Raw genomic sequence first — 69,192 nt, 5'->3', positions numbered from 1 at the left:
AGAGTCTCACTCTTGTCGCCCCTGCTGGAGTGCAGTGGTGCAATCTCAGCTCACTGCACTCTCCGCCTCCCAGGTTCAAGTGATTCTCCTGCCTCAACCTCCCATGTAGCTGAGACTACAGGCATGCGCCACCATGCCCATCTAAATTTTGTATTTTTAGTAGAGACAGGGTTTCACCATGCTGGCCTTGAACTCCTGACCTCAGGTGATCTGCCCACCTCAGCCTGCCAAAGTGTTGAGATTACAGGGGTGAGCCATTGCGCCCAGTCCTGGGCTCATTTCTTTTATTTCTTTGCTGGTTATAATCACCCTTAACAATCGTGCTAGGTCCTGTTCTATCATCTCTGAAAATAAGTTCCTTAGCCTATTTTTCCTTTCCAGCATTTAAGAAACTTGCCAGAAAGTTCGACTCTGTATTTGATGTCATTTCCTCATCAGCCAGTTTTGAAATGTCCCTTTAGTAAAGTTGGAGTGTAGCTAGTCACTTTCTACTTTTCCCTTCCATATGCTTAAAAATAATTATTATTTCCTCCTTTTGTTTTTGCTTCATTAATTTACCTGTTTACTAAATACCTAGTTACCTTGTAGAACAATTATAGGATACCTACCACTTTTTCACTTGCTTTCAAATGAGGATAGAAAGGGATGTAGGGAGTATCTGCTTACTACCCAATGGAGGATGAAAGGAAATTAAAAACTGGATGTGAGAGAGGAGCTCAGTTTGTTACTTTGGAAATTGAGACGCTATTCTCTGAAAGGTGGGAAAAGACAGTTCCATACATTTTACATGATCCAGGGAAGCATTTTGGAATTGCTGCTTTGAACCCTTAACTGGTGGATTTGTTCTAGGTGATGGAAACAGTGTAAGAGAGTACAGGGACTGGGTAGCAAGGAAAATCCAGGGAGACTGAGCATCATTTAAATAGTACCTTCAAGAGGCCTTCCTGACTACCCTGTCCCATTCATTGCGAGTCAGCCCCTTGCCTCATATTACAGTTGGCCCTTGAGCAACATGGATTTGAATCACTCAGGTTCACTTATATGCAGATATTTTTCAACCTAATTCTGATGGAAAATACACATTCCCAGAATTGGAAACCTGAATATACACAGGGCCAATTTATTTATTTATTTATTTATTTAGGGGGTGGAGTTTTGCTCTTGTCACCCAGGCTGGAGTACAATGGTGCCATCTCGGCTCAGTGTAACCTCCGCCTCCTGGGTTCAAGTGATTCTTCTGCCTCAGCCTCCCGAGTAGCTGGGATTACAGGTATCTACCACCCTGCCAGCTAACTTTTATGTTTTTAGTAGAGACAGGGTTTCACCATGTTGGCCAGGCTGGTCTTAAACTCCTGACCTCAGGTGATCCACCTGCCTCAGCCTCCCAAAGTGCTGGGATTACAGGCGTGAGCCACCACACCCGGCCAACTTTTTATATATGCAGGTTTTGCAGGGCCAACTTTGGGACTTGAGTGTGCATAGATTTTGGTATATGCAGGGGTCTTGGGACAAATCCCCTTCATATACAAAAGGACGACTGTACTTAACCCAAGGCTGAATAAGATAAATATATTTTTTTTGAGACGGAGTCTCACTCTGTCACCCAGGCTGGAGTGCAGTGGCATGATCTCTGCTCACTGCAAGCTCGGCCTTCCGGGTTCACGCCATTCTCCTGCCTCAGCCTCCTGTGTAGCTGGGACTACAGGCACCCGCCACCGTGCCTGGCTAATTTTTTGTATTTTTAGTAGAGACGGGGTTTCACCGTGTTAGCCAGGATGGTGTCAATCTCCTGACCTCAGGTGATCCACCTGCCTCAGACTCCCAAAGTACTGGGATTACAAGCGTGAGCCACCGCGCCCGGCCTGATAAATACCATTTTTAAAAGAACCAGTTGGCTGGGCGCAGTGGTTCACGCCTGTAATCTCAGCACTTTGGGAGGCTGAGACAGGTGGATCACCTGACGTCAGGAGTTCAAGACCAGCCTGACCAACATGGTGGAACCCTGTCTCTACTAAAAATACAAAATTGTGGTGGCACATGCCTGTAAACCCAGCTACTCAGGGAGATGAGGCAGGAGAATCTCTTGGACCCTGGAGGGGCATGCCTATAATCCCAGCTCCTCAGGAGGCTGAGGCAGGACAACCACTTGAACCTGGGAGGCAGAGGTTGCAGTAAGCTGAGATCGTGCCATTGCACTCCAGCTTGGGAAGGAAACAAGCAAAACTTTGTCTGAAAAATCAGTCAGTCAGTCAATAAAAAGAACCAGTCAAATGCCGAAGGAGTTTTGAGGAGGAAGAGATTACTTATGATGGGAGGAATTAGGGAAGACTTCATGGATTGGTGGTAGTTGTCCTGGATGTGAAAAAAGGAAAGGGAACATAACAAAGAAAGGGAGGAAAGAAGCATGAAGCTTTTGAGGAGTAACTGAAAGTCCAGTTTAATTGGAACTAAGTGGGTGAAGGGGAATAGTGAGCCAAAAAGCCAGAAGGGTACGTTGGAACCAGATGGTGACCCCCCTAGGCAAAAGCATGGCAGTGGGGCTGAGAATGGGCCAGAGAAAGCAGTAAAGTAGACATGAGAATCACCTGAACCTGAAAACCAATAAGGGCAGTGGTGCTCAAGCTGGCTTGCGTTAGAATCACCTGGAGGACTTAAAAAACAAGTTCCATACCTGTTTCCCACCCCACCCCAATTATAAAAAACACCTAGGGTAAGTCCTATGCATTTTTGAAAAAAATCTTTGTTAGATGACTCTAGTGCACGGTGAGATGTGAGAACCACTAAAATAGGAAAAAGAGTAGTGATGCCATTGGCAGAATTTCAGAAGACAGGAGGAAGCGTGGGTTAGTGGCGCACAAGAGAGATGAGTTTGGTAGGTAATGAAGAACCACTGGCATCTAAGTTTAGGAAGTTTGAATCTGAACTTGATGACAAAGGCATTCAGCTGGAGGGATCCAGTAGGCAGTTGGGATTGAACACTTTGTCTAAATTTTCATCTGTACCAAAAGGTAGCTAGTTTTTTCATAAAGAGCCAAATAGTAAATATTTTAGGCCTGCAGGCCTAAATCTTTGTCTCAAATACTTAACTCTGCTGGTGTTGCACAAAACAATCATAGACAGTATGGAAACAGTGGCTGTGTTCCAATAATATTTTAATTACAAAAATAAAGGCAGTTGGCCTGGCCAAACCTTGTTCTATACCAGCAATAGAAATACAATGTGAGCCATCTACATAATTTTACATTTTATACTAGCTACATTTTTTAAATTAAAAAGAAAAAAATTAATTTCAACATATTTTGTTTAACCTAATAAATCCAAAATATTATGTCAGCAGGTAGTACTAGTTCATTTCAAATGCTCAACTAGTCCCATGTGGCTAGTGGCTACCATATGGACAGTGCAGGTCTTTACAATATGATTACGAACTCTAGGCTTTATTATCCTCCTGTGTCTTGTTCTCCAGATATTTTAAACTCTTTGAGTTCTGGGATTATGGAATTTGTTTTTCTGTCACACAGGCTGGAGTGCAGTGGCATAATCACAGCTCACTGTGATCTCAACCTCCTGGGCTCAAGTGACTGGGATTATGGGGTCTTTTGGTGGGCGAGTGGGGATTATGTTTTGTTTGTTTGTTTCTTGAGACGGAGTTTCACTCTTGTTGCCCAGGCTGGAGTGCAATGGTGCGATCTTGGCTCACTGGAACCTCCACCTCCCAAGTTCAAGTGATTCTCCTGCCTCAGCCTCCTGAGTAGCTGGGATTACAGGCATGCGCCACCACGCCCGGCTAATTTTGTATTTTTAGTAGAGACAGGGTTTCTCCATGTTGGTCAGGCTTGTCTTGAACTCCCAGTCTCAGGTGACCGACTTGCCTCGGCCTCCCAGAGTGCTGGGATTACAGGCTTGAGCCACTGCGCCTGGCTGGGGATTATGTTTTAAATGTTATCTTTAACAGTGTCTGAAGTTCTGTGCTTGAAACCTAAGTCATTTGGAATATACTTGCTTTGTGGGTGTGCTGAGAGGATCGGCAACATGGCAAGGTAGTTACCATAATGTAAGGTGAGATGGGATGGTATGTTGTAGAATCCTGGAGTCTTAATATTAAATTTTATTCCTTCAGGTTTTTTTTTTTTTTTTTTTTTTTCTGAAGACAGCATCTCAGTCTGTTGCCCAAGCTGGAGTGTGGTGGTGTGACTATAGCTCACTGCAGCCTGCACCTCCTGAGCTCAAACAGTCCTCCTGTTTCAACCTCCCACAGACATGTACTACCACACCCAGCTAGCTTTTAAAAGAATAATAATAATTTCATAGAAGTCCTATCTTGTATTTATGTTGGCTTCCCTGGGTTTCTCTTTTTTAATATATATTATTTATTATTATTTTATTTTGAGACAGAATTTCACTCTTGTTGCCCAGGCTGGAGTGCAATGGTGTGATCTTGGCTCACCGCAACCTCTGCCTCCCAGGTTCAAGTGATTATCCTGCCTCCCGAGTAGCTGGGATAATAGGCATGTGCCACCATGCCCGGCAAATTTTGTATTTTTAGTAGAGACGGGGTTTCTTCATGTTGGTCAGGCTGGTCTCGAACTCTTGACCTCAGGTGATCTGCCCACCTCGGCCTCCCAAAGTGCTGGGATTACAGGTGTGAGCCACCTTGCCTGACATACTTTTTTATTTTTTTACTTTTATTTTTTGTTGAGACGGAGTCTTGCTCGGTCGCCCAGGCTGGAGTGCAGTGGCCAGATCTCAGCTCACTGCAAGCTCCGCCTCCCGGGTTTACGCCATTCTCCTGCCTCAGCCTCCCGAGTAGCTGGGACTACAGGTGCCCGCCACCTCGCCTGGCTAGTTTTTTGTATTTTTTTAGTAGAGATGGGGTTTCACTGTGTTAGCCAGGATGGTCTCGATCTCCTGACCTCGTGATCCACCCGTCTTGGCCTCTCAAAGTGCTGGGATTACAGGCTTGAGCCACTGCGCCCGGCCTCTTTTTTATTTTTTTAATTTTATTCTAGGTTTTAAGAGAACTGCTAACCGGGCGAGGTGGCTCATGCCTATAATCCCAGCACTTTGGGAGTCTGAGGAGGGCAGATCCCCAGAGGTCAGGAGTTCGAGACCAGCCTGACCAACATGGTGAAATCCCTAAATCTACTAAATCTACTAAAAATACAAAAATTAGCTGGGCATGGTTGCAAGTACCTGTAATCCCAGCTACCTGGGAAGCTGAGGCAGGAGAATTCACTTCAACCCGGGAGGTGGAGGTTGTGGTGAGCCGAGATGGCACCATTGCACTCCAGCCTGGGCAACAAGAGCGAAACTCCATTTCAAAATAAAAGAACTACTGCCTTGGCATATGAATTAGATATCAAAAGGGGTGATCTTTTTTTTTTTTTTTTTCCTGCTAACCTCATCTCCCTTTCCAGGCCTCTACTACGTGGACAGTGAAGGGAACCGGATCTCAGGGGCCACCTTCTCTGTAGGTTCTGGCTCTGTGTATGCGTATGGGGTCATGGATCGGGGCTATTCCTATGACCTGGAAGTGGAGCAGGCCTATGATCTGGCCCGTCGAGCCATCTACCAAGCCACCTACCGAGATGCCTACTCAGGAGGTGCAGTCAACCTCTACCACGTGCGGGAGGATGGCTGGATCAGAGTCTCCAGTGACAATGTAGCTGATCTACATGAGAAGTACAGTGGCTCTACTCCCTGAAAGAGGGTGGATGCAGCTGCTTGTGTTTCTTGAGGTGACTATCATTGGTAATATGGATACAGTGACCCATCCCCCATCCTATTTATAGTGGAAGGGCCTTCAATTGTATCAATACTTTAAGTTCTGGCACATTGACCTCTATGTGTTACCAGTCATTAATGAGCTGCTGCAGAGGTGACTATTTGTTTTACTTTCTTGGATGTTAACATTACACTACTCACTACTCAACCTCAGCCTGTGTTGCGTCTTTTGTCACACTGTCCCTCCTCCAAGCACTTTTCAGTCAAATAAGCCAGGACAGTGGGAAGGAAGTGACTGTAATTACAGGAAACAGTGGTGTGAAGACATTGTCTAGTGAATACATTAACGTCCCCACTCATGAAGCTAATAACGGAGAAGGAGAGAGAGGGAGGGAGGAGGGAGACACTTCTCGATTCGGTTTACAAAGAGATGAAAAGTTGATGAGGTGGAAAGATGCACGGGGCTGTAGCAGGCAGGGCTCCAGGGGAAAAGGCTGTCACCCTGTGGTGAGGGAGGGGAGGCTGAGGCTACTTGCAGAGTGGAAGGGTGAGGAGGATAAATCTTGACTTTTAAACCAACTGGGAAGGGAAGGCTTGGACCCTGGGAAGGGGAGGGCAAAGAAGCGGCTGTGAAAGCAGTAGTAACCACAAGGTTGGAGATCCTTGTCCTTTTGGTCCTCTGGTGCATATGTGTGGAGGGGAGAGGGTAGTGATGGGGAGAAGGTAGTGATGGGGAGTTTATAGCCTCCTGGTCAGGAAGCATCACTAAATTGTCAATGGAATGTGTGGGTGGGGAAGAGGCCCTGCTGAGAGCACAGAGATGGCTGATTTATCACACCCAGCACTACTGGGGTTGGGGGGAGTTCCCAAGCTATGGTGGCAGCAGATGGCAAGGCCTTCTGTTAAGGAGAAGACAGGAGATAGAGGAGGTTGTTGGGAGAAACCTTTAAAACATGGGAGTGGAGGACACAAACAATACCACCTTGTATTAGCCAGAAGGCAGAAAGTGGTTGGTGAAGGTGACAACCCAGTGTCATGTTTTGAGACTGAGAGGTTTGGAGGGGTCATTCGTAGAAGAAGAGGGGTAAGCCCACCTCCCCTGTACTGCGGCTACCTTCCCTTCCCCCTCAGCCTTGTGCAGTCTTTGTATTGATTGATGAGGGCTGTCGGCCAGGAACTGATCGAGTCTTGTTAATTGCATTTGTCAAATGCAGGGAAATTGGGAATTAGTGAAATCGGAGAAGGGGGTTTGGAAAACAAATGACATGCCTAAGGAGATTTTTTGCAGAAAAGTATCTCAGGAGCCCCTGGAGTCAGGGAGCTGCTAGTGTGGACTCAGACTACACGGTTGAAATAGGCAAGAGCTGGTCCGGGCGCAGTGGCTCAGGCTTGTAATCCCAGTACCAGCACTTTGGGAGGCTGAGGCGGGCAGATCACTTGAGGCCAGGAGTTTGAGACCAGCCTGGCCAACATGGTGAAACCTGTCTCTACTAAAAATAAAAACAAAAAATTAGCTGGGCATGGTGGCAGGCACCTGTAATCCCAGCTACTTGGGAGGCTGAGGCAGGAAAATTCCTTGAACCCGGAGGCAGAGGTTGCAGTGAGCCGAGATCGTGCCATTGCACTCCAGCCTGGGCAACAAAAACAAAGCTCCATCTCAAAAAAAAAAAAAAAAAAGAGAGAAAGAAATAGGCAGGACCCAAGCTACATCTTCCTTCTTGTAGACTGTTGGGAAATGGTTAGCTGCGTGAGAAGCACAGGTACAGTCATCTTCCTCTCACTTAGGACAATGGTTTGCAGATCAAAAAAAAAAGAGCACTCCTAGGAGAAATCCCAATGCCTGAAAAAAAATCAGAGGTTGAAGTTGAACTGAGAGGTCCAGAGCCTCAACCATTGAGCTTCCCCATCCAGTCACTCCCTGCAGCACCCTTTGTTAGCCCTATACACATACATAGTCCCTGGCACTTCTTGGAACCTCAAGGAACACAATTTGAAAACCCCTTCCCTGGGAAATAGCCTTAAGGATAGAAAGAGAATTGAAGATTGGAATTTCCTTACATGACCCCAGAGAGCATAAGACCTCAGCTTTGGTCCATGAACAGAAAATTCATTCTGGAGAGAAGAGATGATCTTGAAACAATGCAACCCTTTGCCCTGTTTCTGTCTGACACTTTGCTTTGGCAGTGGTTTAGCTGTTTAATGGAAACACCTATTCTGCACTGGCAGAGTCCTTATGTTAGAAGAGAAAATGCATGTTCTGTTCTGGCATATCCCTGTTGATCTACCTTCCTGGGTCTTGGGTAAAAGACTCATTTAATGAAAGAGCTCAATTTGTGGTAGGTTTTTCTGGGAAGAAAGTAGAACAGAGGTAGAGAAAAACTGCAAGTCTGTAGGCTAGTGGTATCCACCCTGTGCATTTGTGATTTCTTGCTGATGGTTACTGGGGGGAAATTGGCTTTGCAGCGATGTTGTGTGTCTCTGCTTGTGTGGGGATGATGGATGCCGCATAGGATTGGAGAGATGCTTTTGAGTGGAGTGTACCAGTTCAGGGACTCCCATCAGATTCATTTCCCAGTGCAGTCCTCTTGACAAAGGATGATGGAAAAGAAATTGCCTTAAATAGCTGGAAGATTAATTTCTCTCGGCAGTTCCCAGGCGTCCAAGGGACTGGGCTCTTTAAGTGATGTCTGACAATTTCTCTTCCCTCAACAGATAACTCAGTAACACCAAAATCTGGCTCCTCAGGGTAGGTGATGGGACTAATCTGATTAAATAGGGAGCAAATACTCCTGGAGTCCCCTTGCTTTCTCTTGCTAGCCTTCCAGTATCTGCACACCAGGCAAGGGAGGGCTGTGGGGAATAGCAGTGCACTGCGGGGTGAGTAGAATGTTCATGAAGGAAGGTGAAAAGGTAGGTGAGGATGTGGGGGAGGAGGGAGGAAGGGCACAGTTCATGCAAATCAAAGACTGAAGCATAATAGTTACTGAGTGTTCCTCTTTAGGCAAAACCAGAAGGTCAATGTCTCTTGATATCCTCCTCAGCTAGCAAATGAGAAAACTGTCAAAGCCATTTGGGGAGTGGAAGGTCACATCCTCTGAGGGGAAATAAAACAACTGATTTATTCTGGCCCAGGGATTCTATGTGGTCTGTTAGGGGACAGAAGCAAGAGGTGGGATGAAAAGAGAATAAAGTAGAAAAAAAAGGTGGACGGAAATTTTGAGGGGAGCATTTCTCTTGTGTCAGGAGTAACAAGGATAGGATGATTGGGTTAGGAGAGAATCTACATAACCATACCTAATTTTAATTGGTTACATTTAGGTTTTCAATTTTCTTTTCTTTTTATTTGTTTTGTTAGATCTTCCCCTGACCTGCTCCCGGGGCTATAACAGATATGGACTTTGAAACTGTATAGAGTGTAGAGCAGTGCTCTATAATTAAAAATATACATATATTGCAACCAAGCATCTCTGCTGTTTTGCGTTTGTTTCTTGTTTGTTTTTATAAATTCTAGTTTCCCTTCAGGAAGCCAGAATCCTATTGGGAAAGCTTTAATTATAGTGGGCAAGAGGGAGTGCAAACACAGCAATCAGAACTGCCCTGATCAGCAGCTGCTGCCACCTTCTGCCTGACTTGGGCCACCCCTCTTTTTCCCCCCAAAGCCAGCCTCCCATGCTCCCCAGGCCTGGCTTCAGAGACAAGTTCTGGTTTCCAGGAGCTCTGCCCCCACTGAAGCATTTCAATAGAAACAGTTCTAAAATGTCCCCTTTGCAGTAGTTAGTGGGTCAAGCAGAAGAAATTCTACGCACGTCAGCTTCTTGGGCTTATTTGACCCAACTCATTTCTCCCAGAAGCTTTTGCCTCTGAGTTAGGTGCCAAGCCTAAGCTGGTATTTAACTCTTTATGGTCCAGATTAAGCTGTCATCAGCCATAAAGATATGACCTAGTTTATTTGAAAGGAAATAAGACACCATGGGTTCGACATCTTCTGATACCTCCCGTTTCTCATCCTCGGCCCCATCTTAGGCTGTTCGTCCCTTTGCCTCATTCCATGTTTTCTCTTTGCTCTCTCACTTTATAAAAATTATCTTTCCTCTGCAGAGTTTAAATAAAAACCAATCAATCAGTAAACCAAGGGCTGCTTATAGGCTTTAATGTAACAAGAAAAGGTTATCACTAGCTGCAGGGTACCCAAAAACCTGGTATTATAGAGGAAAATGCAGATGGAATGGCAGAAAGTGAACTAGAGAGAACAAGAGATAAACCAGAGACAAACAGAAAAGCGACTCCCAGGCAGCAAGCACAAGATTGAGCAAAGTGCAGAGGGAGATGTGAACGTGGCAGAGAAAGGTGGATGGAAACATTGACAGGCAGAGCTAGACTGTGAATGGGGGGAGGCAGGGAGGGGAGTGGGAAAGGAGACTGAGAAGGACAGTGATAGAGAGAGTGGGCAGAAAAACAGGGAGGAAGGAAGCGGCTCGAATCTAATGCACAGTGAAACATGTCCCCCTGGAGACAGATAATTTCTCCAGCCATACGTAATGAACACGTGCCTCTCTGTGTGTTGCCCCTGTACTGTCACAGTCACTTAAATTCTGCAAGAATCTCTCCATGTCTACACCACTTATGCAAGGTTGGAAAGAAGGTTTGGGCTCTCACAATCCCCGTCTCAATCCAGCCAGGCCAAAGACAGAAAATTAGAAACCTCTCTTATAAAAGTTAACAGGGTGAGTGAGGCAGGATCACAGATTCAGTACCTTTGAAAATTTGTTTTTAGGTTCACTAAGAAGCCTTCTCTTCCCACACCTCCATACTCCTTGGCCACACGCATCATACACATATAACTCATCCTCTTTTCTCCATACATGCCTGCAGATCAGGGCCAAGGATGCCTAAGTCAGGAGAGGGAAGCCACTACCTCCCAGGAAGACTGAGGAATAGCACATGTGTCAGGTAAGAAGGGAAATAAGTAGGTCCAAGTAGAAGTACGTGTAGACTACAAGGCACCAAGGTAGAGCTGCACTACTGCAGCTCTTTCTCATTCTAGCCTCAACAGCATCAGTATCCCAGGGACATCTATGTACTCTAAGCCTCCCCATGCACACAGAGTTTCACACAATACACAGGCTTTTTTACACAGCAGCTTATCTCCAGCGGTGATGTGTGGTATTGTCTGATTAGAGGGAATCCTCTGAGCACCATGGTTATGTGGGAGGGCTCATAATCACCATGTCTCCCTTGAGTCCTGAGTTTGCGCTCATAGCTTAGTCTTTAGAAAAGAAAGCAATGGAGCGTTTTAAAGCAACACAACATATTCAGCATAGTCCTGCATTTCCAAGCACCTCCTAAAAAGGAAAAATATGCATAAAGGTGGGTCAATCCAAGTGTGGTCCTTGGCTAGGGGTCAGCACTGTTCTACATCTCATTTAACAGCCTTAGGGCCAGGTGCCATGGTTCACACCTGTAATCCCAACACTTTGGGAGGTCAAGGTAGGAGGATCACTTGAGCTCAGGAGTTCAAGACCATCCTGGGTAAAATAATGAGACCTTCCCATCTCTACAAAAGATATTAAAATTTAGCCAGGTATGGTGGTACACACCTCTAGTCCCAGCTACTCAGGAGGCTGAGGCGAAAGGATCACTTGAACCTGGGACATGAGGCTGCAGGGAGCCGTAATCGCACCACTGCACTCCAGCCTGGGTGACAGAGTTAGACCCTGTCTCAAACAAAACAAAACAAATCAGAAAACAGCCATAGGCATGTGCCACATCAAAGAGCATCTATGTCGTGTCTCTGGTTGTTTCATGGCATATCTGCCTGCTTTTTCGGTGAAGCACTATACTGTAGTTTTTATTTGTTACCCCATAGTGCCTAGCATGCTGCGTGCTGTTGGCTACTCAGGAAAGATGCATAATAAATGTACTTTTAATAAATGAATTAATGAGGCCAGGTACATTAGTTCATGCCTGTAATCCTAGCACTTTTGGGAGGCCAAGGCTGAGGCAGGCAGATCACCTGAGGTTGGGAATTAAAGACCAGACTGGCCAACATGGTGAAACCCCGTCTCTACTAAAAATACAAAAATTAGCTGGGCATGGTGGCAGGCGCCTGTAATCCCAGCTAGTCGGGAGGCTGAGGCAGGAGAATCACTTGAACCCGGGACGTGGAGGTTGCAGTGAGCCGAGATTGTGCCATTGCACTCCAGCCTGGGAGACAAGAGCAAGACTTAGTCTCAAGAAAAAAAAAAAAAAGAATTAATGAATGATTTAACTATGGTGTTGTTTTGCCAGTGGTTCCTACCCTTCTTAGCACTGTGACTCCCATTTATTTACTTTTAAGATGCTGTTTGCTGCTCTTAAACATACTATGGGCTGGGCACGGTGGCTCATACCTGTAATCCTAGTGCTTTGGGAGGCTGCGGCAGGTGGATCACCTGCAGTCAGGAGTTCAAGGCCAGCCTGGCCAACATGGCGAGGAAACTCCGTCTTTACTAAAAATACAAAAATCAGCCAGGTGTTGTGGCACGCGCCTGTAATCCCAGCTACTCAGGAGGCTGAAGCAGGAGAATCACTTAAACCCAGGGGGCAGAGGTTGCAGTGAACCGAGATTGTGCCACTTCATTCCAGCATGGGTGAAAGAGTGAAACTCTTTCTCAAAAAAACAAACAAAACAAAACAAAAACTATGAAACATATATATTAATTTTTAAAATTAAGACAAATTAAAATTACTTGTTTTGTGATTTTTTTTTTTTTTTTTTTTTTTTTTTTTTTTTTTTTTTTTTTTTTTTTTGAGAAGGAGTCTCACTCTGTCACCCAGGCTGGAGTGCAGTGACACTATCTCGGCTCACTGCAAGCTGAGCCTCCGGGGTTCACGCCATTCTCCTGCCTCAGCATCCGGAGTAGCTGGGACTACAGGCGCCCACCATCATGCCCAGCTAATTTTGTGTATTTTTAGTAGAGATGGGGTTTCACCATGTTAGCCAGGATGGTCTCCATCTCCTGACCTCATGATCCACCCACCTTGGCCTCCTAAAGTGCTGGGATTACAGGTGTGAGCCACTATGCCCTGCGGTTTTTTTTTTTGTTTTTTTTTTTGAGACAGAGTCTGGCTGTGTTGCCCAGGCTGGAGTGCACTGGCGCGATCTCGACTCACTGCAAGCTCCGCCTCCCTAGTTCATGCCATTCTCCTGACTCAGCCTCCCGAGTAGCTGGGACTACAGGCGCCTGCCACCACACCCAGCTAATTTTTTGGGTTTTCTTTGTTTTGTTTTGTTTTGTTTTGTTTTGAGACGGAGTCTTGCTCTGTCGCCCAGGCTGGAGTGCAGTGGCGCGATCTCTACTCACTGCAAGCTCCGATTCCTGGGTTCACGCCATTCTCCTGCCTCAGCTTCCTGTGTAGCTGGGACTACAGGCGCCCGCCACCATGCCCGGCTAATTTTTTTTGTATTTTTAGTAGAGACGGGGTTTCACCGTGTTAGCCAGGATGGTCTCGATCACCTGACCTCGTGATCTGCCCGTCTCGGCCTCCCAAAGTGCTGGGATTACAGGCTTGAGCCACCGCGCCCGGCCTGTTTTGTGAATTTTTAAAGTGTTATGCCACCTCCTAGTTATAAAGGAAGGCAAGTAGGTGTCATAAAAACCAGTTCAGAAGCAGCCCTACCCATTTCTGCCTTTTCCACATTCTGCAGCCCTGCTGTCTTTTTATTCAAAAGGCAGGATAAGTCCCACACAAAATATGGTCAGCCCCTGAAGAACTGGGCCCCAGGTGTAGCTCTGTAGGTTATTTACCTTAGCATATTTTGTTTTGTTTGTTTATTTTAAACCCATGGACAGAGGCTTAGCTGAAACTCTGGTCCCTGGATTTGTGGGTGGTCCCTGGATGTGTGAGTGGTCCCTGGATGTGTGGGTGGTCCCTGGATGTCTGGGTGCTTGAATGCATTGCTCTCCATAAGGTCAGGACTGATCCCTGATGGTGAAAGAGGATAAATTGTATCAACAAGCCCCATGCCCTAAAAAGGTAGACAAGCCATGTTTCTTTATGTTTTGGTTTTCTTTACAATCTAGAATTGTCACCATTTCTTTTTCTTCTACCTATTTAAAAAAAAAATGCTTTGACAGCCTAGGTGGTCATCTAATGTGCACTTTGGAATTTTCTGAAACATTACAATGTAGCCCTAAAATAAATCAGAGAATGCTGGAGTCCATGATATCATTTCCTTGCCTCTAGAAAGGGCTGAGAATCTAAATATCTCAAGCAAATATCTATTTTTAATTTTTAAAAATTTCAAAATGTTTCAAAACTTCAGAAATGTTGAAAGAATAGTACAACAAATACTCATATAAGTATCATATAGATTCACTGGTATTGTTTAACCACAATTGCCTTATCTCTATATGTGTACGTCCGTTTATTTATTAGTATATATTTACTTTCCCAAACCATTTGAGAGTAAGTAATAGAGATCATGACAGTTTACCACTAAATGTGTCTCCTAAATAGTAAGATGTTATCAGTCGGGCACGGTGGCTTACCCCTGTAATCCTAGCACTTTGGAAGACCAAGGCGGTGGATCACCTGAGGTCAGGAGTTCGGGACTAGCCTGGCCAACATGGTGAAACCCCATCTTTACTAAAAATATAAAAAGTAGCTGGGTGTGGTGGTGGCAGGCACCTGTAATCCCAGCTACTTGGGAAGCTGAGGCAGGAAAATCTCTTGAACCCGGGAGGTGGAGGTTGCCGTGAGCCAAGATCACACCACTGCACTCCAGCCTGGGCAACAGAGCAAAACTCTGTCTCACACATACACACACACACACACAAGGAAGTAAGATATTCTCTTATAAAACCACAGTACCATTATCACATCAAAAAGCTTAACATTGCTATAGTCGAATTATCTAATATCCAGTCCATATTCAAATTCCCCATCTGTCCCAATAATGTCCATTACAGCTTTTCAGGTTTTTTCCCCCTGATCCAAGATCCAATCAAGGTTCACATATCCCATTTAGTTGTCTTATCATTTTAGTTTATCTTAATTTCTTTTATTTCCTTTTTCTTTTTCTTTTTTTTTGAGACGGAGTCTTGGTCTGTCACCCAGGCTGGAGTGCAGTGGCGTGATCTCGGCTCACTGCAAGTTCCACCTCCCGGGTTCATGCCATTCTCCTGTCTCAGCCTCCTGAGTAGCTGGGACCACAGGTGCCTGCCACCATGCCCAGCTAATTTTTTTTGTGTGTGTATTTTTAGTAGAGACGGGGGTTTCACCGTGTTAGCCAGGATGGTCTCGATCTCCTGACCTCATAATTTGCCTGCCTCGGCCTCCCAAAGTGCTGGGATTACAGGCGTGAGCCACCGCACCCAGCCTTATTTCTTTTTTTTTTTTTAAGAAACGGTGTCGGCTGGGCCCAGTGGCTCACATCTGTAATCTCAGCACTTTGGGAGGTCAAGGCGGGCAGATCACAAGGTCAGGAGGTCAAGACCAGTCTGGTCAATGAAACCCTATCTCTACTAAAAATACAAAAATTAGCCAGGTGTGGTGGTGCACGCCTGTAATCCCAGCTACTCGGGAGGCTGAGGCAAGAGAATCACTGGAACCTGGGAGGCGGAGGTTGCAGTGAGCCGAGATCATGCCACTGCACTCCAACCTGAGTGACAGAGCAAGGCTCCATCTCGGGGGGAAAAACAATGAAAGGAGAGGAGAGGAGAGGAGAGGAGAGGAGAGGAGAGGAGAGGAGAGGAGAGGAGAGGGGAGCGGAGGTAAGGGGAGGGGAGGGGAGGATTAAAAAGAAATGGTGTCTTAGGGCCAGGCACAGTGGCTCATATCTGTAATCCCAGCACTCTGGGAGGCCAAAGCGGGCAGATCACAAGGTCAGGAGGTCAAGACCAGTCTGGCCAATGAAACCCTATCTCTACTAAAAATACAAAAATTAGCCAGGTGTGGTGGTGCACGCCTGTAATCCCAGCTACTCGGGAGGCTGAGGCAAGAGAATCACCGGAACCCGGGAGTGCAGTGAGCCGAGATCATGCCACTGCACTCCAACCTGAGTGACAGAGCAAGGCTCCATCTCAGGGGAAAAAAAATAGGAAGGAAGGAAGGAAGGAAGGAAGGAAGGAAGGAAGGAAGGAAGGAAGAAGGGAGGGAGGGAGGGAGGGAGGGAGGAAGGAAATTAAAAAGAAATGGTGTCTTAGGGCCAAAGGAAGGAAGGAAGGAAGGAAGGAGGAAGGAAGGAAGGAAATTAAAAAGAAATGGTGTCTTAGGGCCAGGCACTGTGGCTCATGTCTGTAATCCCAGCACTTTGGGAGGCCAAGGCTGGTGGATTACTTGAGATCAGGAGTTCAAGACCAGCCTGGCCCAACATTGCAAAACCCCAACTGTACTAAACATACAAAAATTAGCCAGGCGTGGTGGTGCACACCTGTAATCCCAGCCACTCGCCTGAACCTGGGAGGCAGAGGTTGCAGTGAACCAAGATCACACCACTGCACTCCAGCCTGGACGACAGAGTGAGACTCTGTCAGGAGAGGAAGGAAGGAAGGGAGGAAGGAAGGAAGGAAGGAAGGAAGGAAGGAAGGAAGGAAGGAAGGAAGGAAGGAAGGAAGGAAAGAAGGGAGGGAGGGAGGGAGGGAGGGAGGGGAAGAAATGGAGTCTTGCTATGTTGCCCAGGCTGGTCTCAAACTCCTGGCCTCAAGGAATCCTCCTGCCTCAGCCCCCCAAAGTGCTGGGATTACAGGTGTGAGCCACTGTGCCCGGCCTCTTTATTATTATTATTATTATTATTATTATTATTATTATTATTTAATCTGTGAAGCTGGGCACTGTGGCTCACTCCTGTAATCCCAGTACATTGGGAGGTCCATATGGGTGGATCACCTGAGGCCAGGAGTTGGAGGCTGGCCTGGCCAATATGGTGAAACCCCGTCTCTACTAAAAATACAAAAATTAGCCAGGTGTGGTGGTGCACGCTTGTAATCTCAGCTACTTGGGAGGCTGAGGCAGGAGAATCACTTGAACCTGGGAGGCAGAGGTTGCAGTGAGCCAAGATCGTGCCATTGCACTCCAGCCTGGGCGACAAGAGCCAAACTCTGTCTAAACAAACAAACAAACATAAAACTGTGAATGATACTTTATTTAGTCATTTTTGTTTACAATGGAACCTGGGAATTCAAAATTAACATTCTTGCCTTTGAGGTTCTTATAGACAGGAGAAAAAGTTTCAACCTATAAGAAAAGAAACAATCATCACAAAACTTTCAAATACACACACTCATCTTAAAACCTAATGATTTTGTGAAATGTGCCCTTTATGTTTTTTGTTTGTTTTGAGACAGAGTCTCTTACCCAGCCTGTAGTGCAGTGGCATGATCTTGGCTCACTGCAACCTCTCCCTTCCACCTCTCCCTCCCAGGTTCAAGCAATTCTCCTGCCTCAGCCTCCTGAGTAGCTGGGATTACAGGCACCCGCCACCATGCCCAACTAATTTTTTTTTTTTTAGATGGAGTTTCGCTCTGTCATCCAGGGTGGAGTGCAGTGGCGCTATCTCAGCTTACTGCAACCTCTGTCTCCTGGGTTCAAGCGATTCTCCTGCCTCAGCCTTCCAAGTAGCTGGTATTACAGGCACGCACCACCAGGCCTGGCTAATTTTTGCATTTTTGGTAGAGACGGGGTCTCACCATGTTGGCCAGGCTGGTCTCGAACTCCTGGTCTCAGATGATCCACCCGCCTCGGCCTCCCAAAGTCCTGGGATTATAGGCATGAGCCACCGTGCCTGGCCAATTTTTGTACTTTTAGTAGAGACAGGGTTTCACCATGTTGGCCAGACTGGTCTCAAACTCCTGACCCCAAGTGATCTGCCCACCTCGGCCTCCCAAAGTGCTGGGATTATAGGTGCCTTTATGGTTTTTCTCCTTGGCAACTACTGTGAAAATCAAGTACTGTGACGATACGGGGCACATCCATAAGTGTCCCAAGACTGAGGACAAGCTCATTTGCAATGTTGTGGGACAGGATTCTGCAGCACTGCACCTGAGTGCTGTGCTCCTTTGCCATGTGCATGTGTGTGAATCTTTCGTGTTTATACTGGAAGAGTCAGGACATTATTTGCAATCTGATTTATCTGTTTTCTTGTGATTAGGTTCAGGTTAAGCTTTTTTTTTTTTTTCTTTTTTAGACAGGGTCTTGCTCTTGTCACCCAGCCTGGAGTGCAGTGATGTAATCACAGTTCACTGCAGCCTTGACATCTAAAGCTCACGCCATCCTCCTGCCTCAGCCTCCTGAGTAGCTTGGGACTACAAGCGCATGCCACCACACCCTGCTAATTTTAAAAAAATTATTACTTGGTAGAGACAAGATCCCCCTACGTTGCCCCAGCTGGTCTCAAACTCCTGGGCTCAAGGGATCCTCCTGCCTTGGCCTCCCAAAATGCTGGAATTATAGGCATGAGCCACCACATCAAGACCAAGGTTAAACATTTTTGGCAAGAATATTACTTAGGTAATTTTGTATACTTCTTATTGTATCACATCAAAAGGCATATAATGTCAGTTTGTTCTATTATTGGTGACTGCAAGTTTATTCATGTCTGCTAGACGTCTCTATTGTAGAAGTATATTTGCCGTTTGTAATTAATTAGTAAACTAATAATAAATAGAGTGATTGTTATGGGCTGAAATGTGTTCCCCTAAAATTCATATACTGAAGCCCTAACCTCCAGTATCTCAGGATTCAACTGTATTTGGAGATTGAGTCTTTAAAGAAGTGATTAAGTTAAATGAGGCACTTAGGGTAGAGCCAGTCTGACTGGTGTCCTTATAAGAGGGAATTTGGATACAAAGAGATACCTGTAGTGCAGAGGAAAGACCATGTGAGGATACAGTGAGAAGGTAACTCTCTACAAGCCAAGGACTGAGGCTTCAGAAGAAACCAGCGCTGCTGATACTTTGATCTTGGACCTGCAGCCTCCAGAACTGGGAGAAAATTAATTTCTGTTGTTTAAGCCACCCAGACTATGGTGTTTTGTTGTAACAGCCTTAGCAAACTAATACAGTGATTATCTGAGATAATGTGAAAATCCTGTTCTCCCACAACCTTGCACCTGCCTATTAATTTTTGCATTGGGGTTTGCCAAATGGGTTTTTGGTTTGTTTGTTTTTCAAATTTTTTCATTTCTTCTACATATAATAGCTGGCATCTATCTGCTCATTTTTTTCTTCTTTCCCTTCTTCATTCTCTTCTTTACATTTATGTTATTTCTTTTTTTTTTTTTTTTTTTGACATGGAGTGTTGCTCTGTCACCCAGGCTAGAGTGCCATCTCAGCTCATTGCAACCTCTGCCTCCCGGGTTCAAGCAATTATCCTGCCTCAGCCTCCCTAGTAGCTGGGATTACAGGTGCCCACCACCACACCTGGCTAATTTTTGTATTTTTAGTAGAGATGGGGTTTCACCATGTTGGCCAGGCTGGTCTCCAACTCCTGACCTCAGGTGATTCGCCCACTTCAGCCTTCCAAACTGCTGGGATTACAGACGTGAGTAAGCCACCATGCCTGGCCTGTTATGGTATTTTAAATTTATTTTGTTTTGGTTTTTGACACTTTTTTTTTTTTTTTTTTTTTACTGATCTTAAGATGTTCCAGTTGCTTCTAAAATTTTTATCAAATTTTTGCATCTAACAATCAAATTCAGAACTTTTTTCTTTAAAATCAAATCTACTCTCACTCCTGCTACAACACAAACCCCTTCTTCTCTCTTCCTTGAGGGCTGTTCTCTGCTGCCTGCCATCTTCCTTTTCTGTCATTTCCTTTGCATTACCTTCCACCTTTCTCTTTTTTTTTTTTTTTTTGAGACGGAGACTCGCTCTGTCGCCCAGGCTGGAGTGCAGTGGCCAGATCTCAGCTCACTGCAAGCTCCGCCTCCCGGGTTCACGCCATTCTCCTGCCTCAGCCTCCCGAGTAGCTGGGACTACAGGCGCCCACCACCGCGCCCGGCTAGTTTTTTGTATTTTTTAGTAGAGACGGGGTTTCACCGTGTTAGCCAGGATGGTCTCGATCTCCTGACCTCGTGATCCGCCCGTCTCGGCCTCCCAAAGTGCTGGGATTACAGGCGTGAGCCACCGCGCCCGGCCCTTCCACCTTTCTGTACCCTCTCTCAACTCTGAATCTCAGCTCTCTCATACTTTGCTCTCCAGTGTCTCTTAGGACATATTCTCAGCTGGCTGTAGGATTTCCTTCCGCTCCTGTTCTAAAATGCTCTCCCATGTGTTAACGAATGACTATCAGAAACAGCTTCCTGGCCTCACTCTAGGGGAAGTTACATTTCACTGTAGGGGAGGCCACTTTGGGATCTCATTGAACAGAAACAGCTTAAAATAAAAGATCTAGGCCGGGCGCGGTGGCTCAAGCCTGTAATCCCAGCACTTTGGGAGGCCGAGACGGGCGGATCACGAGGTCAGGAGATCGAGACCATCCTGGCTAACACGGTGAAACCCCGTCTCTACTAAAAAATACAAAAAAATAGCCGGGTGAGGTGGCGGGCGCCTGTAGTCCCAGCTACTCGGAAGGCTGAGGCAGGAGAATGGTGAAAACCTGGGAGGTGGAGCTTGCAGTGAGCTGAGATCCGGCCACTGCACTCCAGCCTGGGCAACAGAGCGAGACTCTGTCTCAAAAAAAAAAAAAAAAAAAAAAAAAAAAAAAAAGATCTGCTTGATTCGAAGCCAAATTAGCAATTTTCCTCAATCGACAAGTCATCTGTAAACTCTAACATTTGAAATTTCAGATGTTTTAGAGTTGAAAATTGTAATTTTTAGGTGAAAATGGTACATTTTCTCCCTATTATCATTACCTAACAGCATACAAGTTCATTACTCAAAACTTCTACTCAAAGATTATCCTATGACCATGGGGAAAATAGAAATTTAGGCCAGGCACTGTGGCTCATGCCTGTAATTGTTTGGGAGGCCAAGGTGGGAGAATCACTTGAGCCCGGGAGTTTGAGAACAGCCTGGGCAACATAGTTAGACTCTTGTCTCTACAAAATATTTTAAAAATTAGCTGGGCATGTTGGCACACACTTGTAGTCTGAGCTACTCGGGAGGTAGAGGTTGCAGTGAGCCATGATTGCACCACTGCACTCCAGCCTTGGTGACAAAGCAAGTGATCCTGTCTCAAAAAGAAAAAAAAAAAAAAGGCCAGGTGCAGTGGCTCATGCCTGTAATCCCAGGACTTTGGGAAGCTGAGGCAGGCGGATCACCTGAGGTCAGGGGTCGAGACCAGCCTGACCAACATGGAGAAACTCTGTCTCTACCAAAAATACAAAATTAGCCAGGTGTGGTGGTGCATGCCTGTAATCCCAGCTACTTGAGAGGCTGAGGCAGGAGAATCACTTGAACCCAGGAAGCGGAGGTTGCGGTGAGCCGAGATCGCACCATTGCACTGCGGCCTAGGCAACAAGAGCAAAACTCTGTCTCAAAAAAAAAAAAAAGATACAGCTTTTCCAACTTAACTTTGACCCTTGTAGTAATGGACTCATAATTAAAAATATATCCCAGGAGACCGTATGGCAGTTATGAACATTCCATTGATCATCAAAGTGAAGACAGCTTGTCTTTCATGGACAGAACAAGAGAACAAAAGAGGGTAACAGCAAGGCAGAGTGGGTTTCAATTTAGACAGAGACTAATGAATAGTCAAGAGCACAGGTTCTGTAGTGAGCACACCTGGGTTCAAGCTATGATTCCATTAGTGACCACCATGGAGTTAATTAGCTCAACGACCTCTAGGTAACTTAGCAGTCCCCCTCTAAGTCTCAGTTTTCTCCTCAGTAAAAGAGGGAGAATAATAGTACTTATCTCACAGAATTGATTAAATGAGATACAGAGTGCCTGGCACCAAGTAAACTCTCAGTAACTGTTGATTTTAATAATTATTAACATTTCTGTTTTCCCTTTATCCTAACATTTTTGAAAATACATCACCTGTGGCTGCGCACAGTGGCCTGTGCCTGTAATCCCAGCACTTTGGGAGGCCAAGGCAGGTAGATCATCTGAGGTCAGGAGTTCAAGACCAGCCTGGCCAACATAGTGAAACCCTGTGGCCAACATGGTGAAACCCTGTTTCTACTAAAAATACAAAAATTTAACCAGGTGTGGTGGCAGGTGCCTGTAGTCCCAGCTACTCTGGAGGCTGAGGCAGGAGAATTGCTTGAACCCAGGAGGCGGGGGTTTCAGTGAGCCGAGATCACACTACTGCACTCCAGCCTGGGCAATAAGAGAGAAACTCCACCTCAAAAAAAAAAAAAAAAAATATATATATATATATATATATATGTATATATATATCACCTGTACATTTGAGAATATGAGCTGTCCTAGTACATTCTCATCAAGAGTTAATATTTAATATTTTCCTAGTGATCTCATGGCTTTATTTATTTATTTATTTATTTATTTATTGAGACAGAATCTCACTTTGTCACCCAGGCTGGAGGGCAATGGTGTGATCTCAGCTCACTGCAACCTCTGCCTCCCAGGTTCAAGTGATTCTCCTGCCTCAGCCTCCTGAGTAGCTGGGATTACAGGTGCACACCACCACACCCGGCTAAATTTTGTATTTTAGTAGAGATGGGTTTCACTATGTTGATCAAGCTGGTCTCGAACTCCTGACTTCAACTGATCCACCTGCCTCGGCCTTCCAAAGTGCTCAGATTACAGGCATGAGCCACCGCGCCCAACCAGGCTTGTATTATTTTTTTAAAGTTTAAATGGAAAACATCTAAAAAGAAACACATGTCGGGCACAGTAGCATGCACCAGCTATTGGGGAGGCTGAGGCAAGAGGATCCCTTGAGTCCAAGAGTTTGAGACCAGCCTAGGCAACATAGTGAGATCCTGTCTCTAAAAAGAGACAAAAAGAAACACAGACAGTCTATAACCCTTGAGAAAGTAAACAATAGCACCTCATTTTCAGGTAAAAGGCAAAGCTATTGCCTAAGCTAAGGTGCTTCAAGGGTGAAAACAACACTGAAGGCAATGGGCCTTTCTGCTGAGAACTAGATCCTACCAACAATGCCCTGTACATTGAGAACCAACAATTTTATGGACGAGGCCTGACTGATGGCCAGTGTCAAAATGTGTGTGTGAGTGTGTGTATGTTGAACAGCTTGATAAGACAGCTGGCTTGGGGGTTCAGGTCTGTCACCTATTAGCTATGTAAATTTGTAGTAAGTACTCTCTGAACCTCATTTTCTTGTAAAATGGTGATGCCACTAATCCGTCTAACTTTGCTGCAATCAAATTATCTAATATCCAGGCCATATTTAATTTTTCCCAAGTATCCTAGTAGCGTCCAGGATAGCATTTTTTCTTCTGACCCAGATCATACTTTGCATGTAGTTGTCATGTCCCTATATTATTATTTGAGACTAAGTGTCGCTCTGTTACCTAGGCTGGAGTGCAGTGGCACCATCTCGGCTCACTGCAATCTCCGCCTTCCAGGTTCAAGCGATAAACATGCCTCAGCCTCCCAAGTAGCTGGGACTATAGGCATGCGGCACTATACCCAGCTAGTTTTTGGATTTTTAGGAGAGACAGGGGTTACGCTATGTTGCCCAGGCTGGTTTCCAACTCCTGAGCTCAAGGGATCAGTCGCGCCACTTCGGTCTCCCAAAGTACTGGGATTACAGATGTGAGCCACTGCACTCGGCCAAAAAAAAATTATTTTTAAGTGGTGTGATCTTGGCTCACTGCAACTTCTGCCTCCCAGGTTAAAGGGATTATCCTGCCTCAACCTCTGGAGTAGCTGGGATTACAGGCGTGTGCCACCAAGTCCAGCCAATTTTTGTATTTTTAGTAGAGATGGGGTTTCACCATGTTGACCAGGTTGGTCTCGAACTCCTTACCTCAGGTGATCCACCCGCCTCGGCCTCCCAAAGTGCTGGGATTACAGGTGTGAGCCACCACGCCCGGCCTTTTTATTTTATTATTATTATTTTTTGAGATGAAGTCTCACTCTGTCCCCCAGCCTGGAGTGCAGTGGAACGATCTCAGCTCACTGCAACCTCTGCCTCCTGAGTTCAAGCAGTTCTCCTACTTCAGCCTCCCGAGTAGCTGGGACTACAAGTGCGCACCACGACGGACGCCTGGCTAACTTTTTGTATTTTTAGTAGAGATGGGGTTTCACCATACTGGTCAGGCTGGTCTCAAACTCCTGACCTCGTGATCCAAATGCTAGGATTACCGGCATGAGCCATGTTGCCCCGCCTTAAATTATTTTTTAAAGCCAGCGAGGTATAGTATAATGGTTATGAACTTGGGTTAGGGAGCTTGATTTTGTGGGTCCAAATCCTAGGTCCGCCTCTACTAACTATACAACCCTAGTCAAATTGTTACACCACTCTGTGCCTTGATCCCATCTCTAAAATGGTCATAATAATAGTACCTAAACTGGTGCAGTGGCTCACGCCTGTAATCCCAGCACTTTGGGAGGCCGAGGCAGGCAGATCATGAGGCCAAGAGTTTGAGACCAGCGTGGCCAACATGGTGAAACCCCATCTCTACTAAGAATACAAAAATCAGCGGGGGTGGTGGTGCGTGCCTGTAATCCCAGCTATTGGGGTGGCTGAGGCAGGAGAATCGCTTGAACCTGGGAGGCGAACGTTGCAGTGAGCCGAGATCAGGCCACTGCACTCCAGTCTGGACGACAGAGAAAGACTCTGTCTCGGAAGGAAAGAATAAATAAATAAATAAATAAAAAAATAAATAAAACCGGTTGGGCGCGGTGGCTCACGACTGTAATCCCAGCACTTTGGGAGGCCGAGGCGGGCGGATCACGAGGTCAGGAGTTCGAGACCATCCTGGCTAACATGGTGAAACCCCGTCTCTACTAAAAATACAAAAAATTAGCCAGGCGTGGCAGCGTGCGCCTGTAGTCCCATCTATTCGGGAGGCTGAGGCAGGAGAATGGCGTGAACCCGGAAGGTGGAGCTTGTAGTGAGCCAAGATTGTGCCACTGCACTCCAGACTGGGAGACAGAGCGAGACTCCGTCTCAAAAAGAAAAAAAAAAATAATAATAATAATAATAATAATACCTAAATTAATACACATAAAGTGTTCAGAACAGTTCCTGCACACTAAGTGCTCACAAATTACTACTTAACTATAGAAGGCAAATTCTTGTGGGATGTGAGTTTCAAAATCTGTTTTCGCTAGAAAACAAATTCACTTATTTAATCATAAATGATTTTTGGCCGGGCACGGTGGTTCACGCCTGTAATCCCAGCACTTTGGGAGGCCGAGGCGGGTGGATCACGAGGTCAGGAGATCGAGACCATCCTGGCTAACACGTTGAAACCCCATCTCTACTAAAACTACAAAAAATTAGCCGGGCGTGGTAGCCAGCGCCTGTAGTCCCAGCTACTCAGGAGGCTGGGGCAGGAAAATGGTGTGAACCCGGGAGGCGGAGCTTGCAGTGAGCCGAGATCACCCCACTGCACTCCAGCCTGAGCGACAGAGCGAGACTCCGACAAAAAACAAAAACAAAAACAAAAAAATAATAATAAATAAATAAATAAATAAATAATTTTTTGTCAGTGTTTACTAAATATCTGCAATTATGGCAGCTATTGTAATAAGAATCAAACAGTTCCTGGATGGAAAAACAATTTTAAGATATGATCGTTGACCTCAAACAGTTTACTGGAGTGAAATTACTAAAATATGTGAATCAAGGTAGAGTTACGTGCTGCTAATTGGAGTATGCATGAAGTTCATGCTGATGGGAGCAGAGAGAAGGAAGTAAGCGGTCTGTGCTGAAAGAATGGATAAAAATTGACCAGTCAGGGAAGGGGAGACGCATCATTCAGGCTTAAAAAATAAAAGGCACTTGAGTAAAGGAATAATACAAGATTGATAAGATGAGCGTAGGGGGAACTAAGAACAAGTATGTGCCCAAGGCACAATCCCAGCACTTTGGGAGGCCGAGGCACGCGGATAACTTGAGATCAAGAGTTCAAGACCAGCCTGGCCAACATGGTGAAACCCCATCACTACTTAAAAAAAAAAAAAAAAAATTAGCCGGGCATGGTGGCACGTGTCTGTAATCCCACCTACTCAGGAGGCTGAGGCAGGAGAATCGCTTGAGCCTGGGAGGTGGAGGTTGCAGTGAGCCGAGATTGCATCACTGAAAAAAAAAAAAAAAAAAAAAGGCAGGGTGGGTGCATCACCTGAAGTCAGGAGATGGAGACCAGCCTGGCCAACATGGCGAAACCCTGTGTCTACTAAAAACACAAAAAATTACCTGGGTGCGGTGGCGCGTGCCTGTAGTCCCAGCCTCTTGGGAGGCCGAGAGCTTCTTGGGAGGCTGAGGCAGGAGAATCGGTTGGGCGGGGTGGTAGTGGGGGCGGAGGGGCGGAGTTTACAGTGACCGGAGATCATACCACTGCACTCCAGCCCGGGTGACAGAGCAAGACTCTGTCTAAATAAATAAATAAATAAATAAATAAATAACAGATAGGTGGGTGGGACCAGATTATGGCTGGCTTAAAATCCAGGTATACCAGCGGTCTTCCAGGAAATAAGGAGGAACCATTTTAGTTTTGAGAATGTGGTCTGAGCCAGGTAGAGAAACTGGGAGCTGTGGCTGAAGTGTAAGACTACTTTGCCTTTCTTCAGAAAAATGTTCCATACTTGAACGTTCATTTAAACGTGGGGGTGTTAAGTAACACACGTGACCCAGAGACATTCCACCTGGAAACCCGGAGTAGGGCCCACGCACCAAGTCCCTGATGTTTAATCGCAGTCTAGAATGTTACTGACTAGTTCACCCAATTTAACAAAGTGTCCGGAGGTCGTTCACTGGATGGTTATGCTGGTGACTGGGCCTTGTTTCACCGAGAAAAAAAGATGGGAAAGAGTGAGAGGACGGTGAGAAAGTGAAAGGGAGAGGGGTGGGGAAGATGTCTGCCAAGATCCAGGCGAGGTTGGGGGTCGGCGGTCCGGTGGCCCTCAGGGGCCCCCCCGCCCGGGGTTGGCGCCTCGGGCGCGGCGCGTGTGCTTGCGGGCGGGGCGCCCCGCGGCCGCGGGCGGCCAATCCGGGAGGGCGTCCGGGGAGGGGCGGGGCTTGCCGGCTCGGGCTCCGCGAGTCCTCCTTTTTGCACACACACGAATACAAAGAGCCATACGACCTTCGGGTATCCTTTTTCCATTTTTTTTCCCTCCTTAATCTTGTGTGTGTTTTCAAATTTTTAAAAATAGCGATCTGTAGCAGTGCTGGGGTGAGGAAACTGTTGCTAAGGGGAATTTGCTCTTTCCCCCATTTCTTTTTCTGTCTCTCTTCCTCTTTCTTTTTCCTGGTCAAGGTTTTAAATATACCAAGAAGTTGAGAAGCAGGATGGCCGTGTACAACCGTTTCCAGCCAAATTTATAGTTTTTTTTTCAAATCACATTTTAAGAACTGGTAGATTTTTGTGGTTGAGGGACTTTAAAAATTTAGCCGCTTGGGAAGTACAGATTTTTTTAAGCGGGCTGAAGGGATAATGTAAATTTCTGCCACAGGCAACATCGAAGGAAGCAGAGAGAGATTTGAGGCTCCCTCAGAAAGCCGTGTGATTGCTTTTTACACACCCACTCCCCAGAACCAAAACCAACTGGCTGGGATGTGGCACTTGTCCAAGGCCAATAGGTTAATATTGGGATATTATAATGGAGACATTCATTTCCCTAGGGAAAGGGGACAGACCTTACAGTGTGTCTTTCACACACATTTTCATTAGAACATTTGTGTGTATGTGTGTGTGTGTGTTTCTTGAAACAAATTTGTAAAGTTATAATTTGGGGTTATTTGTGTATATGTACAATATGTGTGTATATGTGCCATATCAGATTTTATTTTCAAAAGTGATAAATATATCTGGTTTTATGTGTGCAAAGTATCCCCTAGGATGTGAATTTTTTTTCTGTTGTCTTCCCAAATGTGATCGAAACATTTTGTGTGCAAAGCAGAGCTTAGAAGAAATCCTATGCTTAGCATACTTAGGCACTTTCTATGTGCATTTACTATATTTTTCTGCTCCTAAAGGATCAGAATAATGAATAATTAAATAATTGCCAAGGAGTATATAGTCCATGTGGCAAATGAGAGTAGGCAATTTATTGAATCTGTGGTTCAAAGCCTTCAGTGACTGTTTTGCCTAAGTGGTTTTGCTTTTTATTGTCTCACGTTCTTAAATGTACAGCTGTGTATATTTTGGCCTTTATGTGTGGTTTGGTTGGTGTGTTCAGAAGGGAAGTTCTTTCTTGGCTTTTTGACAAAATGGTCGTTTATTGGTTGGAATCTATTCGAAAAGCTCCACAGCTGGCAAAGTATCAGGAAAAAAAATCCAGTCAAGTCTGATTCTCAAAAACTGTTCATGGTGATGGTGATAGGGAGCCAAGAGGATGCAAAGGCAAATAATAGAAGGGATAAGAAATGCCTTTTGGTTATCATGTTGCATTTTTAGAATGGAAAGCCTTCTCCTCATTTCTAAGAGTCACAGAAAAAAAGTATGTGAGTTAGAGAAAAACAGTCTCGCAGAGCAGAACCTCCTGTTACAGGAGCCCTATTTTCACTTCATTCTGTCACAGAATCACTGTCTCCTCATTAGAAGTCGTATGGAAAATATCTGTATCCAAATTTGTATTCGCAGATTGGAGTGAAAGCATAGGAGGTATATGGGGTGCTGAGGGAGAAACTGGAATGTCACAGATGCAGTGACAACCAGGAGATTAAAAAGAAAGGATCTACTGTAGAATTTAAATTTCATTACAACAAAACCTCTGTATAATAATGCATTTCTATTACACAGCTAGCATCCTATTCTATTTCAAGCAGTATTTGACTCCTAAATACCGACTGCAATAAAATTACTTGTACAAATTTGTAACAAAAGTGGCCCTGTTTGGGCTTTCTGGGTTTCTTACTTGTGCTGAGTGTATTTTTATTCTCTAACAATTCAAGTCAGACCAGTGCTTAATAAATACTGGCTCGACTGTGGATTATTCCACAAGTTCAGGCCTGCATTTCTTTGAAATCTAGTCAGATTCTAGTGACCTTTGTGATCACGGCAGTAGTTTTTTGTTTTTGTTTTTTTTTAAACGGAGTTTCGCTCTTGTTGCCCAGGCTGGAGTGCAATGGCGCGATCTTGGCTCACTGCAACCTTCGCCTCCTGGGTTCAAGGAATTCTCCTGCCTCGGCCTCCCGAGTAGCTGGGATTACAGGCATGTGCCACCATGCCCAGCTGATTTTTGTATTTTTAGTAGAGACAGGGTTTCACCATGTTGGTCAGGCTGGTCTCCAACTCCTGACCTTAGGTGATCCGCCCGCCTCTGCCTCTCAAAGTGCTGGGATTACAGGCGTTAGCCACCGCGCCCGGCCAGTGACGGCAATTTTTAATGGAGTTTTACCCTTTTTAGCTCTTTTCCACATCAATACAGGTCATCACATATACTTTTTACTTTACTTTTTAGCTTCTCAAAAAATAAGGAAGCTCTCCCCAGAACAGTGCAGAGCCCGTGTTCCTGATTTCCTAGGCCATTTGATTTCTACATCCAGGAACGTAGGGTCATATCCAGTTACTGCTTTTTCTTTCTTTTGTAAGAAAGGAGACAATTCCTCGGACATATATATCATTGGCTTGGCCTTCCAAAGCAAAGCAAAACTAAACTTTGTTGATTTTGCCTGGGAATCCTCGGGGCCCCTAGTATCGGAAACTTAAAAACTATGAGCTACTAATTTGCAGGTGACATGTGAAAGAAATGTAACCGAGGCCAGCAGTAACTAAAAGTCGGCCACCACCCAACGTGTGACGCCGATTTGTGGCCACTGTGCTTATAATCGTGTACACACAGGCTTGTGAGCAACAGGGAACAAAAGCAAGTAAACAAAAACAAGCTAAAGATGGCGTCTGACGGCCTTGAAATAGCCTCCCAGTCTTGTCCCTCCCTGAGGAGGCCCCTCCCCTACCTGACTTTTTGAGTGACTGTTGTTTGCAGCCAATAGTGTCCGTGACCCTGCTCCCCAACCGTCGTATAACCGCCAATCACCGGGAGCCAGAAGGCAAGCGGGGCGGTGTCTCCCCGCGTGCGCGAGCCGGCCGGGTACACGGGGAGGCGCAGCGGATTCCTCTGCCGCGCGCCCGCCTCAGGCCCAGCCTAGCTGAGTCAGCCCGTGCGGTAGCGCCGGGCACACGCGGTAGAACAACCGTAGGGCTGCTAAGCTGCACCTCCGCGTCAGTTCTCACGGCGAGCGCCGCCTTCAGCCCAGGTTCTCAAAGCTCTCGGTGCTACGTAGTCTACCCTCCCCGGTGACCCGGCGAGATCCCCAGCCGCTCCTCCGGCCGCCCTGCTCTCCGCAGCCCTCCCGGGAATGACCCCCTTTACCCGGGACTCCCAGAGCGCACTGTATGGTTGGGCACAGTGGCGAGTCACCCTGTCGCCTGCGGCCTCTTGAGCAGTCGCCGATCTTTGCCGCCAGCGTCGCTGCGATCGCCCTGCCGGTAGCTGAATCACACTTACCCATCGGAAATGGTTCTGCCGTCCCTGGGGTCCACCTTGTCATCCTTGACTAATATTTAATCAACTAACATTTACCAAGTTCTCGCTGGCACAAGAGAGACTTCTAGGAGCTACTTTTTAATTTTTCAGTTTCTCCGTAAATGTAGTGAGTCCCTTACATTAGGCAAACCTGAAATCGGAAATATTAATCTTACCAATGTAATCTTAGCGAGTGTAAATAAAAAGGACTGTGCTATGCTGGGTTAAAAATTCTCATCCTGTTATAGAAATATACCTGGAATTTTCAGATTACATGGAATCCTTTTAAGACCGCATTCTGCCTTCTGGGTCTACAGTTCTGTTTTTTACCCCTAAAAATAAGGTCTTGGATTTTTTGCAGATCATTAGACGAGTCACTCTTTTAAAATGTGGGAAAATAGTATTTTGTGGTATTTACTTAGCTGCTCTTGTGTGATAAGGAGCTCATTTCTGATAAAAATAGGTTTTGAGAGAACCTTTTGACAGGTGAGCCATTTTGCACCTTGAAGTGGAGGAGTAGGACTGACCAACACAGCAGGAGTTTTAAGTGGCCATTTACCTTATTTATTTCTTAAAATGAAGATTATGATATGAATTGCCATGCTTTCAGTAATCACATTTAAGGAAGTCTATTGCTAGCATGACCCTGAATGAGTCAAGCGCCCATTATAAAACATATATCATCTGAATGATACCGTATCATACACATCTATTAAATAGTGAGAAAACTTTTATTTTTCATAGTTTGGAGGTGAACTCAGTCATGCAGAAAATTCAAACTCAGAATGGGGAGAAAGCAAGCAAGGGAACTGCCAAGAGTATGATATATTTAGTCCTAACAAAAATGTGACTTGGGAGGAAAGGGATAGTTAAAATTATGGCCAGTCTCACCCTGAACTGTCTGTCTAAAGGAGATGAATTTTCTTTCTTTCTTATCTGAATATTTATGAAAAATACCAAAAGTATTGGAAAGTACATTTTTAAGGCTCATTTCACATGTATTTAAATTAGACCAATACTGAAATGAACCCCAAATGCATATATTTTTTGCAAACCTAAGTGTGACATCTACTGTCATGCTGTGTTGGCAACTTATCCCAAGATTGAAGATCTTTTTCTGTTTTTTAGACCTAGTCAGTTGTTTTCAGGACTTTCTACATAACATGTTGCCATCAGTTGAAATTTAAAATGTTAAATAAATACACTTCCCTAATATACTGGTGTCTCCTCTTTATTTATTTATTTTTTAAAGACTGGGTCTCGCTATGCTGCCCAGGTTGGTCTCAAACTCCTGGGCTCAAGCGATCCTCCTCTCCTCCCAAAGTGCTGGGATTACAGGCATGACCCACCATGCCCGGCCATGGTATTTCCTGTCAACTGCCTCATTTCTGTCATTCTGGTGGTGGTGGTGGTACCATCCTGTTACTCTTAGGCTTATAATCTTGCAGTTGTCTTTAACCAGTTATCTCTATACCCCATCTCTATACCTCTGTCAATTCTCCTTACCTTACTATATAAGCCCCTTTGCTCTGACCTCTGACATGTACCCTGTTAAGTCCTGTAATTATTTTTTTCCCTAGAATGTCTTACTACCCTATCAGTTCATCTGATACATTGCTCAAGGCTCAACTGGAAGCTTTTATTCTGTAAGAACTCTTTCTCAATATGATTTCATTTTGTTAATCTTTCCATTATTTTGAACTACTCAGAAATTTTTCAATCTATACCATATTATTAGGACTTGCATGTATTTCACTTTGTTATGTATTTGTTTATTTATTTATTTTTGAGACAGTTTCATTCTTGTTGCCCAGGCTGGAGTGCAATGGTGCAATCTCGGCTCATTGCAACCTCCACCTCCTGGGTTCAAGTGATTCTCCTTCTTCAGCCTCCTGAGTAGCTGGGATTACAGGCATGTGCCACCACACCTGGCTAATTTTGTATTTTTAGTAGAGACAGAGTTTCTCCATGTTGGTCAGGCTGGTCTCGAACTCCCGACCTCAGGTGATCTGCCCGCCTCGGCCCCTCAAAGTGGTGAGATTACAGGCGTGAGCCACCACGCCCAGCCTCACTTTGTTTTTTAGATAGTCCATGTTTAGAACATTCCATGTTCTTAAGACATTCCCATCTGAAATACACTTTAAGTACCTTGTAGGTAGAGACTTTGTCTTCCCTTCATTTGAGTACTTAGTAGGTGCAATCCATTTTGGTGAATCATCCTTTAACACGGCCTTACATGTAAAAACTTTTGAGCCTGGGCACAGTGGCTCACACCTGTAATCCCAGCACTTTGGGAGGCCAAGGCGGGCAGATCACTTGAGGTCAGGATTCATTAGTCAGTTGTGGTGGCACACGTCTGTAATCCCAGCTATTCGGGAGGCTGAGGCAGAAGAATTGCTTGAACCTGGGAGGCGGAAGTTGCAGTGAGCCAAAATAATGCCACTGCACTCCAGCCTGGGTGACAGAGCGAGACTCTGTATCCAAAAAAAAAAAAAAAAAAATATATATATATATATATATATATATATATATATAGGCCGGGTGTGGCTCATGCCTGTAATCTCAGCACTTTGGGAGGCTGAGAAGGGCAGACCACAAGGTCAGGAGTTCAAGAGCAGCTTGGCCAATAGGGTGAAACCCCATCTCTCCTAAAAATACAAAAATTACCCGGGAGTGGTGGCACACGCCTGTAGTCCCAGCTACTCTGGAGGCTGAGGCAGGAGAATCGCTTGAACCTGGGAGGCAGAGGTTGCAGTGAGCCAAGATCATGCCTCTGCACTCTAGCCTGGGCGACAGAGCAAGACTGTCTCAAATAAATAAATAAATTTTTTAAATATATATATGAACCTAAAAACACCTCCCCGCACTCACCAGCTCACCTTCTTTTTTTTTTTTGAGCCGGAGTCTCGCCCTGTCTCCCAGGCTGGAGTGCAATGGCGTGATCTCAGCTCATTGCAACCTCTGCCTCCTGAATTCAAGCCATTCTCCTGCCTCAGACTCCCGAGTTAGTAGCTGGGATTACAGGCATCACGCCACCATGTGCTGCTAATTTTTTTTTTTTTTTGTATCTTTAGTAGAGACAGGGTTTCACCATGTTGGCCAGGCTGGTCTCGAACTCACCTCAGGTGACCTGCCCGCCTCAGCCTCCCAAAGTGCTGGGATTATAGGCATAAGCCACGGTGCCGGGCCCAGCTCACCTTCTTTAATGGGGATATATGCAGCTAATGAAATTAATGTTTTGTTTTCAGTCATGTATCCAGCACTTAAATAGTTACCTGGTTAGTAAATATAACATGAAATATTCGTTTATTACCTGGTGATCCCAATTTCTTTCTATAATATAAAGTTTAGGTGACAGACTATAGCAAGAGGCTGGGAAATTAAGTCAGCACTAGTGTCCATGGAAACCAAAAAAGAATTATTTGAATGCCCATTGTGCTAGACCACACTGTACCAGGTTTTTATAGGCAGGTTAATTCAAGAAAACACTTATTTGTTGCCCTGAATGTGATGTTTTAAGATGGACATAGTATGGTAATATACAAAGTAGAAAAACAGAAGAGAAATTGAGGAACAAATTGAACTCACAATAGGAAAATACATTTAGCATTAAAAACTAACATAAAATATTATCCTTAGTCTGAGACCAAGTCATGATAGCAAGTAAATTCCAAATACTCAATTACCTTTCTAATTTGCATCATAGAAGGTTTTGTACCTATAAATGCATCCTCATAGACTTGAGGAATAATGTATTGTTTCTTAGAAATTCATTATTAAATTTGGGGGCAAATTTCCCCAAATTCTGTTTCAAGCCATTGCATTTTATTCAAAATTATGGAATCAGGAGTCAAGGTGGTGGCTTACACCTGTGATCCCAGCTACCCAGGAGTCTGAGGCGGGAGGATGGCTTGAGGCCAGGAGTTGAAGACCAACCTAGGCAACATAGCAAGACCCTGCCTCTTAAAAAAAAAAGATTAAGGAATCAGGATGGGTGTCCAGGGTGGGAACACAAAAGGTTACAGGAATAATCATAATATCATGCAGCCATTGCTAGTGGAGCACTGACCATGTGCCAGCACTCTATAGGTGCCTTACATATATTATGTATAATCTTCATAGAAAACACTCAAAGTAGATAGTGATGAGAAAACTTGTACTCAGAAAAGAAATAATTTACTCATGTTCATGCAGCTTATACATGGTGCAGCCAGGGGAGAACCTCATTTAAAAAAAAATTTTTTTTGAGATGCAGTTTCGTTCTGTCACCCAGGCTAGAGTGCAGTGGCATGATCTTGGCTCACTGCAACTTCTGACTGCTGGGTTCAAGCAATTCTCCTCCCTCAGCCTCCTGAGTAGCTGGGATTACAGACATGTATCACCATGGCTGGCAAATTTTTATATTTTTAGTAGAGATAGGGTTTCACCATGTTGGCCAGACTGGTCCCGAACTCCTAACCTCAAGTTATCCACCCACCTCAGCCTCCCAAAGTGTTGGGATTACAGGCGTGAGCTGTCGCGTCCGGCCACCCTTTTTTTTTTTTTTTTGAGATGGAGTCTTGCTCTGTTGCCCAGGCTGGAGTGCAGTGGTGCGATTTCGGCTCACCACAAGCTCCGCCTCCCAGGTTCACACCATTCTCCTGCCTCAGCCTCCCAAGTAGCTGGGACTACAGGCGCACGCCGCCATGCCCGGGTAATTTTTTGTATTTTTAGTAGAGACGGGGTTTCATTCTGTTAGTCAGGATGGTCTCGATCTCCTGACCTCGTGATTCGTCCGCCTTGGCCTCCCAAAGTGCTGGGATTACAGGCATGAGCCACCGCCTGGCCTTTTTTTTTTTTTTTTTTTTTTTTTCTTTTTTGAGACGGAGTCTCGCTCTGTCCCCCAGGCTGGAGTGCAGTGGCGCCATCTCAGCTCACTGCAAGCTCCGCCTCCAGGGTTTATGCCATTCTCCTGCCTCAGCCTCCCGAGTAGCTGGGACTACAGGCGCCCGCCACCTCGCCCGGCTAGTTTCTTGTATTTTTTTAGTAGAGACGGGGTTTCACCGTGTTAGCCAGGATGGTCGCGATCTTCTGACCTTGTGATCCGCCCGTCTCGGCCTCCCAAAGTGCTGGGATTACAGGCTTGAGCCACCGCGCCCGGCCTTTTTTTTTTTTTTAACCTGCAATACAGTGCTGTTTTGGAAAGATGACCAAGGAAAGACGACCAAGGAAAGACTATTTAAAGAAGAGGGGCCCGGGCGCAGTGGCTCACACCTGTAATCCCAACACTTTGGGAGGCTGAGGTGGGTGGATCACTTGAGGTCAGGAGTTCGAGATCAGCCTGGCCAACATGGCAAAACCCTGTCTCTACTAAAAATATAAAAATTAGCCATATGTGGTGGCGCATGTCTGTAATGCCAGCCACTTGGGAGCCTGAGGCAGGAGAATCACTTGAACCCGGGAGGTGGAGCTTGCAGTGAACCCAGATCTTACCATCGTACTCTGGCCTGGGCAACAGAGCGAGACTCCGTCTCAAAAAAATGATAAATAAAAATAAAAGAGAGGGGAAGAGCTTGAGGCAGGCTCAACACTGGTAGGGGTAAAAGCCTCTTGCAAGAAAGAGTAACTGCGTGAGGCAAGAGAGTTTGGTACCAGAAGGGAGTTAGACAACTCACCCAGTGTCCCAACCTGATGCATCTTAATAATTACTGATTTTACAAATACTGAACGCAGCTGGCAAGCATTTGAATACTATTATTTATTATCACCAAAACATTCTTTTGCCCACAGCATCCATGTTTAAGAGCAAACTCCCTGCATGATGTAGGTTAAAGAAAGAATTAAAAAGAAAAAGCTCTGCAGGAGCAGTGTAGGCCCTAATTTAGGAAGGAAAAGAATACATAAGTGATTCATCTATAAATTGACATAGAATCGCTTAGTGCTTTCCTTTAACCTTTAGTTTTAATTTGGTTTAACCTTTAGTTTCAGGTTTAACTGTGCCTTCCAGTGACTATAATGACAAGGAAGCTGTAAATGTATTTGAGTTAAGTTTTTGTGAGAAGTAAGTATCTGGCACAGAAAAAGCCATTTCTTCAACATAAAGGGTGGAAAGAGCAAATTAAAGACTATTCTTTGATAACCACATGTAATTAAAATGCATTGTCAGATTTATGTTTTAGTACCTCAGAGGAATTGATATTGCCTGTTTCTGAAATGAGATTGCCTACTCAAAAAGAAAAGAAAAGAAAAGAAAACCCTCAATATATAGAAAATTCTCCTAACCTCCTACTCTTTTTTTTTTGAGGTGGAGTCTCGCCCTGTTGCCAGGCTGGAATGCAGTGGCATGATCTCGGCTCACTGCAACATCTGCCTCCTGGGTTCAAGTGATTCTCCTGCCCCAGCCTCCCAAGTAGCTGGGATTACAGGCGCCCGCCACAACGCCCGGTTAATTTTTGTATTTTTAATAGAGATGGGATTTCACCATGTTAGTCAGGCTGGTCTCGAACTCCTGACCTCAGGTGATTGCCCCGCCTCAGCCACCCACAGTGCTGGGATTACAAGCGTGAGCCACCATGTCCGGTCCCTCCTCTCCTTTTAATTGTAATGTTTTAATTTACAGGGTAAGAGAGAAATGCATCTCTCAGGGAAATTGTAAACATACTTAAGGTTTTGACACGGAGCATCAGAAGGATTTTTTTTCTACTATCAAGTATTATTTAGAAAATTACAATATTTATTAAGTTCCCTGGAGTGTTCTCAGTGGTACGAATCAACTTCTTTACTCCTTTTTTTCTCTCCTGGAGTAGTTTAGTTGCTTAACTACAGTAATTTAAAAGAAAGGCAGTTTGGTTTATCACTGACATTCTGGTTTCTCCTTTTATGGGGGCTGGTCATGCAGGCAAAGTGGCAGCATGGCTGTTCAGACATTCCTGTTGAATTTTGGATCCACCCTTAAGGAGTATGAGAAATGAAGATAAGGGGCCCCACAGGTGCTTTCTCTGGGCTCCTGGCTGGAAGACTCAGGACAGCTAGTTTCCATTACAGAGACTCATGGCCCAGGTATACGACTATGTGGGAAAGGAGGCTGTGCAGCCCTGGGTTCAATTCCCTGATCTTTTCATTTCATTTCCCTGCCCTCATCCCCAAAGCATTAATGATATAATAGTGAGAAGCTGGTGACATGCTGAGGGGGGCAGTGATGGATGTATTCCTTATTTAGGAGTTTTACTCTAAATGTGCATTTGTATGAAAATTATAGAGAGGGTAGAATCATGATTGTCGTGATTCTTAATGTCAACAAAAAGTGGTATCAGGTAAAAAAACAAAACAAAACAAAACACTACATTGAAAGTACCAATAACTGGATTCTGCTGTTATTCCTCTGACCTTGAAAAAGACATATAACTTCTCTGTATGTCTCTTCTCCGGACCTGGAGTAATATGTGTTTCCTAGCGCTGTTGAGTAGATGAGGTAACTTACGTGAAGCGTTCTGAACTCCTTAAGGAACAATGTCAAAGCAATGAAATGCAGTACCATTATTACAGTAAAGATGGTGAGGAGGAGGAGACAGATCTACATTTTCTTCCTTAATCATCTAATCTTTCCAGATGCCGGAAGGTCCTTCTGAATCCCTTCCCTGTTCCTTAGGTTGCACTAGTCGGGGGTTCCATGCTGGGGGGCAGAAGGAACGCTCTCTACCCTCTAAAACCATTCATCAGGAAGGCCTTGATTTGTGATGTTCTAGGAGAGCACAGGATCTGCAAATAGAAGGCACCTGTCTCCCTTCTGCAGGCTGAGGAGAGGCCGCCGTGGACTGTGTGCTTCTTCATGGCTTATCTACTCTTCTTTCACAGACCCTACAGCTGGGGGCCTGGGCTCCTCTGACCATCCTCATTGAGAAAGGAAAGTGAGTCAAGAGAAGTCGATGATTCCTACCTGTTGGAGTGGCCCAGCAGTGTAAGCGTGGTTGTTACTGCCCCATCCACCATGTCCTTCAGTGCCACCATTCTCTTCTCCCCTCCCAGTGGCAGTGAGGCCAGATGCTGCTGCTGTGCCTGTAAGAGTGAGACTAATGGAGGCAACACAGGCTCCCAGGGTGGGAATCCTCCTCCTAGCACCCCCATCACAGTGACTGGACATGGCCTGGCTGTTCAGAGCTCAGAGCAGCTCCTGCATATTATCTACCAACGGGTGGATAAGGCAGTGGGTTTGGCCGAAGCTGCTCTGGGTCTTGCCAGAGCCAACAATGAGTTGTTAAAACGTCTCCAGGAGGAAATGGGTGAGCTGAGACAAGGGAAAGTGTCCACCCCTGATGAAGACGGGGAAAGCCGGGCACATAGTTCCCCACCTGAGGAGCCTGGGCCTCTCAAGGAAAGTCCCGGGGAAGCCTTTAAGGCTCTGTCTGCTGTGGAAGAGGAGTGTGACAGCGTGGGTAGCGGCGTGCAGGTGGTGATTGAGGAGCTGCGGCAGCTGGGAGCAGCCTCAGTGGGGCCTGGGCCTTTGGGCTTCCCAGCAACTCAGAGGGACATGCGGCTCCCGGGGTGCACACTGGCTGCCAGCGAGGGGGCCCCCCTGCTCAATCCTGTGAGTATGGCAGCAGAGGGCTGTTGCTCCTAAGTGCTTTTCCCGGCCTTTCACTCTTTTTCCTTTCTGTTCTTTTATTTCCATCTTTAAACCTTTTGTCTGTATTTGTGATAAAGCAAAACAGTACCAAGTTTCCTTTTCCTTCAGGGATAATCAGCTCTCCTATTTTCTTCCTGAACCATTAGCCTCTTTGGCAGAAGGTCATTTTTTGCTGTGTGTAGTGACGGGATGCCCTTCCCTCTCTCTCAATAGCTCCACATGGCACCTTTTCCTCCACAGCTGTCTCGGCTGCTCCATGGGCTCTGCCTCTCCTGGTGAGGATGCCTGCCGTGCACAGACGGCTCATTCATATTTTATTGCAGGCCCTCTGCTTGCCAAGAGGAATTCAGTACAAAGAGAGATGGGAATGTACAGGGGAGAGAGGCAGAGGTGGCGAGAGGAGGAAAAAGTGAGAGGACAAAGATAAAGATAACAGACGACAGGTATAGGGAGGGAAAGAGACAAGTAGAAATGAAGGGCTGAGGGAGGAGAGAAAGTGCAAAAAGGGAGCACAGAAAAAAGGTGAGTCTATGTGGAAAGAGAATCTACACCACAGGAGAGAGACTATGACATAAGGCGAGAGGGAGGTAGAGGAAAGGAAATAAAATGGGAAACGAGAAAAAGAAATGGCCAACTGAGTGTTAACAGGAAGATAATAACATATAGGGAGAAAGAGGGAAGAAAAGAAGGAAGCAAGCAAGCATATTTTGTGAGCAGGAAAAGACATAGATGTACATTGTGCTATTTCAGTTTCTTTATTGCTTAAGGGCCATATGAGCAGGAAAATCCTGGCTGAGTGGAGTAAGAACTGCAGAATGTCACACATGGAAGTATGAAAAGGAGATGGAGCAACTATAGAGATCTTAGAGATAGGAAAATAACAGATGTGGTGCCACTTGAGAGACGGTGGGAGTTCTATCAGCTCTCCTCCACCTTATTCTCTGTCTGTCCTCTCTTTTTCTCCTGCTCCCACGACAAGACATAGACACCCCAGTAAAGAGTAAAGGAGCAGAACACATGGAGTAGATGGGAGGGATGGAACTCCCAGCCCATCTGCTGGATCTGAGAAATGAATACAGAAGCCCCCCTCTCCCCCTCCAGTGTAACACAGCAACTGGTCATTGCTCTCCTGAAGGCACAGCCATATGGGTAATGGCCACTGCTGCTCACCCCAGTCTGTGGCTGGTCAGGACTCTCAGTTGTTCCAGCTCAAGAGGGGAGGACCTGGAAGGTGGGAAGCAGGAGGGTACCAGGCCAGGCATTGCCCTGAGCTGTGGGTTCTTTGAGGCAGGAAAGGCTTCCAGGCTGACAGGATGGAATTAGATTTCACAGTGCAGAAAGCAGCTCACAGGTCTATAAATCTCAGCCTCCTCCCCCGCTTCTTTCTCTCTCTCTCTGTGTGTGTGTGTGTGTGTGTGTGTGTGTGTGTGTGTGTGTGTGTGTGTCTCCCCACTTTCAGTGTTTTGTTTTCTTGACTGCAGAAATCCCCCCTCCTTTCTTCCTCCCTCTCTCCCTTGCTCCCTCCTTCCTTTCCTGGCTCTGTATGTCCTTGATTGAGGGCACAGGCAGTCAGGTAGATGTCAGGGGCTATGACAGTCGAATGTGGCTGGGGTAGGATCAAGGTGAGGGCATGGACTGACTCTGGGAATGGAGGATAGGTGAGGGGAGCTGTCACTGCCAGTCTCTCTTGGGATTTCTGACTTTATATCTTCCTCCTTTGCTCATTTTTCTTTTATGTCTCCTCTTTATTGTTGTTACTGTTTTATTTTCTTACTCCTTCTCTTGCTTGGTTTCTTTCTTGTCATCACTTCTTCTCCCAGTCCTTTCAGAGAAAACACTTACCTAGCTACATTTCTTTTTTTCTTTTTTTTTTTTTTTTTTGAGACAGAGTCTTGCTCTGTTGCCCAGGCTGGAGTGCAGTGGCGCGATCTCGGCTCACTGCAAGCTCCGCCTCCCGGGTTCACGCCATTCTCCTGCCTCAGCCTCCCGAGTAGCTGGGACTACAGGCGCCCACAACCGCGCCCGGCTAATTTTTTTTGTATTTTTAGTAGAGACGGGGTTTCACCGTGGTCTCGATCTCCTGACCTTGTGATCCGCCCGCCTCGGCCTCCCAAAGTGCTGGGATTACAGGCGTGAGCCACCGCGCCCGGCCGCTACATTTCTTATATCCAAGAGCTATCTATAAATGACGATTCACAAACAGTGTCAGAAGCATGCTTTCTCCTTGTGAGCAGCCCTACGGTAACAACCCAACATGAGAGGCCCTGTACACACAAGAAATATTTGCCCAACACTCATAGGAGTCCCAGAGAAACAAGCCATTGAGCATTAAAGACTGTGCTACAGTCCCCCTTCTTTCCACTTTCTGTTCACTATTCTTAGCCAAAGAATGATGGTTAACCAGGTTGCTCTAAGCCTGGCTGGCTAATAGGCTATTATTTTTTTACATTCTTAGCTGGTGGATGATTATGTGGCCTCTGAGGGTGCAGTACAGCGAGTTCTAGTCCCTGCTTATGCCAAACAGCTCTCACCAGCCACACAACTGGCAATCCAGCGGGCAACCTCAGAGACAGGACCAGAAAATGGAACCAAGCTGCCACCACCCCGCCCTGAGGACATGCTGAATGCCACTGCTGCGCTGGACAGTGCCTTGGAAGAGTCAGGCCCTGGGAGTACTGGAGAGCTGAGACACTCTCTAGGGCTGACTGTTTCCCCATGCAGGACCAGAGGAAGTGGGCAGAAGAACTCCAGGCGTAAGCGGGATCTGGTACTCTCTGTGAGTGAGCTCAATTGCTATAAATTTTTCTCCAGTCTGGAAAGATAAGTGAAGAATGAAGGGTGGGTTGATTTTAGGCCCCCCCATATTGAATGAATACTATACTGAATCCTACCAGAGTGGGAGGGATAAGGAGAGAGGTTATTCTGTAACACTAGGGATAGGAAGTCCCCTGCTAAACATCAAACTTTTAGACTTTTCCAGATAATGTGGTATCTTCCTTTATATCACATCTGCTGTCCTTTTTTTTTGAGACGGAGTCTCACTCTGTCACCCAGGCTGGAGTGCAATGGTGCGATCTCAGCTCACTGCAACCTCCGCCTCCCAGGTTCAAGTGATTCTCTAGTCTCAGCCTCCTGAGTAGCTGGGATTACAGGCACATGCCACCACCCCCAGCTAATTTTTGTATTTTTAGTAGAGACCAGGTTTTGCCATGTTGGTCAGGCTGGTCTTGAACTCCTGAGCTCAGGTGATCCACCCGCCTTGGCCTCCCAAAGTACTGGGATTACAGGCGTGAGCCGCCATGACCGGCCTTCCCAGTGTTCTAATAATCCTGATGAGAAGATCTTTAAGGGATTGAGCAGATTGATCACCAAAGGGTAACTCTGGAAATTGCCTGCAAATTAAGCTAGTGTGCAGAGTAAGTGGCAAGGGACAACTTGGGTGGAAAAGCAAGTGAAGCTGTCCTGAGGTAGTCTCAAGCTTCAGAGATGCAGAGAGTCACTAGACCTTCAGCTCAGTTATAGAGGTTTGGAGATTCCAGTCATCCCAAGAGCTCTTAGCCAGGAAGGGACTGGCCTGAACCAGGTCTGCCTAAAAGCTTCTTGTAGTGGCTGGGAGCCCAAAGAACATCCTGCTGAGCTGGGAGTCCCCGTCCTGGCAGCTGACCAAACTTAGAGAAGTTCTAGGGCAGCAGTTCTCAACCTGGGGTGATTTTACCCCCAGGAGACATTTGGAAACATCTGGAGACATTTGTGATTATTACAACTGGTGGGTGGCTGGGGGCAGGGGAAGGAGAATGCTACTGACATCTAGTGGGTGTTCTGCTAAACATCCTACAGTGCACACGACAGCCCCCATAACAAAGAATTATCCAGCTCAAAATGCCAATAGTGAAGAGGTTGAGAAATCTTTAAAGTGACCACAGTCTTTGGGATAAACTCTATATGCAAAAACTTTTTTTTTTTTTTTTTTTTTGCTTTCTTGAGACAGGGTCTCACTCCCATTGCCCAGGCTGGAGTGCAGTGGTGTGATCATGGCTCATTGCAGGTTCGACTTCCCAGGCTCAAGTGATCTCCCACCTCAGCCTCCAGAGTAGCTGGGATTACAGGCATGCACCACCACACCTGGCTTATTTTTTGTATTTTTGTATTTTAGTTGCCCAGGCTGGTCTCACAAAAGTTTCTTTCTGACAATCATGGGGATATTGTTTTTAGTCTCACTCTGTCATCCAGGCTGGAGTGCAGTGGCGTGATTTCGGCTCACTGCAAGCCTCCCAGGTTCAAGCGATTCTCCTGCCTCAGCCTCCCGAGTATTTGGGATTGCAGGCGTGCACCACCACGCCTGGCTAATTTTTGTATTTTAGTACAGATGGGGTTTCACCATGTTGGCCAGGCTGGTCTTGAACTCCTGAGCTCAGGCAATTCACCCACCTTGGCCTCCCAAAGTGTTGGGATTACAGGCGTGAGCCACCGCGCTCGGCTGGAGATATTCTTTAGCCATACAATGTTCATATTGACTATAATGAGTTTATAGTTACAATTTGCATAAAAGCAGGATTTTCCATCATTTCCATTCCACTTGTGCCTGCTGCCTCCAGAGAGAGGTACAGCGTTGAGGCCTGGCTTCTTCCTTCCCTTAGGAGAGTGTGGTGGAACTGAAGACGTGCAGGAAGGACAGTATGCTCACTCACCATCATGCTCTCTCTATTCTGTGCTTGAGAAGGATCTGGAGGACCAGTCAGGGAGTTTTGCTGCTCATCATGGAGGAAGGTTTAAAATGTTCTTGTGGCAGACTGTGGGTTTAGAGCGGGAGGGACAGTTGTTCCAATCTTTAGCTCTGGGACGGAATCAAAGAGGCATCTCTCTAATCGGCTGGGGCTCTTGAGGATTGCTGCTAGGGATTCTATAAACCAAAAAGATCAAACCAGAATTCTTTAATTCCTTGGAATGCTGCAGATCCCAGCCACTCCTTGGGGAAATATTTTTAGCTTATTCAGGAGGTAGGTGAGCCAACAGCCTTTACACTCCTCACACTTACTGTCTAGAGTATTTTCCCTTTCCATGTCAAGCCTGTTTTGATTTTTATCAGCTGATCTCTTCAAAGTCACTTGAGTTGGAAGCTATGTAACTCCCTTTTTTCTTTCTCCTTTTTTTTTGGTTTTTTTTTTGAAACTCTCCCAAATACTTTCTGAAACATTCACCCATTCCTTTGTGATTCCTTAAGTGTGGACTACTAAGAGGTAAAATGACGGTGTTGAATATGCGGCTAGTATAATAATGGTCTTTTTTACAGAGTGGAGACCCTAGCCATAAAGAGTTGACAATACTTTCCTAAGTTGGTATGGTGAATCAGCCATAGAGGTAGAAGGATAAATTGGGGATTTCTGAATATGGAGCTGCAAAGTCCTTGGATCGGGATATGAATCTGTCAGTTTGGAACTGGGTAATTTCCACTGACTAAGGGAGCTTGGGATGAAAATATAATCAGAAACAACACAACTAAACTTAATTGAAGGAAATGTAAAACCCTGCATTAGGGCTGGGTGTGGTGGCTCGGGCCTGTAATCCCAGCACTCTGGGAGGCCAAGGCGGGTAGATCACCTGAGGTCAGGAATTTGAGACTAGCCTGGCCAACATGGAGAAACCAAATCTCTACTAAAAATACAAAAATTAGCTGGGTGTGGTGGCGTGTGCCTGTAATCCCAGCCACTTGAGAGGCTGAGGTAGGAGAATCACTTGAACCTGGGAGGCAGAGGTTGCAGTGAGCTGAGATCATGCCACTGCACTCTATCCTGGGCGACAGAGCAAGACTCCATTTCTAAATAAATAAATAAATATTGTAGGTGCTATTATGGGCAAAACTAGGAACAGATTTTGAAACATCTAAGGCAAAACTTTTTCTTTCTTTTTTTTGAAATGGAGTCTCACTCTATTGCCCAGGCTGGAGTGCAGTGGCACGATCTCAGCTCACTACAACCTCCATCTCTTGGGTTCAAGCAATTCACCTGTCTCTGCCTCCCGAGTAGCTGGGACGACAGTTGCACGCCACTACGCCTGGCTAATTTTTGTATTTTTAGTAGAGATGGGGTTTCACCATGTTGGTCAGGCTGGTCTCAAACTCCTGACCTCAGGTGATCCACCTGCCTTGGCCTCCCAAAGTACTGGGATTACAGGCATGAGCCACCACGCCCAGCTGGCAAAACTTTTTAATGAGTGAAAATATTCGACAATAGAATAAGCTGACTCAAAATGGAGAGCTCATCATTAGATGGGTATAAACAAAGTGGAAAGACAGCCTGTTTAATGATGTGAAAGGGAGATTGGGTAATATAGCTTCCACGGTTCTTTCAGATTCACATTTCTGTTATTTTAGATTTCTGTTTTTCAGACCATTGTGTATATACTCCTGAGATTTGTAGTAACACACAAGGGGATATATAAAGCCACAGACAAACCCAGGGCTTTTTCCTGGGTCATCAATTTTACTAGCAGATTCCAGAAGACTGCCAGGCTGGGTGGCTCATGCCCCTAATCCCAGCACTTTCAGAGGCTGAGGCAGGTGGTTCACGAGGTCAAGAGATTGCAACCATCCTGGCCAACATGGTGAAACCCCATCTCTACTAAAAGTACAAAAATTAGCTGGATGTGGTGGTGGTGTACCTGTAGTCCCAGCTACTCGGGAGGCTGAGGCAGGAGAATCGCTTGAACCTGGGAGGTGGAGGTTGTAGTGAGCCGAGATCGCGCCATTGCACTCCAGCCTGGCAAAAGAGTGAGACTCTGTCTCAAAAAGAAAAAAAAAATTTCAAGAAGACTTTTTTTTTTTTTTTTTTTGAGACGGAGTCTCGCTTTGTCACCCAGGCTGGAGTGCAGTGGCACGATCTCGGCTCACTGCAAGCTCTACCTCCCGGGTTCACGCCATTCTCCTGCCTCAGCCTCCCGAGTAGCTGGGACTACAGGCGCCCGCCACTACGCCTGGCTAATTTTTTGTATTTTTGGTAGAGAAGGGGTTTCACCATGTTAGCCAAGATGGTCTCCATCTCCTGACCTCGTGATCTGCCCGTCTCAGCCTCCCAAAGTGCTGGGATTACAGGCGTAAGCCATCACGCCCGGCTAAGAAGACATTTTTATATTAAAAGAAACACAGACCGGGTGCGGTGGCTCACGCCTGTAATCCCAGCACACTTTGTGAGGCTGAGGTGGGTGGATCACAAGGTTAGGAGTTTGAGACCAGCCTGACCAACATGGTGAAACCCTGTCTCTACTAAAAATACAAAAATTAGCTGGGCATGGTGCCAGGCACCTATAATCCCAGGTACTCAGGAGGCTGAAGCAGGATAATCACTTGAACCTGGGAGGCGGAGGTTGCAGTGAGCTGAGATTGTGCCACCCACCTTGGCCTCCCAAAGTGCTGGGATTAGAGGCATGTGCCACCACACCTGGTGGGCAAAACTTTTTAACGAGTGCACTCCAGCCTGGGTGACAGAGCAAAACTCTGTCTCACAAAAAAAAAAAAAGAAAAGAAATAAAAAAGAAATACAAATACATTTTGAAGAAAAAATTTAAATGTGCAAGAGTAGGGGCCAGGCACAGTGGCTCCCACCTGTAATCCCAGCACTTTGGGAGGCCAAGGCGGGTGGATCACGAGGTCAGGAGATCGTGACCATCCTGGCTAACACGGTAAAACTCCATCTCTATTAAAAATACAAAAAATTAGCTGGGCGTGGTGGCGAGCGCCTGTAGTCCCAGCTACTCGTCGGGAGGCTGAGGGAGGAGAATGGCGTGAACCCGAGAGGTGGAGGTTGCAGTGAGCTGAGATCGCGCCACTGCACTCCAGCCTGGGTGACAGAGCGAGACTCTGTCTCAAAAAAAAAAAAAAAAGAAAAAAAAAGAAAAAAAAAGTGCAAGAGTAGAGGACTTAAAGAAATGTTCACGCCTTTCGGCTCTCTGACCATGGCGGTTGGCAAGAACAAGCGCCTTACGAAAGGCGGCAAAACGGGAGCCAAGAAGAAAGTGGTTGATCCATTTTCTAAGAAAGATTGGTATGATGTGAAAGCACCTGCTATGTTCAATATAAGAAATACTGGAAAGACGCTCGTCACCAGGACCCAAGGAACCAAAATTGCATCTGATGGTCTCAAGGGTCGTGTGTTTGAAGTGAGTCTTGCTGATTTGCAGAATGATGAAGTTGCATTTAGAAAATTCAAGCTGATGGCCGGGCGCGGTGGCTCAAGCCTGTAATCCCAGCACTTTGGGAGGCCGAGACGGGGAGATCAAGACCATCCTGGCTAACATGGTGAAACCCCGTCTCTACTAAAAAATACAAAAAAAAAAAAACTAGCCGGGCGAGGTAGCGGGCGCCTGTAGTCCCAGCTACTCCGGAGGCTGAGGCAGGAGAATGGCATAAACCCGGGAGGCGGAGCTTGCAGTGAGCCAAGATCGCGCCACTGCACTCCAGCCTGGGCGACAGAGCAAGACTCCGTCTCAAAAAAAAAAAAAAAAAAAAAAAGAAAATTCAAGCTGATTACTGAAGATGTTCAGGGCAAAAACTGCCTGACTAACTTCCATGGCATGGATCTTACCCGTGACAAAATGTATTCCATGGTCAAAAAGTGGCAGACAATGATTGAAGCTCATGTTGACGTCAAGACTACCAATGGTTACTTGCTTCGTCTGTTCTGTGTTGGTTTTATAAAAAACGCAAGAATCAGATACGGAAGACCTCTTATGCTTAGCACCAACAGGTCCGCCAAATCCAGAAGAAGATGATGGAAATCATGACCCGAGAGGTGCAAATGACTTGAAAGAAGTGGTCAATAAATTGATTCCAGACAGCATTGGAAAAGACATAGAAAAGGCTTGCCAATCTATTTATCCTCTCCATGATGTCTTCGTTAGAAAAGTAAAAATGCTGAAGAAGCCCAAGTTTGAATTGGGAAAGCTCATGGAGCTTCATGGTGAAGGCAGGAGTTCTGGAAAAGCCACTGGGGACGAGACAGGTGCTAAAGTTGAACGAGCTGATGGATATGAACCACCAGTCCAAGAATCTGTTTAAAGTTCAGACTTCAATTAGTGTCAAATAAAAAGTGCTATTTGTGGGAAAGAAAAAAAAAAAAAAGAAATGTTCACTTGGCTGGGCGTGGTGGCTCATGCCTGTAATCCCACCACTTTGGAAGGTCAAGGTAGGCAGATCACCCGAGAGCAGGAGTTTAAGACCAGCCTGGCCAACATGTTGAAACCCTATCTCTGCAAAAATACAATAATTAGCCAGGCATGATGGCAGGTGACCATAATCCTAGCTACTCGAGAGGTTGAGGCGGGAGAATTGCTTGAACCTGGGAGGCGGAGGTTGTAGTGAGCCGAGATCGCGCCACTGCACTCTAGCCTGGGTGACAGAGCAAGACTGTGTCTCGAAAAAACAAAGAAAAGTAAAAAAGAAATGTTCACTCGCAGTACTCCTAGTATATACTTGCTTTCTCGGGTATCAGGGGTATGTTCATGGAAATGTTTGAGACCCTCTGCCCTAGTGATCACACTACTCAGGAGCAGAAGTAAGGCCAGGGATGATCCTGGAATCCTGACACACATGAAATGAAAAGTCAGGGAAGACCCCACTTGAAATAGTAACTTGGATAGGCTCTTGGCTTAGAAAGGGCATCTACTGAAATGGTACCTAGGCTATGGGAAGGATTCAGGCAGAGAGCCCCTTAGGGACAATGCCTTTTTACAGTAGGGACCAGAGGAGAGTTTTCATAATATCCACTCTTGGCTTGACTATGTTTTCTTTTTTTCCCCTAGAAACTTGTCCACAATGTGCATAACCACATCACCAATGACAAGAGATTCAATGGGTCTGAAAGGTATGGTCCCCTTGAGGAAAAAGAATGAGAAGGTACTTTGCTGAGGACAGGGAAGTAGAGGGGGATGCTCCAATACAGCAATGAGACTCAGGCTTTGATCTCACCATACCTTCTTAGGCCATGGAGGGATTTGCCACAAAGTTGATTAGTGCCGGGTACCTCTGTTTGTCTGGCTCTTACAAAGCGGACAACCTTATTCATTCTCTTCTCTTTGTGGCAGCATCAAGTCCTCTTGGAATATTTCAGTAGTGAAGTTTCTTCTGGAAAAGCTCAAGCAAGAGCTGGTGACCAGTCCCCACAATTACACTGATAAGGAGCTAAAAGGTGAGAAAAACTGGTTTAACTCCTATGCCATCCTTTCTCCCCCTCTCCTCCCACTCCTCTTTCTTGGTCAGAGGAGAAGAGGAATAATAGAGATGATTTAGGTGGTTTTGAAAATAGTGGATTTGAAACTTTTTTTGGCTATTCTCACCTAAAATATATTCATAGAATTATCTCAAATTGCCTGTTTATTTCCCTCTCAGTCTGAAACGAAAATGAGAGAAGGAAAGGTCTAGAACACCATCATGTATTCTGTTTATGCAGGTCTTGAATCTAAGATATTATAAGAAGGAGGAATCTAAGGTGTTATGAGGAGGTGTTATGTTCAGAAGCCAGGCCTGCCCCTTGGTCCCTAAATATTATTTCCCAGGCTTTCTCTTTCCTTGCTCTCTTTTGTTATTTGTAGCTAACACTGAAGTATTACGAAAGCTTCTGCTGAAAAAGTACTGGTAGGGCCAGGTACCGTGGCTCATCCCTGTAATCCTAGCACTTTGGGGGACCAAGGCAGGAGGATTGCTTCAGCCCAGGAGTTCGAGACTAGCATGGGCAACATGGTGAAACCCCATCTTTACCAAAAACAAACAAACAAAAATAAAAATCAACTGGGCGGGGTGGCATGCATGACATAGTTCCAGCTACTTGGGAGGCTGAGGCAGGAGGATTGCTTGAGCCTGTGAGGTGGAGGTTGCAGTGAGCCAAGATTGTACCACTGAACTCCAGTGTGGGCAAACCTTGTTTCAAAAAAAAGAAAAAATACTTGTAATCTTATATCAAGAGTGGCAATAGGGGTAGATTGTTGTTGTTTTTTTAATTTTTTTTAAAAATAGAGACTGAGTCTTACTATGTTGCCCAGGCTGGTCTCAAACTCCTGGGCTCAAGCAATCCTCCTGCCTCAGCAGGAGGCCTCCCAAAATGTTGGGATTACAGGTGTGAGCCACCACACCCAAGAAGAGGTAGGTTTTATTTGGTGGAGGGAGCTGGGAGACACAGGAGCAAGTGGAGTTGTCTTTTTCCAGTGGGAGATATTTGGGAGGAGTTAGTGTTGGAGATGGAGGTGGGCAAAGAAAGCTAAACCAATTAGCCGGCCACGGTGTGTGCACCTGTAGTCCCAGCTGCTCAGGAGGCTGAGGCTGGAGGATCACTTAAGCCCAGAAGTTTGAGGCTGCAGTGAGCTATGACCATGCCACTGCCCCCAAGCCTGGGTGACAAAGCGAGACCCTGTCTCGTAACAAAATCATAAATAAATAAAAAGAAACCTAAACCAAAGAGGAGTGAATAGATGCTAATGTCTATGCCAAGAAAGCCCAGCATCTAGGCCAAGTGCGGTTGCTCACGCCTGTAATCCCAGCACTTTGGGAGGCCGAGGCAGGTAGATCACCTGAGGTCAGGAGTTCGAGACCACCCTGACCAACTTGGAGAAACCCCGTCTCTACTAAAAAGAGCCGGGTGTGGTGGCACATGCCTGTAATCCCAGCCACTCGGGAGACTGAGGCAGGAGAATCGCTTGAACCCAGGAGACAGAGGTTGTGGTGAGCCGAGATTGTGCCACTGCACTCCAGCCTGGGCAACAAGAGCAAAACTGTGTCTCAAAAAAAAAAAAAAAAAGCCCATCATCTAAGTAGTGATCCCCAACCTCCCATTCATTAGTGTTAGGGCAGAAAAACGGGCTGAGGACCACTACTCTAGAGGACCCTCCTTCTTGCTCCCTTCCTTCCCTCCCCCTCAGGAGCCTGTGTGGCCTACTTCCTTACTAAGAGGCGTGAGTATCGCAACTCCCTGAATCCCTTTAAAGGCCTGAAGGAAAAAGAGGAGAAGAAACTTCGAAGTCGCCGATATCGGGTAGGTTTCTAGGCCTTTCTTTCAAGAAACTAAACTCTAAACCCTTCCCTGAGTGGGAAGGGCCAGAGGACATGGCATCTGAGAATAGGGTTGAGAGCCAGGAATGTAGGAAGATAGAGAATAACAGTGAGCCAGTGCTAAGATCTGACTTGGGAACTGGGTTCACTTAGGCACAGATTTTACACAGCCTTCCCCACCAAACCTCTTCCCCAAATCTAATCCATAGAATGTTTACCTTCCTAATCTATCTCCTGGGTTCCTGCCTTAGCTTTTTGCCAACCGATCCAGTATCATGAGGCATTTTGGACCTGAGGACCAACGTCTGTGGAAGGATGTGACAGAGGAGCTGATGTCAGATGAAGAGGACAGTCTTAATGAGCCAGGTGTGTGGGTGGCCCGCCCTCCCCGTTTCCGGGCCCAGCGCCTCACAGAGCTCTGCTACCACCTGGATGCTAACTCTAAGCATGGCACCAAAGCCAACCGTGTGTATGGGCCTCCCTCAGACAGACTGCCTTCTGCTGAAGCCCAGCTCCTTCCACCAGAACTTTACAATCCTAATTTCCAAGAAGAGGAAGATGAGGGAGGGGATGAGAATGCACCTGTCTCCCCATCTTTTGACCAACCCCACAAAACCTGCTGTCCTGACTTGAACTCATTCATTGAAATCAAGGTGGAAAAGGATGAATAAAATCTACAGCCAAGAATAACTCTGGCTTCCGCCATGCCCCATGTCTCAGAAATAGGTGGCCGTGGGGCTTCACAAAATAATGAGATGCTCTGTGCAGTCTGAGAAAGCACATTTGCCTCTTTTTTTTTTTTTTTTTTTTTTTTTAAACACAGTCTCTACTGGAAGTGGAAGCAGAACACTCTGGTGGGATAAAAACTTATCTAGAAGGGGAGAAACTCCCTCCTGTGTGAACAGTAAACCAGAAAATGTTTATTCCTCAGCATAAACAGTGTCTCAGAGAAGCCTGGGATGAGAAAAGGAGGAGGATGGGTCCAAGAAACATGAGGCCTTCTTGACATATGCCCCGTCTCTGAGTTGTTTCTGCCCCTGCCCAGTTCCACCCAAAGCTCTGAGGAAGCAGCCCAGGTTGCACCTTTTGCTTCCCCATGACTACTGGTCTTGCTCTGCAGTGGAAACTGAACAGGACCAGTCCAGGTTAATACCGCCACCTGGTGGGCAGTTTCAGTCATGAGCTTGAGTCTTCTGACCAGAGGAACACAAGTTCTCACTATTGGGGAACTGGGATCCTGATATAATAGCTATTGCTTATTGAATCACATGAGAAAAATTTTACTATTCCTATCTTGCAGATGAGGAAATTAGGCTTAAAGAGTTCCCATGTCTCACTGGCAGCCTCTCTCCCACTATGTGACCAAGCAAAATACACAGCTTTGCAGCTATTTCTTGGTCCTGTTAGCCAAGCTGTATTTTGAAGAAGGGGTGTGCATTTTGGATGGATTGAAAAGCAAAAATGCCTTTATATTTATTCATTCTTACAACAAATATTGATTGCTTTACTAGGTGTCAGGTACTGTGCTATGGATATATTGTCGATAAGGTTGGACGCTGTACAGAGATTTTTTTTAGTCTAGTCAGGAAGCCAGGCAGTGGAGTAGGCAATGAAATGAACTGTGATAAGGGTGACCATGGTGGAGTGGAGTGCACTATAGCAATATACAGCAGGGGTAGCTAACCGACTCTTGCAGTGTGGAAAGGCGGCTTCTGAGAGGGTGTAATGTCTAAACTGGGAAGAGTTAATCAGGAGAAGGAAAGGGGAGGCTAAGAGAGTGTTCCAAACAGGGAACAGCAGGTACAAAAGTCCAGGGGCAACAGAGAGTACAGACAAGGTCCAGTTCTACTGTAGACTGGTTTGGGGAAGGGATAATGCTAGAGGAGAGGCTGGAGAGTGAGACCTCATAATACAGAGTACAGACTTCAGCCCAAGGGCAGTGAGAAATCGTTGAAAGTTTTTTTTAGCAGGGAAATAAAACGACAGGTTTTGCCTACAGGAAGTCCCCAACTCACTGGTTTGACTTAGGATGGTTTGACTTAGGATTTTTCAACTTTACAATGGTGCAAAATGATTCGGTATGCTCCTCACCTTATGATGCAGTTACATCAGATAAACCCATTGTAAGCTGAAAATATCGTAAGTTGAAGAAGCACTTCTGCCTTATGATATTTTCAATTTATAATGGATGGGTTTATCCAGACATAACTCCATTGTAAGTTGAAAAGCTTCTGTACTGAAAAATCACTTGACCTCAGGGTATAAGATGGATTGCAGGGAGCAAGCCTTGACCAGGAGACTTTTGCATTGGTTTAGGAGAGGAAAGATGGTGACTTGACATATATAGTGGTGATGAGGGGAGGACAGATTTGGAAGATGGTTAGGAAGCAGAATTAATAGAACTTGGTGATTGACAGGACTTGGTTGGATTTGAGGTTCAGGGAGAAGGAGGACATAGGGTTGATGCTCAGATTTCTAGTTTAAGCAGCTAACAGGATTGTGCCATTTACTCAGAGAATGCTAGAGGAGCCAGTTTCATGAGGCAGAGAAGATATCAGTTTAGGATATTGGGTGCTTCTGAGACAGCCATGTGGAGATGCTAGTAGTTAGTTGAGTTTTTAAGTCCAAGAAAGACTGGGCTGGAAATATGGAATAGGGAGTCACCTGTGTATACAGATTATAATTAAAGTATTGGGGATGAAGAGGGCCTTTGGAGATCCCAGCTCCAGTTCAGACTCTGGAGAGGCCACCTGAGGTCATGAGCACTATTGGAGCATGCCCTATTAGCATATGCATCTTCTACTTCTTCCCCTTCACTCATCTCTGCTTCCAGTTATCCCTTGAAAACACAGGCTATTCATCCCAATTGTGCCCATTGTTACCACCACCTCTTGCATGGGCCTCCTTTAATGGCTTCTCAGCATTTCATAAGATTTCCTCTCCCATCCTCACCCCAAAGGATCAAAGCTTCCAAATCTTAGTATTTGGAAGTTGTGTGGATATTTTGGATGCAATTGGAAGGAAGAATCAAGGTTCTCCTTCCCCATCTGGACACAGGAAAGGAGGGAACACATTATGGTTAATTCTGAAGATGTTGCTCACAGCAGGTTTTAGATGCAATCTGATAGCTCCCCTCTGTTCCTAGTGCTTTCAGTCCTCCCTGCTTCCAGTCTGGTAGGAAACTCTCCTCAGGATCAGAGAAAAGCTGTGGCCTTGACCAGGGAAACAGAGAGGCTGATTCTCAGGGGAGATGAGGTCAGGGAGACAATGCAACTAGGACAAAGAAGCCAAATAGTTTGGCACAAATTAATTTCCCAAAAGATATTAACCTCCTTTCTTTCCACATTCCCTAAGGCTACACTAAGATTTTAAAAGGTGTTCAAAATGTTGAGATGAAAATAATATGCACAACTTGTTTGCATATAATTTTCATACTCGTTTACTATCTAAATACAAAGCAGTCATTTTCCTTCTCCATTCTACTTCCTCCGCCCCTTGCCTCTGATGTTCTAGTCTGGGCAAAATTAATTGGCTGTTTTTTTAAAAAATTTTTTGAGACGGAATCTCCCTCTGTCACCCAGGCTGGAGTGCAGTGGCGCAACCTCGGCTTTTTGCAACCTCCGCCTCCCGGGTTCAAGCGATTCTTCTGCCTCAGCCTCCCGAGTAGCTGGGACTACAGGTGTGTGCCACCACGCCAGCTAATTTTTGTATTCTTAGTAGAGACGGGCTTTCACCATACTGGCCAGGCTGTTTGCAAACTCCCGACCTCATGATCCACCCGCCTCGGCCTTCCAAAGTGGTGGGATTACAGGCGTGAGCCACCGCGCCCCGCCGCTTCAGCCAGGGTTTCTTTTCCTTATTCTTGATCCTTCTAAAATAGTCAGTATCAGTCTCTTTTCCATCCTGTTCCTTTTCATTTGCAAATCCTCTACATGGCATTTCTTTTCTTCCTCTTAATACTTACTCCGTATCACCAGTCTTCTGTCGACCAAAACCAACGGGGGAAGGTATTCATTGGCCCTAAAACCAGGCCTTCAATCTCCATAATCACCTGAAATGTTTGCTAAAAATCTCATTTCCCAACACCAGGGGGTGTCTGTCTATCCCTCTAACTGTCCTACCCTTAAGGTAGAGATTAGTCCCAAACCTTTTCCTCACTCTTTTTCACTGCTTCTACACACACACTAGATCTCTTTCCCTCCCTCTCAAGGGAGAGATTAGTCCCATTTTCCTCACTCCTTTTCACTGCTTTTACAGACACAAAATTTCTCCACCATCACAAAACTTTTGGGTCCAGAAGGTGGTGCCTTTTAATTGCAGTTTATCTGTTTGTCTCTCATTCTATCCGGTCAAGCTTGTCCTTTCCTTTGCGCACCCTTCGGTCTCTGCATCGTCCACACTCCTCTTTGCTCCCCAGCTCTCCCTTTCTTTCGCTACCTGTCTTCCACCTCTCTCTGTGGGCTTCGTCGCTTTTCAGGACTGTCTTTGCGTACACGTCTCTGAACCTCTTTATGCATTTGTCTTCTTTCTCTCTGTCTTCCTCTTTATGGCTCTCTCCTTGTCTCACCATTTCTGTACCAGTCTCTCTCCATCTCTCCCACAGTCCCCACGCTGGGAACAAAGTCACGGTGCTAGCGCAGAACATGCCTCCTGTCGTCGGGTCCCAATCCGCGACACATTCCACCATGCCCCTCCGCGCATTCCAACTGCAGACAAAGAGTCCCCGTCCCCTACCTCCACACTCTTTCCTGTTTCAATTCTTGAGTGATGTAGGGGCAGCTGCCCCAACTGCCCCTGCCCGCCTCTCATGGACAGTCCGCGGGCCTCCACATCCAGGGCAGTTAGCGCTAGCGCCCTCTCTGCACGCACACCAGCTATTCCTGCGCGGACACCCCCGGCCCTCTCACACACACCGCGCTCCGCCCTCCTAGGAAAGTAGATCCGGCCAAGCAGACAAAAGTTTGGGAGAGAAGTTCGGTCCGTGGCTAGCGTGAGAGCGAGGGGGGCGGGGGCCGGGGAGAGTGGGGCAGTCGGGCGAGTAGACGCGTGAACAGATAGACCTGTGGACGGGACAGCCGCGGCCAGAGGCCCTGCTAGCCCCGCTCAGCCCCAGATGCGCGAGGGGACGCAGCCCCTCCCGCTGGGGGATGCTGTGGGATTCCTGGCGCCGGGCATCCAGGCCGCCGGCTAAGCCCCTGTGCTTCCCCTGTGCCCCTGGGGAACCACAGTCCGGCTGCAGGGAAAGAGAACCGGCCGCCCGAGACGCCACAGGGTGCCAGGCGGGAAGGGGGCGAGAGGCCCCAGACCCAAGGGCATGGAGCGGTTAGGAGAGAAAGCCAGTCGCCTGCTGGAGAAGTTCGGCCGCAGAAAGGGTGAATCTAGCCGGTCTGGGTCTGACGGGACCCCCGGGCCAGGCAAGGGGCGCCTAAGTGGGTTGGGGGGACCTAGGAAGTCAGGGCCCCGAGGAGCTACTGGGGGACCTGGGGATGAGCCGTTAGAGCCGGCCCGGGAGCAAGGTTCCCTGGACGCTGAGCGGAATCAGCGCGGCTCCTTTGAGGCACCGCGCTACGAAGGCTCCTTTCCCGGGGGGCCGCCGCCCACCCGGGCCTTGCCTCTACCTCAGTCGTTGCCCCCCGATTTTCGGCTGGAGGCCACGGCCCCGGCCCTCAGCCCCCGCTCCAGCTTCGCCAGTAGCTCGGCCAGCGACGCTAGCAAGCCGTCCAGCCCCCGGGGCAGCCTGCTGCTGGACGGGGCGGGCGCTGGCGGAGCTGGAGGTAGCCGGCCTTGCAGCAATCGCACCAGCGGCATCAGCATGGGCTACGACCAGCGCCACGGGAGCCCCTTGCCAGCGGGGCCGTGCCTGTTTGGCCCACCGCTGGCCGCAGCACCGGCAGGCTATTCTCCCGGAGGGGTCCCGTCCGCCTATCCGGAGCTCCATGCCGCCCTGGACCGATTGTACGCTCAGCGGCCCGCGGGGTTCGGCTGCCAGGAAAGCCGCCACTCGTATCCCCCGGCCCTGGGCAGCCCTGGAGCTCTAGCCGGGGCCGGAGTGGGAGCGGCGGGGCCTTTGGAGAGACGGGGGGCACAACCCGGACGACACTCTGTGACCGGCTACGGGGACTGCGCCGTGGGCGCCCGGTACCAGGACGAGCTAACAGCGTTGCTTCGCCTGACCGTGGGCACCGGTGGGCGAGAAGCTGGCGCCCGCGGAGAACCCTCGGGGATTGAGCCGTCGGGTCTGGAGGAGCCGCCAGGTCCTTTCGTTCCGGAGGCCGCCCGGGCCAGGATGCGGGAGTCGGAGGCCAGGGAGGACTACTTCGGTGAGTGAGAGAAGTGGTTAGGGACGGGAAGGGACCCGTCACGGCATTCGGTTCTCCACTGCCCCGACGGCCCAAAGTGCCGGCGCCCCGGGGTCTGAAGTGAAGACGCGGGACTAGGAAAGAAACAAGAGGGATGGATGGGGGCGGCCTCAGAGCACTGTCCCCTTCCTGCTAGTTTTCAAATGAACCAGGGCTCCTTATTTCTGCTAAATTCAACCCTCCTGGTATCGCGTGAGTCCGTTTCTCAAGCATTTGAACCTCGGTTTTTCGCGGCAGGAGGCCTCGTAGGTAAAGGACCAAGTGGGGCAGTGAGGGCGCATCCCCCCCAACCTGCTCCCCCCTTCACGGCGGTGCCCCTGGAGGTTTGTGCGCGCCGCGCCCCCACCCGGGCCCAGGCTCCGCCCGCAGGAATTCGGAGAATGCGCGGGTGGGGGGGCTGGGCAGGCTGGCCGCGTGCGTGCCGACTCCTGCCCGGGCGCTCCAGGTGCCCACGGGCGGGGCGGCCGCCGCCGCGCGGCGGAGGGGTGGGGTTCGGGGATGGGGGGGCGCTCCCTAGCACACACAAGAGTAGTGGCGGCTGTCGGGGAAATGGAGCCTGGGAGGCGGCATGGAGCGTCCTGGGACCTAACTGCTGTCCCTCCCCAGTCCTGTTGGCTAGGTGCGTGCGTGGGCATTTAATCAGAGACCCAGTAGTACCAGCCTCTATTTTCCCCATCCTCCGGAAGTCAGGGCAAAAGCGATGACTGCTGGGACACCATTACCTCTGGATGGATAACGACCCTGTGTTATTGCCAGAAATAACCTGATCTTGAATTCTGGTTATAACCTCTCAGAATTCAGGCTAGAAGTAGCGCCTTACTTCCTGACACTGTTAAGGAAACCTGGTCGCTGTCTCCCTCCCCTACTCTGTTCAAAAAGTATTGATTGATTATATGTCTCAGCTATGAGGAACATTAGGGTCTTGAAAGATCTTTTAGTCAGAATTCACAGGCACTACTACACACCTAAAAAACTTCGAATATGATTGTGATTGGAAAGAAGTGGCAGGCTTACCCCCTAAGGGCTTTGGGCCTCTTTCACTTTTCCAAGCATCTCTTCTCACCACTCGTGCCCCACTCCTGGACCCCATGCTGTAGAACTCTATGGCTAGAAAAGTGAATAGGAAGAGGAACGCGGCCAGGGAGGGATGGTTGGGTAGGAGGTTCAGAGGTAGCAGGGCGGCAGGCTACAAGGGCGCTGCATAACTCAACCCCCAACCTCCACCCCCATTCTTTTCCCCACTTCCAAATCCACCGAGAGGAAAGCCCAGAGGAGATGATGCCAAACCGCTTTGATCAAGGAAGACTGAATGACAGGGCCCATTTAGCAGTTTCGTTTTGAGGCCCAGGAGAGGTGGCTAGTAAAGAAGTCTTTTTGGCTGAACCATCAGAGCCAAAAGGAAGAAAGGAACTCAGAGAAACTGCAATAAAAGAGCAGGAAGAACATAGGTGTAGATATGCTGGGTTAGATGAGGTAAGGCCAACATGCCTGAGCAGTTTCATTTGCTCTTCCCATAATGTCCAAGGTTTCCTAAAGAACGGCTCTGACGGGACCCCCTGGCATGGCAATATTGGGGCAGATCTTCACTTCCATGAGGAAGCCACATTTTGAATTCAGAGATGGGGGCCCCGTCTCCCTGGGAGTGAGATTGCCTCCTTTGACAACCCCTACATACCCCTTGTGCCGCCAGCCCCAGCTTGACTGTACCCTCCTCCTGCCCCTAGTAGGGGCCCTCTTCCTTGGCTTCAGCCTTGCCCAGCTGCCAGAGGGTGGGAGCAGGACAGGTCTGGGCCCATCAGTTGCTGCAGCTGCTGCACAGGCTCCCAAGCCCCTGGGCAAAGACTGGGATGGGCCCCAACAGGCAGGGAGTGTGGCAGCCTGCCGAGGGGGAGAGGTGGGGCGGGCCCGTTGGGATCTGCTCCCCAAAGACAGGCCCTAGCCCTCACTCATGGGCCTGGAATTGGGGAGTGGAGGGAGGGAAGAACACACCCAGGAAAGGCGAGTCCCAGAGCCAGGTGTATGTATCTTAGCGGGGGACTTTGGAGAATAGCAAGCAGTTCAGTTCTGTGTTCTTCCCAAGATAGAAGGTGACTAGGAGGCATCAGGGGCTCTGCTACTCTCCCTGCTTTCCTGTTCAACCCTGGTTCCTGGAACACACCCTACATTCTCAGCAGTCACCTCCCCACAGGAGTCATGCTCACATGGTCCCCTCTGCACAGAGCCCTCTGCTGAGCCAGATCCTTTTCTCCATCCTTGGAAGTCTGCAGCAGAGAGAAATCATTCTATAACTGAACAGCTCGTTTGACTGATGGGAAACTGAAGTCCCAGAGAGGCTTTCTGGGCCTAGCCTGCTTTCTCTAGAAAGTTTTTTCAAGTCTGCTGCTGAGCACCTGTGGACCGGCATCTTTGGCCATTCATCCTACACACTGCAACAGAGATCATACCTTGCCTGTATAATCTTTTCTCCCCAACAGAAACTAAGCATCTGAATGCCAGGGACCATATCTCTGACCTTCTCCAGGTTTCCTCAGGTAGTGGTGCTGTGTTAAGCACAAAATAGATGCTCAGAAAATATCTGTTGAGTAATTAAACAAGAATGGATCTGCTCAACCAAGATCTTGCTACATGTCATTACTTCTTATCTTCTCTTCTCAGAAGGGAGCCCATCAAAGGGAGACTGTGACCCCTGGCACATCAGGAAAGGGCAGTCAGGAAAGCTTGGGAATCCCTGGTTTTGACCTGGGGGAGTAGAGTGTGACACTCTTTTCTCTTCTCAGGCACCTGTATCAAGTGCAACAAAGGCATCTATGGGCAGAGCAATGCTTGCCAGGCCCTGGACAGCCTCTACCACACCCAGTGCTTTGTCTGCTGCTCTTGTGGTGAGTGTAGCCCCAACACTCAAGCACTCCCCTCCCCTGCCCACATACACACAAGTGCTATAGGGAACAGGAGGAGAGCTTTTGCCTCTTCATTTGCTCACAGAGCAGCTGTTGGATCCCCACCAAGTGTCTGGAGGTCCGCAGCTGCTCCGCCTCTCTTGCTTCCTTGTCTGCCCTCTACTTAGCTCTCCCTTCCCCTGGTGGGTCTCCTTTCTGGAGTCCCTCCTTCCTTCCTTACCTCTGTTTCTCCTTCTCATGCCTCCTTGCTTGCCCATCCTGGACTCGCCTGGCCCTCCAGCTTCTCGGTGGGGCTTGGTCTTGGGCAGCCAAGTTGCCTGGGGCGACAGTGAAAGATTGGAATGTGGGGAGGGTGGGGGCAGGCTGGGGGAGTGGGGAGCTGCTGGGGGCGGAGAGGGGGGTTTTCTCTTGGCTGGTCAGAGTTCAGCCACCTCACTAGAGTGCAGGCCACCGGGCCATGCCAAGCTGATGACATCACGCTCCAGGAATGCCTGCCACTGTTAGCTCAGGAGGCCCACTTGGAAAGGGGGGATGCTCCCAGCGGCCTTAACTGCCCCCCTCCCCTCCCTCATTACCCCCTCCTCCCTGCTAACCCATTCTGATTCCTTTGCTAAACCTTTAATCTCCTATCTCTGCCTGTCTGACTTCAGCACTCAGCTTTTCTCACTCCCCCAGTTTCTGCCTGGTTCTCTTTAGGCTCATCTGTCTGTCTATCCTTCTGTTTACAGGGCCTCTTCTGGCTATATCTCTTTCCCTCTCTTTCCTCCCCTGTGTCTCATGAGCTTCTAAGTCAGCTTTCCTAACCCACTGGACAGAATTGGAAGTGGGGATTTTGAGGGGAAGAAGGCAAAGGTGGGAAAATTGCTCATGCTCCACCTGTTCTCACTCCTCCCCTATCCCTGATAATGTAGACACCTGGGAGCAGTTCCTGGGGGTTGGTCACATGGGGAATGGTCCTGCCTTGTCTGCTAGAAGAAGATCCTGGGTTGTCTCTTACCCTAGAGACTCTGGGTCCCTCTAAGCTTAGGGAAGCAGCCTTAAACAAACAGGAAAGGGGACCTGCTTTGCTTCCAAACAAAGCACTTTGTCCTGCAGTAACTCCAGTCCTGACCTCCATAGAGTCTGTCCCTGGAAGGAGACAGATAGGCCTTTGAGAGCAGGATAGACATGCTCAGGTGAAGAGGCTTCTAGGTTGAAGGGTCCCAGAGGGCAAGGCCTGTAACAATGTGATTCTCTCTATGCAAATCATATAGTACCTTATTAAGAGCTCATGTATTCCAGCATGTAGTTGGCTTTACTCTCCCAGGTGGCTTCCTATGCACTGGAGAGGAAGGCAGTTTGTTTAGGGGAGGGCCCTAGAAAACTGTTAAGGAGGCAGGAGCTGGAGGAGCAGCAAGCAGAAGAGAGGGGAAGTTGGCTGGAATGAAGCCAAAGCAAATTGGAATTGCATCAGATGGAATTTTTGTGTGGGGAAGAAGGACAGACAGCAGTTAGGAGGAAAAGTACAAAGTCCAGGTTTAAATATATTATGCAGCACTGGGGAGCAGTGACCCCAGAAGTCTTGCACCTGGGCTGTGGGATAGGTTCCAGCCCCTTTTCTGCTGTTTCTAGGGCGAACTTTGCGTTGCAAGGCTTTCTACAGTGTCAACGGCTCTGTGTACTGTGAGGAAGATTATCTGGTGAGTAAGGGTCACCTGGACCTGGAATTGGTTTCCATACTGACCCCCTTCTTGGTGGCCCATTGGAGTACCACCCATCATTCTCAGTTTGATAACAGCCTCCCTTTGTCTTGTCTTTTACTTTAGTTTTCAGGGTTTCAGGAGGCAGCTGAGAAATGCTGTGTCTGTGGTCACTTGATTTTGGAGAAGGTAAGTAAAGTGCCTTCAGCTGAGAACTCTCACTGTGAGGCTGAGGAGTGGAATCAGGGACTAAATGGATACTGAGAGAAGGTTGGGGGAAGAAGCCTGTCACCAGATGAATCACTTTCATCCCATTCCTCCCCAGAGCAGCTGTTTACAGTGGCTTCTCTCTGCCTATGGAATCAAGTCTGGGCTCAAAAGCCTGTCAACCCAGGCTTCTGTAACCTGGCCCCTTCCTAATTCTGCAGGCACAGCCAGGCCTTCCAGCCTGAGCTAGGAGTGTGGGGTCCTGAGTCTTTTTATTTATTTATTTATTTATTTATTTATTTATTTATTTGAGACAGAGTCTCGCTCTGACATAGTGGCATGATCTTGGCTCACTGCAACCTCTGCCTCCCAGGTTCAAGTGATTCTAGTGCCTCAGCCTCCCAAGCTAGGACTACAGGCGTGCGCCACCATGCGTGGCTGATTTTTGTATGTTTAGTAGAGACGAGTTTTGCCATGTTGGCCAGGCTGGTCTCGAATTCCTGGCCTCAAGTGATCCTCCTGCCTCAGCCTCCCAAAGTGCTAGATTACACGCATGAGCCACCGTGCCCAGCCTGGGGTCCTGAGTCTTCATCCCCTTTCTGCTACTGGTTAGAATCACTTGGGACTCAGTTTTATTTTCTATAAAAAGGAGAGATAGGATTAAATCAGTGATTATCAATCATGGTAGCCTAGCAGATCAGCTGGGAAGAACTAAAAAAAAAACCAAAAAACAAAAAAAAAGTGTTTGGATCCCATCACCAGAGATTGTGATAATAGGCCTGGAGGAGGGCCAAAGCGTTGATGTTTTTTAAAAGCTCCCTAGATGATCCTGATATGCAGCCAGAGTTAAACACTACTGGCCTGAATGCTCTCTCAGGCATTTTTCAGGGTTTCTGCCTCCATTTTAAGACTTCTTCCCCCACATTACATAGCATTGTTTCTAGGAGTATAGCAGCGGGTTGGATGAGGTTAATGGGAGTAATAGGGAGCATAATGGGCAGCTGGAGAACTGAGACTGGAGGGAGACTGATTCTCTTGCTACCCCATGAGCCAGATCCTACAAGCAATGGGGAAGTCCTATCACCCAGGCTGTTTCCGATGCATTGTTTGCAACAAGTGCCTGGATGGCATCCCCTTCACAGTGGACTTCTCCAACCAAGTATACTGTGTCACCGACTATCACAAGTGAGTCCACCCCTTGGGATGCAGTGTGGAACTGGGTCCAGGGGTTCCCCAACCTCAGCTCATCTCTTCCCTCTGTCTTTCAGAAATTATGCTCCTAAGTGTGCAGCCTGTGGCCAACCCATCCTCCCCTCTGAGGTCAGTATGTCTGGGTTCTCCTTCAGGGCAGCCAGTGCCACTGCCTCTGGCGTAGGGTTAGGGACATGCTGCCTGGCCTCCTGCCGGAAGCAGTAGTGCCAAGGAATGTACTCTGTGAAGATTCCCGTGTGACTCTGCCTCTTGGGGTCACCACCCTGACCCTAACATCCGGGCCTGGACATGTCTGAAAGCCTAACTGGGCCCAGGCTCTATCTCTTCTATCCCAGTCCAGAGGAGGAGACTTTCTTTGAGGTTGAGGTCACCAGACTGCAGATGTAGGGGCTGGAAAAAGGTGGGAAGAATCCTCAGCACTGGTAGGAATGGGTCAGAAATGATTTAAGCTGTGTGTAGAGGATGTACCTACGGAGAGAAGCCAGATCTTTTTTTTTTTTTTTTTTTTTTGACACGGAGTCTTGCTCTGTGCCCCAGGCTGGAGTGCAGTGGCGCGATCTCGGCTCACTGCAAGCTCCGCTCCCCCGGGTTCACGCCATTCTCCTGCCTCAGCCTCCCGAGTAGCTGGGACTACAGGCGCCGCCACCTCGCCCGGCTAATTTTCTTGTATTTTTAGTAGAGATGGGGTTTCACCGTGTTAGCCAGGATGGTCTCGATCTCCTGACCTCATGATCCGCCCGTCTCGGCCTCCCAAAGTGCTGGGATTACAGGCTTGAGCCACCGCGCCCGGCCGAGAAGCCAGATCTTATTGGATTCCCTTGTTCCCAGCCTAGCCTACTTTATTTATGCCTCCTGTCCCTTTCCTTCCCCCACAACTGGGAGACGCAGGTAAGGCCAGGGCTCTTGTACAGAGGGAGTGTGCTACATGGGGGCAGCCCAGTGAAGGAGATAAGGAGAGTTCTGGTAGGATTTGCAGAGGCATCTTAAAACTACAGGTGATTGCAGAGAGACTCTGGGGCCGTTTGTATGATCTTCCCATGGGGTGGGAAGGGTTATATATGAGGGAGGTGGAGGTGAAGCAACATGCTGCTCTCATCTCCATGGGGGTCTGCATGTTTCAGGGCTGTGAGGACATCGTGAGAGTGATATCCATGGACCGAGATTATCACTTTGAGTGCTACCACTGTGAGGTGAGTGTTGGGGTTCAGCGGTGCTGGAGAAGAAGTGGAAATGGGAAGAGGGTAGGAGTCAAGTCCTGCAACAACCAGACATCTATGGGAGAGGTGTAGGGCATGGGAAACCAGAAAGATACTGTGACCTATCTTCAGCCTTTTTTTTTTGTCCCCTCCAGCCACTTTCTCTGGTCCAAGTTGCTTAGTCCTTTCTGAATCTGACTCTCCCAGAGTCAGGACTTTCTAAGAGTAGCGAGTCTGGTCAAACTGCTGTAAAGACAGACTTGTGTCATTATTTCTGCTGCAGCAGCGACACCTGGTGTCCAGCTGAGGTATTAATATTTTCTCAGATTGCTCTTCCATCCTGCCCTTCCCACCCCATCCCTTTCTTCCAGTTATTAGGAGTCAGGTGTTGAGCAGGGCAGACTCCTAAGATGCCCTCAGTATCCAAGGTGCCTGGGCTGAGGTGAACTAGGTGCCTTCTTCCCTAGGACTGCCGGATGCAGCTGAGTGATGAGGAAGGCTGCTGCTGTTTCCCTCTGGATGGGCACTTGCTTTGCCATGGCTGCCACATGCAGCGGCTCAATGCCCGACAAGCCCCTGCCAACTATATCTGAGCTGCAATCACTGCTGCTGCTGTCACCACCACTGACAAACTGCTCTGGCCAGTGGGCTCCTCTAAGGCCAGCCAAGGCAAATAATGCACTCTACAGGCCTGGCAAAAGAGTCCTCTGGGGAGGACCCCAAGGACTGGAGACCCAAAGATCATGACATTCCAAATGGATTGTGGAAGAGAAACCTTATATTTACCAGGGTGGGGGTGACTGGCCTTTTTTCCATGTGTGCATCCTGAGCTTAGGCACACACAGGAGGGTTCCAGTACTTTCTGAACATCTGATTCTGTATCTTCAGTATATATATTTTGTTTGTTTTAGAGATGGGATCTCACCATGTTGCCCAGGCTAGTCTTGAACTCCTGGGCTCAAGTGATCCTCCCACCTTGGCCTCCCAAAGTGCTGGGATTACAGGCATAAGCCACTGTGTCTGGCCTAGTATATGATTGTGCATGAGTCACATAATGTTCTGGTCCCGGATTCCAAGAGTAGAGGACCTAGCTTTAAATCAACTAGTTTCAGCTAAACTAGCTAGAACCAAATCAAAGTGTAATTCTCCCTCCAGCTCCCCCAAACCCCAGAGTTTTGGGGTTGTGGTTGATGCAGGATGGGATCCCCCTGAGAGGCAGCAAGTCTAGGGTGGTGAGTTCCTGCTAGGCAACCAAATTTAAGCTCTTCACTTTTTTTGTGACACATGGTGTCAGATATGGGGTCCCCCACCTATATCTGGATGAAGAAGTAGAAACTCTGGACCTCATTAATGAGTTATTTATTGGCCTTCTTCTAAGGACTAGGAGAGCTCCTCATCTGTCTGCTGAGAATGGAGACCAGCTCTGAGTGGGGTTGCTGCCTATATTTCCTGTTTCTCAGGGACTCACGTGGGTCTGGGGAGGCTAGGTAGGTGCTTGTACGTGGTTGCTCTTCTCCTTGGCTATGGTAGGTAATAAGCAGGTCTGTGTGGGTGTGGAGCTTGTTGTGAGGATGTCTAGGAAGCTTCAGCTTAGCTACACTCCCAAGTTTAGGTGCACTGAGCCATACAGCCCAGCGTATGCATGTGTGGTTGTGTTCATGTGCGCGCGCGCGCGCGCGCACGCACACACACACACACACACACACACACACAAACACTCTCTCTGTCTTACTCTCTTCTCAGGTCACTTGTACACTTGGTTTCCTAGTAGAATCTCACTTGCCACCTCTCAGAGGGGTCCTGGATTGCATCCGTCACAATCCCAAAACTACAGTTGGGGGGAACTGGAGGGAGCAAAACACTGATTTGGTACTAGTCAGTTTGCCTGAAACTAGTTCACCTAAAGCTAGATCTCTTAAAACCAATTTACTGAAAACTTGTTTGCTTAAAGTTAATGACTTAATGACTAATTTGCCAAAAGCTTAATTCGTATTTTGGTGTGTTTATATCCATTTAGGTGTCCTATTCTTTTTTGTCTTGCTTTGGATATTTCAAGGATTTATATCTATTCATCCAAGAGTACTTCTGACTTATTATCAGCAACATAAATTTATCAAATTTGCAGCACTTTGTAAATGATGAGATTGCTTCCTACCTTTATGGATGTCTTTTTCTATGTTATCTACCTTTCAAAAACTTTTTTTAAAAGTTTAAAGTTTCTAGCAATAAATACAATTGGTACAGGCATTTTGTGTATCATTTTTTTTGTTTCTTAATCCAATATTCCTTTACAAATTAAATGCCTTGAAAAATGTAATGGAGTTCAATGTGATTTTGATGCTTTGGTCTAACTTCTACATTCCTACTGTTAAAAGGCCAGTATATCTTAAACAAATGAATAGGCATGAGGCATATTCAGTTGACTTACAATGAAAAGTTATACAGACAACAGTAATAACTAAGAGGGTGAATCTGCTAAACCCTTTTGAAATGCTGCAGATTTGATAAATATTTATTTTAGACTAATTGGTTTTAGGGGAATTGGTTTTAGGCAAATTAATCTAGTAATCTTTGATCTTTAGTCCTCATTTTCTATCACTCAGTGAGTTTCATACTGGAAATGATGACTCCTGACAACAGAAATTCCACATTTGGGGGCTATTCTAAGATGACTATGCCAGCCAACCTGGGAAATACATAGAGGAGATCTCTGAGTGAGAGGGAAAGAGTTCAGATTTATACAACTGAGTGCCAGAGGGGAAAATGCACCTTGTTGAAGTGAGAAATGTTCTGAAACTGAATTACTTCTTGTACAGCTGAGATCGCTTCTTCTGTACTATTGTTAAATAAATGAATACAAAGGCCCTGTGATGGGAAATCCAGACAAGCTTGTGTAACTTTACATCCATCCCCTCAGGTTTTTTGTTTTTTGTTTCTTTTCTTTTTTACAGAATCTCGTTTTGTCGCCCAGGCTGAAGTGCAATAGTGCAGTGGTGCGATCTCAGCTCACTGCAACCTCTGCCTCCTGGGTTCAAGTGATTCTCCTGCCTCAGCCTCCTGAGTAGATGGGATTATAGGCAGGCGCCACCACACCTGGCTAATTTTTGTATTTTTAGTAGAGACAGGGTTTTGCCATGTTGGCCAGGGTGATCTCAAACTCCTGAGCTCAGATGATCCGCCTGCCTCAGCCTCCCAAAGTGCTGGGATTACAGTCGTGAGCCACTGAGCCCCACCTTTTTTTTTTTTTTTTTTAAGTTGGGAGTCTTGGCCAGGCGCAGTGGCTCACCCCTATAATCCCAGCACTTTGGGAGGCTGAGGTGGGAGGATCATGAGGTCAGGAGATCAGGACCATCCTGGCCAACATAGTAAAACCCCGTCTCTACCAAAAATAAAGTTAGCCAGGCATGGTGGTGTATGCCTGTAGTCCCAGCTACTCGGGAGGCCGAGGCAGGAGAATCACTTAAACCCGGGAGGTGGAGATTGCAGTGAGCCATTGCGCCACTGCACTCCAGCCTAGGCAACAGAGCAAGGTTACATCTCAAAAAAAACTGGGCATAGTGGCTCATGCCTGTAATCCCAGCACTTTGGGAGGTGAGGCGGGTAGATCACGAGGTCAGGAGATCAAGACTATCCTGGCAAACACGGTGAAACCCCGTCTCTACTAAAAATACAAAAAATTAGCTGGGCGTGGTGGCGGGCGCCTGTAGTCCCAGCTACGCAGGAGGCCGAGGCAGGAGAATGGCGTGAACCCGGGATGCGGAGGTTGCAGTGAGCCGAGATTGTGCCACTGCTCTCCAGCCTGGGTGACAAAGCAAGGCTCCATCTCAAAGGAAAAAGAAAAAAGAGTTGGTAGTCTCACTCTGTCACCCAGGCTGGAGTAAAGTGGCACAATTATGGCTCACTGCAATCTGTGCCTCCCGGGTTCAAGCAATTCCCCTGCCTCAGCCTCCCAAGTAGCTGGGACTACAGGTATGCACCACCATGCCTGGCTAAGTTTAAAAAAATTTTTTTAGAGACAGCATCTCGCTATGTAGCCCAGGCTGGTCTTAAATTTCTGGCCTCAAGTGATCTCCCACCTTGGCCTCCTAAGTCACTAGGATTAGAAGCATGAGCTGCTGTGCCCAGCTCCTGACCCTTTGTTTCTTACTGATTTTGGCCTCTTCTGTTCCTGGTCTGACTCATTCGTTTCTAGGTCTGTGCTGATTGTCCTAGCCTCGGGGCTCCCCAACATTCTGTTCTTGCCACTGACGCAACTTCTTCCTGAGGAAAAATAAATGATAACAGCTGATAAGGGCAGGCCATGACAAAAGAGCAGTGCCAGCCACCCCAACACCATCACTGGCAGGCTCCCAGATGCATCCTGCATCACAATCCTCATATTTGCTGGGAGACTAATCTTCCTCAATATTTCTGTTTAGTATTTACAGTTTTTTAGTATTTACAGTTGATGATGAAAGATTCGTGGGGTGCTGCCAAGTATACATCAAAAGGTAGACCTTGTTTGGCCAACTTGCCACCTGATTTAATCAACAACCACTAGTGCTGAGATGCAGAAAGGGGGAAAATGGGAGGAATTATGGATCAACTCTGTCTTTTCAGATGACAGTCACAGGACAAGGGTTAGGCTTTGACTGCAGACTTCAGCTCTGCTCTGGCCAGCGCTGTTCACCACAGGCCTGAGTGGGTTATCAAAAATAAAGCTGGTGGCTGGGTGCAGTGGCTCACATCTGT

The 69,192-nt window shown here is 47.1% G+C and overlaps 3 protein-coding genes, 2 long non-coding RNA genes and 1 pseudogene across 20 annotated transcripts in view; 4 read left to right on the top strand and 2 right to left on the bottom strand.

Moving 5' to 3' along the window:
- LOC144330185 (uncharacterized) overlaps positions 1–2,367 on the bottom strand; it is a 4,466-nt gene extending 2,099 nt beyond the window's left edge. Inside the window, exon 1 of the long non-coding RNA XR_013396129.1 lies at positions 2,002–2,367. This is a non-coding gene — a long non-coding RNA (uncharacterized LOC144330185). The remainder of the gene's footprint in view (positions 1–2,001) is intronic.
- The window catches only part of PSMB5 (proteasome 20S subunit beta 5), a 9,481-nt gene extending 3,545 nt beyond the window's left edge, over positions 1–5,936 (top strand). The window contains exons 3-4 of one of the 3 annotated variants that reach the window (XM_077937667.1): positions 3,956–4,040; positions 5,418–5,932. In XM_077937667.1, coding sequence (XP_077793793.1) covers positions 3,956–4,040; positions 5,418–5,439 — 107 coding nt within the window. In that variant the 3' untranslated portion in view covers positions 5,440–5,932. 3 annotated transcript variants of the gene reach the window in all.
- A 20,507-nt stretch (positions 5,937–26,443) lies between these two features.
- Positions 26,444–51,919, top strand: C7H14orf93 (chromosome 7 C14orf93 homolog). 10 transcript variants are annotated; one of them, XM_077940706.1, is made up of 8 exons: positions 26,857–26,899; positions 37,866–38,841; positions 41,336–41,656; positions 48,673–48,734; positions 48,955–49,058; positions 50,782–50,894; positions 51,163–51,277; positions 51,398–51,919. In XM_077940706.1, the coding sequence occupies exons 2-8, from the start codon at positions 38,245–38,247 to the stop codon at positions 51,580–51,582; spliced, it is 1,497 nt and encodes a 498-aa protein (XP_077796832.1). In that variant the 5' UTR covers positions 26,857–26,899; positions 37,866–38,244; the 3' UTR covers positions 51,583–51,919. The 10 variants fall into 10 exon arrangements, with proteins under 10 accessions (XP_077796829.1, XP_077796832.1, XP_077796831.1 ...); XM_077940705.1 differs by adding an exon at positions 36,240–36,318 and having other exon boundaries at positions 38,112–38,841; positions 51,163–51,919; XM_077940702.1 differs by adding an exon at positions 37,156–37,316 and having other exon boundaries at positions 26,857–26,983; positions 38,112–38,841; positions 51,163–51,919.
- LOC713060 (small ribosomal subunit protein eS1 pseudogene) lies at positions 46,709–47,211 on the top strand (annotated as a pseudogene).
- Positions 51,920–54,854: 2,935 nt separating the features above from the next.
- Positions 54,855–67,343, top strand: AJUBA (ajuba LIM protein). Of its 5 annotated transcripts, XM_001104222.5 has the most exons (8): positions 54,855–57,231; positions 60,048–60,149; positions 61,779–61,846; positions 61,973–62,035; positions 63,108–63,238; positions 63,322–63,373; positions 64,387–64,455; positions 64,929–67,343. In XM_001104222.5, the coding sequence occupies exons 1-8, from the start codon at positions 56,226–56,228 to the stop codon at positions 65,052–65,054; spliced, it is 1,617 nt and encodes a 538-aa protein (XP_001104222.1). In that variant the 5' UTR covers positions 54,855–56,225; the 3' UTR covers positions 65,055–67,343. The 5 variants fall into 5 exon arrangements, 4 of the variants coding, with proteins under 4 accessions (XP_001104222.1, XP_077796819.1, XP_077796821.1 ...); XR_013396105.1 differs by lacking the exons at positions 63,322–63,373; positions 64,387–64,455; positions 64,929–67,343 and having other exon boundaries at positions 61,973–62,307; positions 62,625–63,238; XM_077940695.1 differs by lacking the exons at positions 54,855–57,231; positions 60,048–60,149; positions 61,779–61,846; positions 61,973–62,035 and adding an exon at positions 62,931–62,948 and having other exon boundaries at positions 63,055–63,238.
- LOC144330184 (uncharacterized) lies at positions 55,871–59,881 on the bottom strand. The gene is made up of 2 exons (XR_013396128.1): positions 57,791–59,881; positions 55,871–57,561 (listed from the first exon to the last, which is right to left on the bottom strand). It is a non-coding gene; the product is annotated as an uncharacterized LOC144330184 (long non-coding RNA).
- Positions 67,344–69,192: the final 1,849 nt, after the last annotated feature.

Source organism: Macaca mulatta, chromosome 7 (genome assembly GCF_049350105.2).
Source record: "Macaca mulatta isolate MMU2019108-1 chromosome 7, T2T-MMU8v2.0, whole genome shotgun sequence".
NCBI lineage: Eukaryota > Metazoa > Chordata > Mammalia > Primates > Cercopithecidae > Macaca > Macaca mulatta.
This window is presented reverse-complemented; position numbering and strand designations above follow the sequence as displayed.

Bases quoted from the DNA above. Each gene is read 5' to 3' on its own strand.
- C7H14orf93 (XM_077940703.1), top strand. From the start codon at position 38,245: ATGTCCTTCAGTGCCACCATTCTCTTCTCCCCTCCCAGTGGCAGTGAG. The intron at 41,657-48,672 runs GTGAGTGAGCTC...TTTTTCCCCTAG, and splicing joins AGCGGGATCTGGTACTCTCT to AAACTTGTCCACAATGTGCA. The intron at 48,735-48,954 runs GTATGGTCCCCT...TCTTTGTGGCAG, and splicing joins AGATTCAATGGGTCTGAAAG to CATCAAGTCCTCTTGGAATA.
- AJUBA (XM_001104222.5), top strand. From the start codon at position 56,226: ATGGAGCGGTTAGGAGAGAAAGCCAGTCGCCTGCTGGAGAAGTTCGGC. The intron at 60,150-61,778 runs GTGAGTGTAGCC...TGCTGTTTCTAG, and splicing joins CTTTGTCTGCTGCTCTTGTG to GGCGAACTTTGCGTTGCAAG. The intron at 64,456-64,928 runs GTGAGTGTTGGG...CTTCTTCCCTAG, and splicing joins TTGAGTGCTACCACTGTGAG to GACTGCCGGATGCAGCTGAG.